We start from the raw sequence: 72,089 nt of genomic DNA, 5'->3' as shown, positions 1-72,089 counted from the left end.
GAAAAGCATGTTTTGACCCACAATGTGTTTTTGACCCTAACACGTGAATTATGCTCAAAACTAATGCTCTCCACTTCCAAATGGTGCGCAATGGCATAAATAACCCTATTTAAGCTCAGTTACACGTTTGCATTGAAAGTGACTGAGTTATTCACTTTTCCAGTTTTTATGCGTGCAAAATGCTTTTCAGAGCGAGAAAAACATGTTTTGACCCACAATGTGTTTTTGACCCTAACACGTGAATTATAGTCAAAACAACTGCTCTCCACTTCCAAATGGTGCGCGATGGCATAAATAACCCTATTTAAGCTCAGTTACACGTTTGCATTGAAAGGGACTGAATTATCAACTTTTCCAGTTTTTATGCGTGCAAAGTGCTTTTCAGAGCGAGAGAATCACTTTTTGACCAAAAAGGTGTTTTTGACCCTGACACGTGAATTGTGCTCAAAACAACTGCTCTCCACTTCCAAATGGTGCGCGATTGCATAATTAACCCTAATTAAGCTCAGTTACACGTTTGCATTGAAAGTGACTGAGTTATTCACTTTTCCAGTTTTTATGCGTGCAAAATGCTTTTCAGAGCGAGAAAAGCATGTTTTGACCCACAATGTGTTTTTGACCCTAACACGTGAATTATAGTCAAAACCAACGCTCTCCACTTCCAAATGGTGCGCGATGGCATAAATAACCCTATTTAAGCTTAGTTACACGTTTGCATTGAAAGGGACTGAGTTATCAGCTTTTCCAGTTTTTATGCTTTTCTCGCTCTGAAAAGCATTTTTGCTTTTCAGAGCGAGAAAAGCATGTTTTGACCCACAATGTGTTTTTGACCCTAACACGTGAATTATAGTCAAAACAAATGCTCTCCACTTCCAAATAGTGCGCAATGGCATAAATAACCCTATTTAAGCTCAGTTACACGTTTGCATTGAAAGGGACTGAGTTATCAACTTTTCCAGTTTTTATGCTGCAAAATGCTTTTCAGAGCGAGAAAAGCATGTTTTGACCCACAATGTGTTTTTGACCCTAACACGTGAATTATAGTCAAAACAACTGCTCTCCACTTCCAAATGGTGCGCGATGGCATAAATAACCCTATTTAAGCTCAGTTACACGTTTGCATTGAAAGTGACTGAGTTATTCACTTTTCCAGTTTTTATGCGTGCAAAATGCTTTTCAGAGCGAGAAAAGCATGTTTTGACCCACAATGTGTTTTTGACCCTAACACGTGAATTATAGTCAAAACAAATGCTCTCCACTTCCAAATAGTGCGCAATGGCATAAGTAACCCTATTTAAGCTCAGTTACACGTTTGCATTGAAAGGGACTGAGTTATCAACTTTTCCAGTTTTTATGCGTGCAAAATGCTTTTCAGAGCGAGAAAAGCATGTTTTGACCCACAATGTGTTTTTGACCCTAACACGTGAATTATAGTCAAAACAACTGCTCTCCACTTCTAAATGGTGCGCGTTGGCATAAATAACCCTATTTAAGCTCAGTTACACGTTTGCATTGAAAGTGACTGAGTTATTCACTTTTCCAGTTTTTATGCGTGCAAAATGCTTTTCAGAGCGAGAAAAGCATGTTTTGACCCACAATGTGTTTTTGACCCTAACACGTGTATTATTGTCAAAACAACTGCACTCCACTTCCAAATGGTGCGCGATGGCATAAATAACCCTATTTAAGCTCAGTTACACGTTTGCATTGAAAGGGACTGAGTTATTCACTTTTCCAGTTTTTATGCGTGCAAAGTGCTTTTCAGAGCGAGAGAATCACTTTTTGACCAAAAAGGTGTTTTTGACCCTGACACGTGAATTGTGCTCAAAACAACTGCTCTTCTCTTCCAAATGGTGCGCAATGGCATAAATAACCCTATTTAAGCTCAGTTACACGTTTGCATTGAAAGTGACTGAGTTATTCACTTTTCCAGTTTTTATGCGTGCAAAATGCTTTTCAGAGCGAGAAAAGCATGTTTTGACCCACAATGTGTTTTTGACCCTAACACGTGAATTATAGTCAAAACCAACGCTCTCCACTTCCAAATGGTGCGCGATGGCATAAATAACCCTATTTAAGCTTAGTTACACGTTTGCATTGAAAGGGACTGAGTTATCAGCTTTTCCAGTTTTTATGCTTTCTCGCTCTGAAAAGCATTTTTGCTTTTCAGAGCGAGAAAAGCATGTTTTGACCCACAATGTGTTTTTGACCCTAACACGTGAATTATGCTCAAAAACTAATGCTCTCCACTTCCAAATGGTGCGCGATGGCATAAATAACCCTATTTAAGCTCAGTTACACGTTTGCATTGAAAGTGACTGAGTTATTCACTTTTCCAGTTTTTATGCGTGCAAAGTGCTTTTCAGAGCGAGAGAATCACTTTTGACCAAAAAGGTGTTTTTGACCCTGACACGTGAATTGTGCTCAAAACAACTGCTCTCCACTTCCAAATGGTGCGCGATGGCATAAATAACCCTATTTAAGCTCAGTTACACGTTTGCATTGAAAGGGACTGAGTTATCAACTTTTCCAGTTTTTATGCGTGCAAAATGCTTTTCAGAGCGAGAAAAGCATGTTTTGACCCACAATGTGTTTTTGACCCTAACACGTGAATTATAGTCAAAACAACTGCTCTCCACTTCCAAATGGTGCGCGATGGCATAAATAACCCTATTTAAGCTCAGTTACACGTTTGCATTGAAAGGACTGAGTTATCAACTTTTCCAGTTTTTATGCGTGCAAAATGCTTTTCAGAGCGAGAGAATCACTTTTTGACCCACAATGTGTTTTTGACCCTAACACGTGAATTATAGTCAAAACCAACGCTCTCCACTTCCAAATGGTGCGCGATGGCATAAATAACCCTATTTAAGCTTAGTTACACGTTTGCATTGAAAGGGACTGAGTTATCAGCTTTTCCAGTTTTTATGCTTTTCTCGCTCTGAAAAGCATTTTTGCTTTTCAGAGCGAGAAAAGCATGTTTTGACCCACAATGTGTTTTTGACCCTAACACGTGAATTATGCTCAAAACTAATGCTCTCCACTTCCAAATGGTGCGCAATGGCATAAATAACCCTATTTAAGCTCAGTTACACGTTTGCATTGAAAGGGACTGAGTTATCAGCTTTTCTAGTTTTTATGCGTGCAAAATGCTTTTCAGAGCTAGAAAAGGATGTTTTGACCCACAATGTGTTTTTGACCCTAACACGTGAATTATAGTCAAAACAACTGCTCTCCACTTCCAAATGGTGCGCGATGGCATAAATAACCCTATTTAAGCTCAGTTACACGTTTGCATTAAAAGGGACTGAGTTATCAACTTTTCCAGTTTTTATGCGTGCAAAATGCTTTTCAGAGCGAGAGAATCACTTTTTGACCCACAATGTGTTTTTGACCCTAACACGTGAATTATAGTCAAAACCAACGCTCTCCACTTCCAAATGGTGCGCGATGGCATAAATAACCCTATTTAAGCTTAGTTACACGTTTGCATTGAAAGGGACTGAGTTATCAGCTTTTCCAGTTTTTATGCTTTTCTCGCTCTGAAAAGCATTTTTGCTTTTCAGAGCGAGAAAAGCATGTTTTGACCCACAATGTGTTTTTGACCCTAACACGTGAATTATGCTCAAAACTAATGCTCTCCACTTCCAAATGGTGCGCGATGGCATAAATAACCCTATTTAAGCTCAGTTACACGTTTGCATTGAAAGTGACTGAGTTATTCACTTTTCCAGTTTTTATGCGTGCAAAGTGCTTTTCAGAGCGAGAGAATCACTTTTTGACCAAAAAGGTGTTTTTGACCCTGACACGTGAATTGTGCTCAAAACAACTGCTCTCCACTTCCAAATGGTGCGCGATGGCATAAATAACCCTATTTAAGCTCAGTTACACGTTTGCATTGAAAGGGACTGAGTTATCAACTTTTCCAGTTTTTATGCGTGCAAAATGCTTTTCAGAGCGAGAAAAGCATGTTTTGACCCACAATGTGTTTTTGACCCTAACACGTGAATTATAGTCAAAACAACTGCTCTCCACTTCCAAATGGTGCGCGATGGCATAAATAACCCTATTTAAGCTCAGTTACACGTTTGCATTGAAAGGGACTGAGTTATCAACTTTTCCAGTTTTTATGCGTGCAAAATGCTTTTCAGAGCGAGAGAATCACTTTTTGACCCACAATGTGTTTTTGACCCTAACACGTGAATTATAGTCAAAACCAACGCTCTCCACTTCCAAATGGTGCGCGATGGCATAAATAACCCTATTTAAGCTTAGTTACACGTTTGCATTGAAAGGGACTGAGTTATCAGCTTTTCCAGTTTTTATGCTTTTCTCGCTCTGAAAAGCATTTTTGCTTTTCAGAGCGAGAAAAGCATGTTTTGACCCACAATGTGTTTTTGACCCTAACACGTGAATTATGCTCAAAACTAATGCTCTCCACTTCCAAATGGTGCGCAATGGCATAAATAACCCTATTTAAGCTCAGTTACACGTTTGCATTGAGTTATTCACTTTTCCAATTTTTATGCGTGCAAAATGCTTTTCAGAGCGAGAGAATCACTTTTTGACCAAAAATGTGTTTTTGACCCTGACACGTGAATTGTGCTCAAAACCAATGCTCTCCACTTCCAAATGGTGCGCGATGGCATAAATAACCCTATTTAAGCTCAGTTACACGTTTGCATTGAAAGGGACTGAGTTATCAACTTTTCCAGTTTTTATGCGTGCAAAATGCTTTTCAGAGCGAGAAAAGCATGTTTTGACCCACAATGTGTTTTTGACCCTAACACGTGAATTATAGTCAAAACAACTGCTCTCCACTTCCAAATGGTGCGCGATGGCATAAATAACCCTATTTAAGCTCAGTTACACGTTTGCATTGAAAGGGACTGAGTTATCAACTTTTCCAGTTTTTATGCGTGCAAAATGCTTTTCAGAGCGAGAAAAGCATGTTTTGACCCACAATGTGTTTTTGACCCTAACACGTGAATTATAGTCAAAACAACTGCTCTCCACTTCCAAATGGTGCGCGATGGCATAAATAACCCTATTTAAGCTCAGTTACACGTTTGCATTGAAAGGGACTGAGTTATCAACTTTTCCAGTTTTCATGCGTGCAAAATGCTTTTCAGAGCGAGAAAAGCATGTTTTGACCCACAATGTGTTTTTGACCCTAACACGTGAATTATGCTCAAAACCAACGCTCTCCACTTCCAAATGGTGCGCGATGGCATAAATAACCCTATTTAAAATCAGTTACACGTTTGCATTGAAAGTGACTGAGTTATTCACTTTTCCAGTTTTTATGCGTGCAAAATGCTTTTCAGAGCGAGAAAAACATGTTTTGACCCACAATGTGTTTTTGACCCTAACACGTGAATTATAGTCAAAACAACTGCTCTCCACTTCCAAATGGTGCGCGATGGCATAAATAACCCTATTTAAGCTCAGTTACACGTTTGCATTGAAAGGGACTGAGTTATCAACTTTTCCAGTTTTTATGCGTGCAAAATGCTTTTCAGAGCGAGAAAAGCATGTTTTGACCCACAATGTGTTTTTGACCCTAACACGTGAATTATAGTCAAAACAACTGCTCTCCACTTCCAAATGGTGCGCGATGGCATAAATAACCCTATTTAAGCTCAGTTACACGTTTGCATTGAAAGGGACTGAGTTATCAACTTTTCCAGTTTTCATGCGTGCAAAATGCTTTTCAGAGCGAGAAAAGCATGTTTTGACCCACAATGTGTTTTTGACCCTAACACGTGAATTATGCTCAAAACCAACGCTCTCCACTTCCAAATGGTGCGCGATGGCATAAATAACCCTATTTAAAATCAGTTACACGTTTGCATTGAAAGTGACTGAGTTATTCACTTTTCCAGTTTTTATGCGTGCAAAATGCTTTTCAGAGCGAGAGAATCACTTTTTGACCAAAAATGTGTTTTTGACCCTGACACGTGAATTGTGCTCAAAACCAATGCTCTCCACTTCCAAATGGTGCGCAATGGCATAAATAACCCTATTTAAGCTCAGTTACACGTTTGCATTGAAAGGGACTGAGTTATCAACTTTTCCAGTTTTTATGCGTGCAAAATGCTTTTCAGAGCGAGAGAATCACTTTTTGACCCACAATGTGTTTTTGACCCTAACACGTGAATTATGCTCAAAACCAACGCTCTCCACTTCCAAATGGTGCGCGATGGCATAAATAACCCTATTTAAGCTTAGTTACACGTTTGCATTGAAAGGGACTGAGTTATCAGCTTTTCCAGTTTTTATGCTTTTCTCGCTCTGAAAAGCATTTTTGCTTTTCAGAGCGAGAAAAGCATGTTTTGACCCACAATGTGTTTTTGACCCTAACACGTGAATTATGCTCAAAACTAATGCTCTCCACTTCCAAATGGTGCGCAATGGCATAAATAACCCTATTTAAGCTCAGTTACACGTTTGCATTGAAAGTGACTGAGTTATTCACTTTTCCAGTTTTTATGCGTGCAAAATGCTTTTCAGAGCGAGAAAAACATGTTTTGACCCACAATGTGTTTTTGACCCTAACACGTGAATTATAGTCAAAACAACTGCTCTCCACTTCCAAATGGTGCGCGATGGCATAAATAACCCTATTTAAGCTCAGTTACACGTTTGCATTGAAAGGGACTGAATTATCAACTTTTCCAGTTTTTATGCGTGCAAAGTGCTTTTCAGAGCGAGAGAATCACTTTTTGACCAAAAAGGTTTTTTTGACCCTGACACGTGAATTGTGCTCAAAACAACTGCTCTCCACTTCCAAATGGTGCGCGATGGCATAAATAACCCTAATTAAGCTCAGTTACACGTTTGCATTGAAAGGGACTGAGTTATCAACTTTTCCAGTTTTTATGCGTGCAAAATGCTTTTCAGAGCGAGAGAATCACTTTTTGACCCACAATGTGTTTTTGACCCTAACACGTGAATTATGCTCAAAACCAACGCTCTCCACTTCCAAATGGTGCGCGATGGCATAAATAACCCTATTTAAGCTTAGTTACACGTTTGCATTGAAAGGGACTGAGTTATCAGCTTTTCCAGTTTTTATGCTTTTCTCGCTCTAAAAAGCATTTTTGCTTTTCAGAGCGAGAAAAGCATGTTTTGACCCACAATGTGTTTTTGACCCTAACACGTGAATTATGCTCAAAACTAATGCTCTCCACTTCCAAATGGTGCGCAATGGCATAAATAACCCTATTTAAGCTCAGTTACACGTTTGCATTGAAAGTGACTGAGTTATTCACTTTTCCAGTTTTTATGCGTGCAAAATGCTTTTCAGAGCGAGAAAAACATGTTTTGACCCACAATGTGTTTTTGACCCTAACACGTGAATTATAGTCAAAACAACTGCTCTCCACTTCCAAATGGTGCGCGATGGCATAAATAACCCTATTTAAGCTCAGTTACACGTTTGCATTGAAAGGGACTGAATTATCAACTTTTCCAGTTTTTATGCGTGCAAAGTGCTTTTCAGAGCGAGAGAATCACTTTTTGACCAAAAAGGTGTTTTTGACCCTGACACGTGAATTGTGCTCAAAACAACTGCTCTCCACTTCCAAATGGTGCGCGATTGCATAATTAACCCTAATTAAGCTCAGTTACACGTTTGCATTGAAAGTGACTGAGTTATTCACTTTTCCAGTTTTTATGCGTGCAAAATGCTTTTCAGAGCGAGAAAAGCATGTTTTGACCCACAATGTGTTTTTGACCCTAACACGTGAATTATAGTCAAAACCAACGCTCTCCACTTCCAAATGGTGCGCGATGGCATAAATAACCCTATTTAAGCTTAGTTACACGTTTGCATTGAAAGGGACTGAGTTATCAGCTTTTCCAGTTTTTATGCTTTTCTCGCTCTGAAAAGCATTTTTGCTTTTCAGAGCGAGAAAAGCATGTTTTGACCCACAATGTGTTTTTGACCCTAACACGTGAATTATAGTCAAAACAAATGCTCTCCACTTCCAAATAGTGCGCAATGGCATAAATAACCCTATTTAAGCTCAGTTACACGTTTGCATTGAAAGGGACTGAGTTATCAACTTTTCCAGTTTTTATGCTGCAAAATGCTTTTCAGAGCGAGAAAAGCATGTTTTGACCCACAATGTGTTTTTGACCCTAACACGTGAATTATAGTCAAAACAACTGCTCTCCACTTCCAAATGGTGCGCGATGGCATAAATAACCCTATTTAAGCTCAGTTACACGTTTGCATTGAAAGTGACTGAGTTATTCACTTTTCCAGTTTTTATGCGTGCAAAATGCTTTTCAGAGCGAGAAAAGCATGTTTTGACCCACAATGTGTTTTTGACCCTAACACGTGAATTATAGTCAAAACAACTGCTCTCCACTTCCAAATGGTGCGCGATGGCATAAATAACCCTATTTAAGCTCAGTTACACGTTTGCATTGAAAGGGACTGAGTTATCAACTTTTCCAGTTTTTATGCGTGCAAAATGCTTTTCAGAGCGAGAGAATCACTTTTTGACCCACAATGTGTTTTTGACCCTAACACGTGAATTATAGTCAAAACCAACGCTCTCCACTTCCAAATGGTGCGCGATGGCATAAATAACCCTATTTAAGCTCAGTTACACGTTTGCATTGAAAGGGACTGAATTATCAACTTTTCCAGTTTTTATGCGTGCAAAGTGCTTTTCAGAGCGAGAGAATCACTTTTTGACCAAAAAGGTGTTTTTGACCCTGACACGTGAATTGTGCTCAAAACAACTGCTCTCCACTTCCAAATGGTGCGCGATGGCATAAATAACCCTAATTAAGCTCAGTTACACGTTTGCATTGAAAGGGACTGAGTTATCAACTTTTCCAGTTTTTATGCGTGCAAAATGCTTTTCAGAGCGAGAGAATCACTTTTTGACCCACAATGTGTTTTTGACCCTAACACGTGAATTATGCTCAAAACCAACGCTCTCCACTTCCAAATGGTGCGCGATGGCATAAATAACCCTATTTAAGCTTAGTTACACGTTTGCATTGAAAGGGACTGAGTTATCAGCTTTTCCAGTTTTTATGCTTTTCTCGCTCTAAAAAGCATTTTTGCTTTTCAGAGCGAGAAAAGCATGTTTTGACCCACAATGTGTTTTTGACCCTAACACGTGAATTACGCTCAAAACTAATGCTCTCCACTTCCAAATGGTGCGCAATGGCATAAATAACCCTATTTAAGCTCAGTTACACGTTTGCATTGAAAGTGACTGAGTTATTCACTTTTCCAGTTTTTATGCGTGCAAAATGCTTTTCAGAGCGAGAAAAACATGTTTTGACCCACAATGTGTTTTTGACCCTAACACGTGAATTATAGTCAAAACAACTGCTCTCTACTTCCAAATGGTGCGCGATGGCATAAATAACCCTATTTAAGCTCAGTTACACGTTTGCATTGAAAGGGACTGAATTATCAACTTTTCCAGTTTTTATGCGTGCAAAGTGCTTTTCAGAGCGAGAGAATCACTTTTTGACCAAAAAGGTGTTTTTGACCCTGACACGTGAATTGTGCTCAAAACAACTGCTCTCCACTTCCAAATGGTGCGCGATGGCATAAATAACCCTAATTAAGCTCAGTTACACGTTTGCATTGAAAGGGACTGAGTTATCAACTTTTCCAGTTTTTATGCGTGCAAAATGCTTTTCAGAGCGAGAGAATCACTTTTTGACCCACAATGTGTTTTTGACCCTAACACGTGAATTATGCTCAAAACCAACGCTCTCCACTTCCAAATGGTGCGCGATGGCATAAATAACCCTATTTAAGCTTAGTTACACGTTTGCATTGAAAGGGACTGAGTTATCAGCTTTTCCAGTTTTTATGCTTTTCTCGCTCTAAAAAGCATTTTTGCTTTTCAGAGCGAGAAAAGCATGTTTTGACCCACAATGTGTTTTTGACCCTAACACGTGAATTACGCTCAAAACTAATGCTCTCCACTTCCAAATGGTGCGCAATGGCATAAATAACCCTATTTAAGCTCAGTTACACGTTTGCATTGAAAGTGACTGAGTTATTCACTTTTCCAGTTTTTATGCGTGCAAAATGCTTTTCAGAGCGAGAAAAGCATGTTTTGACCCACAATGTGTTTTTGACCCTAACACGTGAATTATAGTCAAAACCAACGCTCTCCACTTCCAAATGGTGCGCGATGGCATAAATAACCCTATTTAAGCTTAGTTACACGTTTGCATTGAAAGGGACTGAGTTATCAGCTTTTCCAGTTTTTATGCTTTTCTCGCTCTGAAAAGCATTTTTGCTTTTCAGAGCGAGAAAAGCATGTTTTGACCCACAATGTGTTTTTGACCCTAACACGTGAATTATAGTCAAAACAACTGCTCTCCACTTCCAAATGGTGCGCGATGGCATAAATAACCCTATTTAAGCTCAGTTACACGTTTGCATTGAAAGGGACTGAGTTATCAACTTTTCCAGTTTTTATGCGTGCAAAATGCTTTTCAGAGCGAGAAAAGCATGTTTTGACCCACAATGTGTTTTTGACCCTAACACGTGAATTATAGTCAAAACAAATGCTCTCCACTTCCAAATAGTGCGCGATGGCATAAATAACCCTATTTAAGCTCAGTTACACGTTTGCATTGAAAGGGACTGAGTTATCAACTTTTCCAGTTTTTATGCGTGCAAAATGCTTTTCAGAGCGAGAAAAGCATGTTTTGACCCACAATGTGTTTTTGACCCTAACACGTGAACTATAGTCAAAACAAATGCTCTCCACTTCCAAATAGTGCGCAATGGCATAAATAACCCTATTTAAGCTCAGTTACACGTTTGCATTGAAAGGGACTGAGTTATCAACTTTTCCAGTTTTTATGCGTGCAAAATGCTTTTCAGAGCGAGAAAAGCATGTTTTGACCCACAATGTGTTTTTGACCCTAACACGTGAATTATAGTCAAAACAAATGCTCTCCACTTCCAAATAGTGCGCAATGGCATAAATAACCCTATTTAAGCTCAGTTACACGTTTGAATTGAAAGGGACTGAGTTATCAACTTTTCCAGTTTTTATGCGTGCAAAATGCTTTTCAGAGCGAGAAAAGCATGTTTTGACCCACAATGTGTTTTTGACCCTAACACGTGAATTATAGTCAAAACAACTGCTCTCCACTTCCAAATGGTGCGCGATGGCATAAATAACCCTATTTAAGCTCAGTTACACGTTTGCATTGAAAGTGACTGAGTTATTCACTTTTCCAGTTTTTATGCGTGCAAAATGCTTTTCAGAGCGAGAAAAGCATGTTTTGACCCACAATGTGTTTTTGACCCTAACACGTGAATTATTGTCAAAACAACTGCACTCCACTTCCAAATGGTGCGCGATGGCATAAATAACCCTATTTAAGCTCAGTTACACGTTTGCATTGAAAGGGACTGAGTTATTCACTTTTCCAGTTTTTATGCGTGCAAAGTGCTTTTCAGAGCGAGAGAATCACTTTTTGACCAAAAAGGTGTTTTTGACCCTGACACGTGAATTGTGCTCAAAACAACTGCTCTTCACTTCCAAATGGTGCGCAATGGCATAAATAACCCTATTTAAGCTCAGTTACACGTTTGCATTGAAAGGGACTGAGTTATTCACTTTTCCAGTTTTTATGCGTGCAAAGTGCTTTTCAGAGCGAGAGAATCACTTTTTGACCAAAAAGGTGTTTTTGACCCTGACACGTGAATTGTGCTCAAAACAACTGCTCTTCACTTCCAAATGGTGCGCAATGGCATAAATAACCCTATTTAAGCTCAGTTACACGTTTGCATTGAAAGTGACTGAGTTATTCACTTTTCCAGTTTTTATGCGTGCAAAATGCTTTTCAGAGCGAGAAAAGCATGTTTTGACCCACAATGTGTTTTTGACCCTAACACGTGAATTATTGTCAAAACAACTGCACTCCACTTCCAAATGGTGCGCGATGGCATAAATAACCCTATTTAAGCTCAGTTACACGTTTGCATTGAAAGGGACTGAGTTATCAACTTTTCCAGTTTTTATGCGTGCAAAATGCTTTTCAGAGCGAGAAAAGCATGTTTTGACCCACAATGTGTTTTTGACCCTAACACGTGAATTATAGTCAAAACAACTGCTCTCCACTTCCAAATGGTGCGCGATGGCATAAATAACCCTATTTAAGCTCAGTTACACGTTTGCATTGAAAGTGACTGAGTTATTCACTTTTCCAGTTTTTATGCGTGCAAAATGCTTTTCAGAGCGAGAAAAGCATGTTTTGACCCACAATGTGTTTTTGACCCTAACACGTGAATTATTGTCAAAACAACTGCACTCCACTTCCAAATGGTGCGCGATGGCATAAATAACCCTATTTAAGCTCAGTTACACGTTTGCATTGAAAGGGACTGAGTTATTCACTTTTCCAGTTTTTATGCGTGCAAAGTGCTTTTCAGAGCGAGAGAATCACTTTTTGACCAAAAAGGTGTTTTTGACCCTGACACGTGAATTGTGCTCAAAACAACTGCTCTTCACTTCCAAATGGTGCGCAATGGCATAAATAACCCTATTTAAGCTCAGTTACACGTTTGCATTGAAAGGGACTGAGTTATTCACTTTTCCAGTTTTTATGCGTGCAAAGTGCTTTTCAGAGCGAGAGGATCACTTTTTGACCAAAAAGGTGTTTTTGACCCTGACACGTGAATTATAGTCAAAACCAACGCTCTCCACTTCCAAATGGTGCGCGATGGCATAAATAACCCTATTTAAGCTTAGTTACACGTTTGCATTGAAAGGGACTGAGTTATCAGCTTTTCCAGTTTTTATGCTTTTCTCGCTCTGAAAAGCATTTTTGCTTTTCAGAGCGAGAAAAGCATGTTTTGACCCACAATGTGTTTTTGACCCTAACACGTGAATTATAGTCAAAACAAATGCTCTCCACTTCCAAATAGTGCGCAATGGCATAAATAACCCTATTTAAGCTCAGTTACACGTTTGCATTGAAAGGGACTGAGTTATCAACTTTTCCAGTTGTTATGCGTGCAAAATGCTTTTCAGAGCGAGAAAAGCATGTTTTGACCCACAATGTGTTTTTGACCCTAACACGTGAATTATAGTCAAAACAACTGCTCTCCACTTCCAAATGGTGCGCGATGGCATAAATAACCCTATTTAAGCTCAGTTACACGTTTGCATTGAAAGTGACTGAGTTATTCACTTTTCCAGTTTTTATGCGTGCAAAATGCTTTTCAGAGCGAGAAAAGCATGTTTTGACCCACAATGTGTTTTTGACCCTAACACGTGAATTATAGTCAAAACAACTGCTCTCCACTTCCAAATGGTGCGCGATGGCATAAATAACCCTATTTAAGCTCAGTTACACGTTTGCATTGAAAGGGACTGAGTTATCAATTTTTCCAGTTTTTATGCGTGCAAAATGCTTTTCAGAGCGAGAGAATCACTTTTTGACCCACAATGTGTTTTTGACCCTAACACGTGAATTATAGTCAAAACCAACGCTCTCCACTTCCAAATGGTGCGCGATGGCATAAATAACCCTATTTAAGCTTAGTTACACGTTTGCATTGAAAGGGACTGAGTTTTCAGCTTTTCCAGTTTTTATGCTTTTCTCGCTCTGAAAAGCATTTTTGCTTTTCAGAGCGAGAAAAGCATGTTTTGACCCACAATGTGTTTTTGACCCTAACACGTGAATTATAGTCAAAACAACTGCTCTCCACTTCCAAATGGTGCGCGATGGCATAAATAACCCTATTTAAGCTCAGTTACACGTTTGCATTGAAAGGGACTGAGTTATCAACTTTTCCAGTTTTTATGCGTGCAAAATGCTTTTCAGAGCGAGAAAAGCATGTTTTGACCCACAATGTGTTTTTGACCCTAACACGTGAATTATAGTCAAAACAAATGCTCTCCACTTCCAAATAGTGCGCGATGGCATAAATAACCCTATTTAAGCTCAGTTACACGTTTGCATTGAAAGGGACTGAGTTATCAACTTTTCCAGTTTTTATGCGTGCAAAATGCTTTTCAGAGCGAGAAAAGCATGTTTTGACCCACAATGTGTTTTTGACCCTAACACGTGAACTATAGTCAAAACAAATGCTCTCCACTTCCAAATAGTGCGCAATGGCATAAATAACCCTATTTAAGCTCAGTTACACGTTTGCATTGAAAGGGACTGAGTTATCAACTTTTCCAGTTTTTATGCGTGCAAAATGCTTTTCAGAGCGAGAAAAGCATGTTTTGACCCACAATGTGTTTTTGACCCTAACACGTGAATTATAGTCAAAACAAATGCTCTCCACTTCCAAATAGTGCGCAATGGCATAAATAACCCTATTTAAGATCAGTTACACGTTTGAATTGAAAGGGACTGAGTTATTCACTTTTCCAGTTTTTATGCGTGCAAAGTGCTTTTCAGAGCGAGAGAATCACTTTTTGACCAAAAAGGTGTTTTTGACCCTGACACGTGAATTGTGCTCAAAACAACTGCTCTTCACTTCCAAATGGTGCGCAATGGCATAAATAACCCTATTTAAGCTCAGTTACACGTTTGCATTGAAAGGGACTGAGTTATTCACTTTTCCAGTTTTTATGCGTGCAAAGTGCTTTTCAGAGCGAGAGAATCACTTTTTGACCAAAAAGGTGTTTTTGACCCTGACACGTGAATTGTGCTCAAAACAACTGCTCTTCACTTCCAAATGGTGCGCAATGGCATAAATAACCCTATTTAAGCTCAGTTACACGTTTGCATTGAAAGTGACTGAGTTATTCACTTTTCCAGTTTTTATGCGTGCAAAATGCTTTTCAGAGCGAGAAAAGCATGTTTTGACCCACAATGTGTTTTTGACCCTAACACGTGAATTATAGTCAAAACAACTGCTCTCCACTTCTAAATGGTGCGCGTTGGCATAAATAACCCTATTTAAGCTCAGTTACACGTTTGCATTGAAAGTGACTGAGTTATTCACTTTTCCAGTTTTTATGCGTGCAAAATGCTTTTCAGAGCGAGAAAAGCATGTTTTGACCCACAATGTGTTTTTGACCCTAACACGTGTATTATTGTCAAAACAACTGCACTCCACTTCCAAATGGTGCGCGATGGCATAAATAACCCTATTTAAGCTCAGTTACACGTTTGCATTGAAAGGGACTGAGTTATTCACTTTTCCAGTTTTTATGCGTGCAAAGTGCTTTTCAGAGCGAGAGAATCACTTTTTGACCAAAAAGGTGTTTTTGACCCTGACACGTGAATTGTGCTCAAAACAACTGCTCTTCTCTTCCAAATGGTGCGCAATGGCATAAATAACCCTATTTAAGCTCAGTTACACGTTTGCATTGAAAGTGACTGAGTTATTCACTTTTCCAGTTTTTATGCGTGCAAAATGCTTTTCAGAGCGAGAAAAGCATGTTTTGACCCACAATGTGTTTTTGACCCTAACACGTGAATTATAGTCAAAACAAATGCTCTCCACTTCCAAATAGTGCGCAATGGCATAAATAACCCTATTTAAGCTCAGTTACACGTTTGCATTGAAAGGGACTGAGTTATCAACTTTTCCAGTTTTTATGCGTGCAAAATGCTTTTCAGAGCGAGAAAAGCATGTTTTGACCCACAATGTGTTTTTGACCCTAACACGTGAATTATAGTCAAAACAACTGCTCTCCACTTCCAAATGGTGCGCGATGGCATAAATAACCCTATTTAAGCTCAGTTACACGTTTGCATTGAAAGTGACTGAGTTATTCACTTTTCCAGTTTTTATGCGTGCAAAATGCTTTTCAGAGCGAGAAAAGCATGTTTTGACCCACAATGTGTTTTTGACCCTAACACGTGAATTATTGTCAAAACAACTGCACTCCACTTCCAAATGGTGCGCGATGGCATAAATAACCCTATTTAAGCTCAGTTACACGTTTGCATTGAAAGGGACTGAGTTATTCACTTTTCCAGTTTTTATGCGTGCAAAGTGCTTTTCAGAGCGAGAGAATCACTTTTTGACCAAAAAGGTGTTTTTGACCCTGACACGTGAATTGTGCTCAAAACAACTGCTCTTCACTTCCAAATGGTGCGCAATGGCATAAATAACCCTATTTAAGCTCAGTTACACGTTTGCATTGAAAGGGACTGAGTTATTCACTTTTCCAGTTTTTATGCGTGCAAAGTGCTTTTCAGAGCGAGAGAATCACTTTTTGACCAAAAAGGTGTTTTTGACCCTGACACGTGAATTGTGCTCAAAACAACTGCTCTTCACTTCCAAATGGTGCGCAATGGCATAAATAACCCTATTTAAGCTCAGTTACACGTTTGCATTGAAAGTGACTGAGTTATTCACTTTTCCAGTTTTTATGCGTGCAAAATGCTTTTCAGAGCGAGAAAAGCATGTTTTGACCCACAATGTGTTTTTGACCCTAACACGTGAATTATTGTCAAAACAACTGCACTCCACTTCCAAATGGTGCGCGATGGCATAAATAACCCTATTTAAGCTCAGTTACACGTTTGCATTGAAAGGGACTGAGTTATCAACTTTTCCAGTTTTTATGCGTGCAAAATGCTTTTCAGAGCGAGAAAAGCATGTTTTGACCCACAATGTGTTTTTGACCCTAACACGTGAATTATAGTCAAAACAACTGCTCTCCACTTCCAAATGGTGCGCGATGGCATAAATAACCCTATTTAAGCTCAGTTACACGTTTGCATTGAAAGTGACTGAGTTATTCACTTTTCCAGTTTTTATGCGTGCAAAATGCTTTTCAGAGCGAGAAAAGCATGTTTTGACCCACAATGTGTTTTTGACCCTAACACGTGAATTATTGTCAAAACAACTGCACTCCACTTCCAAATGGTGCGCGATGGCATAAATAACCCTATTTAAGCTCAGTTACACGTTTGCATTGAAAGGGACTGAGTTATTCACTTTTCCAGTTTTTATGCGTGCAAAGTGCTTTTCAGAGCGAGAGAATCACTTTTTGACCAAAAAGGTGTTTTTGACCCTGACACGTGAATTGTGCTCAAAACAACTGCTCTTCACTTCCAAATGGTGCGCAATGGCATAAATAACCCTATTTAAGCTCAGTTACACGTTTGCATTGAAAGGGACTGAGTTATTCACTTTTCCAGTTTTTATGCGTGCAAAGTGCTTTTCAGAGCGAGAGGATCACTTTTTGACCAAAAAGGTGTTTTTGACCCTGACACGTGAATTATAGTCAAAACCAACGCTCTCCACTTCCAAATGGTGCGCGATGGCATAAATAACCCTATTTAAGCTTAGTTACACGTTTGCATTGAAAGGGACTGAGTTATCAGCTTTTCCAGTTTTTATGCTTTTCTCGCTCTGAAAAGCATTTTTGCTTTTCAGAGCGAGAAAAGCATGTTTTGACCCACAATGTGTTTTTGACCCTAACACGTGAATTATAGTCAAAACAAATGCTCTCCACTTCCAAATAGTGCGCAATGGCATAAATAACCCTATTTAAGCTCAGTTACACGTTTGCATTGAAAGGGACTGAGTTATCAACTTTTCCAGTTGTTATGCGTGCAAAATGCTTTTCAGAGCGAGAAAAGCATGTTTTGACCCACAATGTGTTTTTGACCCTAACACGTGAATTATAGTCAAAACAACTGCTCTCCACTTCCAAATGGTGCGCGATGGCATAAATAACCCTATTTAAGCTCAGTTACACGTTTGCATTGAAAGTGACTGAGTTATTCACTTTTCCAGTTTTTATGCGTGCAAAATGCTTTTCAGAGCGAGAAAAGCATGTTTTGACCCACAATGTGTTTTTGACCCTAACACGTGAATTATAGTCAAAACAACTGCTCTCCACTTCCAAATGGTGCGCGATGGCATAAATAACCCTATTTAAGCTCAGTTACACGTTTGCATTGAAAGGGACTGAGTTATCAATTTTTCCAGTTTTTATGCGTGCAAAATGCTTTTCAGAGCGAGAGAATCACTTTTTGACCCACAATGTGTTTTTGACCCTAACACGTGAATTATAGTCAAAACCAACGCTCTCCACTTCCAAATGGTGCGCGATGGCATAAATAACCCTATTTAAGCTTAGTTACACGTTTGCATTGAAAGGGACTGAGTTTTCAGCTTTTCCAGTTTTTATGCTTTTCTCGCTCTGAAAAGCATTTTTGCTTTTCAGAGCGAGAAAAGCATGTTTTGACCCACAATGTGTTTTTGACCCTAACACGTGAATTATAGTCAAAACAACTGCTCTCCACTTCCAAATGGTGCGCGATGGCATAAATAACCCTATTTAAGCTCAGTTACACGTTTGCATTGAAAGGGACTGAGTTATCAACTTTTCCAGTTTTTATGCGTGCAAAATGCTTTTCAGAGCGAGAAAAGCATGTTTTGACCCACAATGTGTTTTTGACCCTAACACGTGAATTATAGTCAAAACAAATGCTCTCCACTTCCAAATAGTGCGCGATGGCATAAATAACCCTATTTAAGCTCAGTTACACGTTTGCATTGAAAGGGACTGAGTTATCAACTTTTCCAGTTTTTATGCGTGCAAAATGCTTTTCAGAGCGAGAAAAGCATGTTTTGACCCACAATGTGTTTTTGACCCTAACACGTGAACTATAGTCAAAACAAATGCTCTCCACTTCCAAATAGTGCGCAATGGCATAAATAACCCTATTTAAGCTCAGTTACACGTTTGCATTGAAAGGGACTGAGTTATCAACTTTTCCAGTTTTTATGCGTGCAAAATGCTTTTCAGAGCGAGAAAAGCATGTTTTGACCCACAATGTGTTTTTGACCCTAACACGTGAATTATAGTCAAAACAAATGCTCTCCACTTCCAAATAGTGCGCAATGGCATAAATAACCCTATTTAAGATCAGTTACACGTTTGAATTGAAAGGGACTGAGTTATCAACTTTTCCAGTTTTTATGCGTGCAAAATGCTTTTCAGAGCGAGAAAAGCATGTTTTGACCCACAATGTGTTTTTGACCCTAACACGTGAATTATAGTCAAAACAACTGCTCTCCACTTCCAAATGGTGCGCAATGGCATAAATAACCCTATTTAAGCTCAGTTACACGTTTGCATTGAAAGTGACTGAGTTATTCACTTTTCCAGTTTTTATGCGTGCAAAATGCTTTTCAGAGCGAGAAAAGCATGTTTTGACCCACAATGTGTTTTTGACCCTAACACGTGAATTATAGTCAAAACAAATGCTCTCCACTTCCAAATAGTGCGCAATGGCATAAATAACCCTATTTAAGCTCAGTTACACGTTTGCATTGAAAGGGACTGAGTTATCAACTTTTCCAGTTTTTATGCGTGCAAAATGCTTTTCAGTGCGAGAAAAGCATGTTTTGACCCACAATGTGTTTTTGACCCTAACACGTGAATTATAGTCAAAACAACTGCTCTCCACTTCTAAATGGTGCGCGTTGGCATAAATAACCCTATTTAAGCTCAGTTACACGTTTGCATTGAAAGTGACTGAGTTATTCACTTTTCCAGTTTTTATGCGTGCAAAATGCTTTTCAGAGCGAGAAAAGCATGTTTTGACCCACAATGTGTTTTTGACCCTAACACGTGTATTATTGTCAAAACAACTGCACTCCACTTCCAAATGGTGCGCGATGGCATAAATAACCCTATTTAAGCTCAGTTACACGTTTGCATTGAAAGGGACTGAGTTATTCACTTTTCCAGTTTTTATGCGTGCAAAGTGCTTTTCAGAGCGAGAGAATCACTTTTTGACCAAAAAGGTGTTTTTGACCCTGACACGTGAATTGTGCTCAAAACAACTGCTCTTCTCTTCCAAATGGTGCGCAATGGCATAAATAACCCTATTTAAGCTCAGTTACACGTTTGCATCGAAAGTGACTGAGTTATTCACTTTTCCAGTTTTTATGCGTGCAAAATGCTTTTCAGAGCGAGAAAAGCATGTTTTGACCCACAATGTGTTTTTGACCCTAACACGTGAATTATAGTCAAAACAAATGCTCTCCACTTCCAAATAGTGCGCAATGGCATAAATAACCCTATTTAAGCTCAGTTACACGTTTGCATTGAAAGGGACTGAGTTATCAACTTTTCCAGTTTTTATGCGTGCAAAATGCTTTTCAGAGCGAGAAAAGCATGTTTTGACCCACAATGTGTTTTTGACCCTAACACGTGAATTATTGTCAAAACAACTGCACTCCACTTCCAAATGGTGCGCGATGGCATAAATAACCCTATTTAAGCTCAGTTACACGTTTGCATTGAAAGGGACTGAGTTATTCACTTTTCCAGTTTTTATGCGTGCAAAGTGCTTTTCAGAGCGAGAGAATCACTTTTTGACCAAAAAGGTGTTTTTGACCCTGACACGTGAATTGTGCTCAAAACAACTGCTCTTCACTTCCAAATGGTGCGCAATGGCATAAATAACCCTATTTAAGCTCAGTTACACGTTTGCATTGAAAGGGACTGAGTTATTCACTTTTCCAGTTTTTATGCGTGCAAAGTGCTTTTCAGAGCGAGAGAATCACTTTTTGACCAAAAAGGTGTTTTTGACCCTGACACGTGAATTGTGCTCAAAACAACTGCTCTTCACTTCCAAATGGTGCGCAATGGCATAAATAACCCTATTTAAGCTCAGTTACACGTTTGCATTGAAAGTGACTGAGTTATTCACTTTTCCAGTTTTTATGCGTGCAAAATGCTTTTCAGAGCGAGAAAAGCATGTTTTGACCCACAATGTGTTTTTGACCCTAACACGTGAATTATAGTCAAAACAACTGCTCTCCACTTCTAAATGGTGCGCGTTGGCATAAATAACCCTATTTAAGCTCAGTTACACGTTTGCATTGAAAGTGACTGAGTTATTCACTTTTCCAGTTTTTATGCGTGCAAAATGCTTTTCAGAGCGAGAAAAGCATGTTTTGACCCACAATGTGTTTTTGACCCTAACACGTGTATTATTGTCAAAACAACTGCACTCCACTTCCAAATGGTGCGCGATGGCATAAATAACCCTATTTAAGCTCAGTTACACGTTTGCATTGAAAGGGACTGAGTTATTCACTTTTCCAGTTTTTATGCGTGCAAAGTGCTTTTCAGAGCGAGAGAATCACTTTTTGACCAAAAAGGTGTTTTTGACCCTGACACGTGAATTGTGCTCAAAACAACTGCTCTTCTCTTCCAAATGGTGCGCAATGGCATAAATAACCCTATTTAAGCTCAGTTACACGTTTGCATTGAAAGTGACTGAGTTATTCACTTTTCCAGTTTTTATGCGTGCAAAATGCTTTTCAGAGCGAGAAAAGCATGTTTTGACCCACAATGTGTTTTTGACCCTAACACGTGAATTATAGTCAAAACAAATGCTCTCCACTTCCAAATAGTGCGCAATGGCATAAATAACCCTATTTAAGCTCAGTTACACGTTTGCATTGAAAGGGACTGAGTTATCAACTTTTCCAGTTTTTATGCGTGCAAAATGCTTTTCAGAGCGAGAAAAGCATGTTTTGACCCACAATGTGTTTTTGACCCTAACACGTGAATTATAGTCAAAACAACTGCTCTCCACTTCCAAATGGTGCGCGATGGCATAAATAACCCTATTTAAGCTCAGTTACACGTTTGCATTGAAAGTGACTGAGTTATTCACTTTTCCAGTTTTTATGCGTGCAAAATGCTTTTCAGAGCGAGAAAAGCATGTTTTGACCCACAATGTGTTTTTGACCCTAACACGTGAATTATTGTCAAAACAACTGCACTCCACTTCCAAATGGTGCGCGATGGCATAAATAACCCTATTTAAGCTCAGTTACACGTTTGCATTGAAAGGGACTGAGTTATTCACTTTTCCAGTTTTTATGCGTGCAAAGTGCTTTTCAGAGCGAGAGAATCACTTTTTGACCAAAAAGGTGTTTTTGACCCTGACACGTGAATTGTGCTCAAAACAACTGCTCTTCACTTCCAAATGGTGCGCAATGGCATAAATAACCCTATTTAAGCTCAGTTACACGTTTGCATTGAAAGGGACTGAGTTATTCACTTTTCCAGTTTTTATGCGTGCAAAGTGCTTTTCAGAGCGAGAGAATCACTTTTTGACCAAAAAGGTGTTTTTGACCCTGACACGTGAATTGTGCTCAAAACAACTGCTCTTCACTTCCAAATGGTGCGCAATGGCATAAATAACCCTATTTAAGCTCAGTTACACGTTTGCATTGAAAGTGACTGAGTTATTCACTTTTCCAGTTTTTATGCGTGCAAAATGCTTTTCAGAGCGAGAAAAGCATGTTTTGACCCACAATGTGTTTTTGACCCTAACACGTGAATTATTGTCAAAACAACTGCACTCCACTTCCAAATGGTGCGCGATGGCATAAATAACCCTATTTAAGCTCAGTTACACGTTTGCATTGAAAGGGACTGAGTTATCAACTTTTCCAGTTTTTATGCGTGCAAAATGCTTTTCAGAGCGAGAAAAGCATGTTTTGACCCACAATGTGTTTTTGACCCTAACACGTGAATTATAGTCAAAACAACTGCTCTCCACTTCCAAATGGTGCGCGATGGCATAAATAACCCTATTTAAGCTCAGTTACACGTTTGCATTGAAAGGGACTGAGTTATCAACTTTTCCAGTTTTTATGCGTGCAAAATGCTTTTCAGAGCGAGAAAAGCATGTTTTGACCCACAATGTGTTTTTGACCCTAACACGTGAATTATAGTCAAAACAAATGCTCTCCACTTCCAAATAGTGCGCAATGGCATAAATAACCCTATTTAAGCTCAGTTACACGTTTGCATTGAAAGGGACTGAGTTATTCACTTTTCCAGTTTTTATGCGTGCAAAGTGCTTTTCAGAGCGAGAGAATCACTTTTTGACCAAAAAGGTGTTTTTGACCCTGACACGTGAATTGTGCTCAAAACAACTGCTCTTCACTTCCAAATGGTGCGCAATGGCATAAATAACCCTATTTAAGCTCAGTTACACGTTTGCATTGAAAGGGACTGAGTTATTCACTTTTCCAGTTTTTATGCGTGCAAAGTCCTTTTCAGAGCGAGAGAATCACTTTTTGACCAAAAAGGTGTTTTTGACCCTGACACGTGAATTGTGCTCAAAACAACTGCTCTTCACTTCCAAATGGTGCGCAATGGCATAAATAACCCTATTTAAGCTCAGTTACACGTTTGCATTGAAAGTGACTGAGTTATTCACTTTTCCAGTTTTTATGCGTGCAAAATGCTTTTCAGAGCGAGAAAAGCATGTTTTGACCCACAATGTGTTTTTGACCCTAACACGTGAATTATAGTCAAAACAAATGCTCTCCACTTCCAAATAGTGCGCAATGGCATCAATAACCCTATTTAAGCTCAGTTACACGTTTGCATTGAAAGGGACTGAGTTATCAACTTTTCCAGTTTTTATGCGTGCAAAATGCTTTTCAGAGCGAGAAAAGCATGTTTTGACCCACAATGTGTTTTTGACCCTAACACGTGAATTATAGTCAAAACAACTGCTCTCCACTTCCAAATGGTGCGCGATGGCATAAATAACCCTATTTAAGCTCAGTTACACGTTTGCATTGAAAGTGACTGAGTTATTCACTTTTCCAGTTTTTATGCGTGCAAAATGCTTTTCAGAGCGAGAAAAGCATGTTTTGACCCACAATGTGTTTTTGACCCTAACACGTGTATTATTGTCAAAACAACTGCACTCCACTTCCAAATGGTGCGCGATGGCATAAATAACCCTATTTAAGCTCAGTTACACGTTTGCATTGAAAGGGACTGAGTTATTCACTTTTCCAGTTTTTATGCGTGCAAAGTGCTTTTCAGAGCGAGAGAATCACTTTTTGACCAAAAAGGTGTTTTTGACCCTGACACGTGAATTGTGCTCAAAACAACTGCTCTTCTCTTCCAAATGGTGCGCAATGGCATAAATAACCCTATTTAAGCTCAGTTACACGTTTGCATTGAAAGTGACTGAGTTATTCACTTTTCCAGTTTTTATGCGTGCAAAATGCTTTTCAGAGCGAGAAAAGCATGTTTTGACCCACAATGTGTTTTTGACCCTAACACGTGAATTATAGTCAAAACAAATGCTCTCCACTTCCAAATAGTGCGCAATGGCATAAATAACCCTATTTAAGCTCAGTTACACGTTTGCATTGAAAGGGACTGAGTTATCAACTTTTCCAGTTTTTATGCGTGCAAAATGCTTTTCAGAGCGAGAAAAGCATGTTTTGACCCACAATGTGTTTTTGACCCTAACACGTGAATTATAGTCAAAACAACTGCTCTCCACTTCCAAATGGTGCGCGATGGCATAAATAACCCTATTTAAGCTCAGTTACACGTTTGCATTGAAAGTGACTGAGTTATTCACTTTTCCAGTTTTTATGCGTGCAAAATGCTTTTCAGAGCGAGAAAAGCATGTTTTGACCCACAATGTGTTTTTGACCCTAACACGTGAATTATTGTCAAAACAACTGCACTCCACTTCCAAATGGTGCGCGATGGCATAAATAACCCTATTTAAGCTCAGTTACACGTTTGCATTGAAAGTGACTGAGTTATTCACTTTTCCAGTTTTTATGCGTGCAAAATGCTTTTCAGAGCGAGAAAAGCATGTTTTGACCCACAATGTGTTTTTGACCCTAACACGTGAATTATAGTCAAAACAAATGCTCTCCACTTCCAAATAGTGCGCAATGGCATAAATAACCCTATTTAAGCTCAGTTACACGTTTGCATTGAAAGGGCCTGAGTTATCAACTTTTCCAGTTTTTATGCGTGCAAAATGCTTTTCAGAGCGAGAAAAGCATGTTTTGACCCACAATGTGTTTTTGACCCTAACACGTGAATTATAGTCAAAACAACTGCTCTCCACTTCCAAATGGTGCGCGATGGCATAAATAACCCTATTTAAGCTCAGTTACACGTTTGCATTGAAAGTGACTGAGTTATTCACTTTTCCAGTTTTTATGCGTGCAAAATGCTTTTCAGAGCGAGAAAAGCATGTTTTGACCCACAATGTGTTTTTGACCCTAACACGTGAATTATTGTCAAAACAACTGCACTCCACTTCCAAATGGTGCGCGATGGCATAAATAACCCTATTTAAGCTCAGTTACACGTTTGCATTGAAAGGGACTGAGTTATTCACTTTTCCAGTTTTTATGCGTGCAAAGTGCTTTTCAGAGCGAGAGAATCACTTTTTGACCAAAAAGGTGTTTTTGACCCTGACACGTGAATTGTGCTCAAAACAACTGCTCTTCACTTCCAAATGGTGCGCAATGGCATAAATAACCCTATTTAAGCTCAGTTACACGTTTGCATTGAAAGGGACTGAGTTATTCACTTTTCCAGTTTTTATGCGTGCAAAGTGCTTTTCAGAGCGAGAGGATCACTTTTTGACCAAAAAGGTGTTTTTGACCCTGACACGTGAATTATAGTCAAAACCAACGCTCTCCACTTCCAAATGGTGCGCGATGGCATAAATAACCCTATTTAAGCTTAGTTACACGTTTGCATTGAAAGGGACTGAGTTATCAGCTTTTCCAGTTTTTATGCTTTTCTCGCTCTGAAAAGCATTTTTGCTTTTCAGAGCGAGAAAAGCATGTTTTGACCCACAATGTGTTTTTGACCCTAACACGTGAATTATAGTCAAAACAAATGCTCTCCACTTCCAAATAGTGCGCAATGGCATAAATAACCCTATTTAAGCTCAGTTACACGTTTGCATTGAAAGGGACTGAGTTATCAACTTTTCCAGTTGTTATGCGTGCAAAATGCTTTTCAGAGCGAGAAAAGCATGTTTTGACCCACAATGTGTTTTTGACCCTAACACGTGAATTATAGTCAAAACAACTGCTCTCCACTTCCAAATGGTGCGCGATGGCATAAATAACCCTATTTAAGCTCAGTTACACGTTTGCATTGAAAGTGACTGAGTTATTCACTTTTCCAGTTTTTATGCGTGCAAAATGCTTTTCAGAGCGAGAAAAGCATGTTTTGACCCACAATGTGTTTTTGACCCTAACACGTGAATTATAGTCAAAACAACTGCTCTCCACTTCCAAATGGTGCGCGATGGCATAAATAACCCTATTTAAGCTCAGTTACACGTTTGCATTGAAAGGGACTGAGTTATCAATTTTTCCAGTTTTTATGCGTGCAAAATGCTTTTCAGAGCGAGAGAATCACTTTTTGACCCACAATGTGTTTTTGACCCTAACACGTGAATTATAGTCAAAACCAACGCTCTCCACTTCCAAATGGTGCGCGATGGCATAAATAACCCTATTTAAGCTTAGTTACACGTTTGCATTGAAAGGGACTGAGTTTTCAGCTTTTCCAGTTTTTATGCTTTTCTCGCTCTGAAAAGCATTTTTGCTTTTCAGAGCGAGAAAAGCATGTTTTGACCCACAATGTGTTTTTGACCCTAACACGTGAATTATAGTCAAAACAACTGCTCTCCACTTCCAAATGGTGCGCGATGGCATAAATAACCCTATTTAAGCTCAGTTACACGTTTGCATTGAAAGGGACTGAGTTATCAACTTTTCCAGTTTTTATGCGTGCAAAATGCTTTTCAGAGCGAGAAAAGCATGTTTTGACCCACAATGTGTTTTTGACCCTAACACGTGAATTATAGTCAAAACAAATGCTCTCCACTTCCAAATAGTGCGCGATGGCATAAATAACCCTATTTAAGCTCAGTTACACGTTTGCATTGAAAGGGACTGAGTTATCAACTTTTCCAGTTTTTATGCGTGCAAAATGCTTTTCAGAGCGAGAAAAGCATGTTTTGACCCACAATGTGTTTTTGACCCTAACACGTGAACTATAGTCAAAACAAATGCTCTCCACTTCCAAATAGTGCGCAATGGCATAAATAACCCTATTTAAGCTCAGTTACACGTTTGCATTGAAAGGGACTGAGTTATCAACTTTTCCAGTTTTTATGCGTGCAAAATGCTTTTCAGAGCGAGAAAAGCATGTTTTGACCCACAATGTGTTTTTGACCCTAACACGTGAATTATAGTCAAAACAAATGCTCTCCACTTCCAAATAGTGCGCAATGGCATAAATAACCCTATTTAAGATCAGTTACACGTTTGAATTGAAAGGGACTGAGTTATCAACTTTTCCAGTTTTTATGCGTGCAAAATGCTTTTCAGAGCGAGAAAAGCATGTTTTGACCCACAATGTGTTTTTGACCCTAACACGTGAATTATAGTCAAAACAACTGCTCTCCACTTCCAAATGGTGCGCAATGGCATAAATAACCCTATTTAAGCTCAGTTACACGTTTGCATTGAAAGTGACTGAGTTATTCACTTTTCCAGTTTTTATGCGTGCAAAATGCTTTTCAGAGCGAGAAAAGCATGTTTTGACCCACAATGTGTTTTTGACCCTAACACGTGAATTATAGTCAAAACAAATGCTCTCCACTTCCAAATAGTGCGCAATGGCATAAATAACCCTATTTAAGCTCAGTTACACGTTTGCATTGAAAGGGACTGAGTTATCAACTTTTCCAGTTTTTATGCGTGCAAAATGCTTTTCAGTGCGAGAAAAGCATGTTTTGACCCACAATGTGTTTTTGACCCTAACACGTGAATTATAGTCAAAACAACTGCTCTCCACTTCTAAATGGTGCGCGTTGGCATAAATAACCCTATTTAAGCTCAGTTACACGTTTGCATTGAAAGTGACTGAGTTATTCACTTTTCCAGTTTTTATGCGTGCAAAATGCTTTTCAGAGCGAGAAAAGCATGTTTTGACCCACAATGTGTTTTTGACCCTAACACGTGTATTATTGTCAAAACAACTGCACTCCACTTCCAAATGGTGCGCGATGGCATAAATAACCCTATTTAAGCTCAGTTACACGTTTGCATTGAAAGGGACTGAGTTATTCACTTTTCCAGTTTTTATGCGTGCAAAGTGCTTTTCAGAGCGAGAGAATCACTTTTTGACCAAAAAGGTGTTTTTGACCCTGACACGTGAATTGTGCTCAAAACAACTGCTCTTCTCTTCCAAATGGTGCGCAATGGCATAAATAACCCTATTTAAGCTCAGTTACACGTTTGCATTGAAAGTGACTGAGTTATTCACTTTTCCAGTTTTTATGCGTGCAAAATGCTTTTCAGAGCGAGAAAAGCATGTTTTGACCCACAATGTGTTTTTGACCCTAACACGTGAATTATAGTCAAAACAAATGCTCTCCACTTCCAAATAGTGCGCAATGGCATAAATAACCCTATTTAAGCTCAGTTACACGTTTGCATTGAAAGGGACTGAGTTATCAACTTTTCCAGTTTTTATGCGTGCAAAATGCTTTTCAGAGCGAGAAAAGCATGTTTTGACCCACAATGTGTTTTTGACCCTAACACGTGAATTATTGTCAAAACAACTGCACTCCACTTCCAAATGGTGCGCGATGGCATAAATAACCCTATTTAAGCTCAGTTACACGTTTGCATTGAAAGGGACTGAGTTATTCACTTTTCCAGTTTTTATGCGTGCAAAGTGCTTTTCAGAGCGAGAGAATCACTTTTTGACCAAAAAGGTGTTTTTGACCCTGACACGTGAATTGTGCTCAAAACAACTGCTCTTCACTTCCAAATGGTGCGCAATGGCATAAATAACCCTATTTAAGCTCAGTTACACGTTTGCATTGAAAGGGACTGAGTTATTCACTTTTCCAGTTTTTATGCGTGCAAAGTGCTTTTCAGAGCGAGAGAATCACTTTTTGACCAAAAAGGTGTTTTTGACCCTGACACGTGAATTGTGCTCAAAACAACTGCTCTTCACTTCCAAATGGTGCGCAATGGCATAAATAACCCTATTTAAGCTCAGTTACACGTTTGCATTGAAAGTGACTGAGTTATTCACTTTTCCAGTTTTTATGCGTGCAAAATGCTTTTCAGAGCGAGAAAAGCATGTTTTGACCCACAATGTGTTTTTGACCCTAACACGTGAATTATAGTCAAAACAACTGCTCTCCACTTCTAAATGGTGCGCGTTGGCATAAATAACCCTATTTAAGCTCAGTTACACGTTTGCATTGAAAGTGACTGAGTTATTCACTTTTCCAGTTTTTATGCGTGCAAAATGCTTTTCAGAGCGAGAAAAGCATGTTTTGACCCACAATGTGTTTTTGACCCTAACACGTGTATTATTGTCAAAACAACTGCACTCCACTTCCAAATGGTGCGCGATGGCATAAATAACCCTATTTAAGCTCAGTTACACGTTTGCATTGAAAGGGACTGAGTTATTCACTTTTCCAGTTTTTATGCGTGCAAAGTGCTTTTCAGAGCGAGAGAATCACTTTTTGACCAAAAAGGTGTTTTTGACCCTGACACGTGAATTGTGCTCAAAACAACTGCTCTTCTCTTCCAAATGGTGCGCAATGGCATAAATAACCCTATTTAAGCTCAGTTACACGTTTGCATTGAAAGTGACTGAGTTATTCACTTTTCCAGTTTTTATGCGTGCAAAATGCTTTTCAGAGCGAGAAAAGCATGTTTTGACCCACAATGTGTTTTTGACCCTAACACGTGAATTATAGTCAAAACAAATGCTCTCCACTTCCAAATAGTGCGCAATGGCATAAATAACCCTATTTAAGCTCAGTTACACGTTTGCATTGAAAGGGACTGAGTTATCAACTTTTCCAGTTTTTATGCGTGCAAAATGCTTTTCAGAGCGAGAAAAGCATGTTTTGACCCACAATGTGTTTTTGACCCTAACACGTGAATTATAGTCAAAACAACTGCTCTCCACTTCCAAATGGTGCGCGATGGCATAAATAACCCTATTTAAGCTCAGTTACACGTTTGCATTGAAAGTGACTGAGTTATTCACTTTTCCAGTTTTTATGCGTGCAAAATGCTTTTCAGAGCGAGAAAAGCATGTTTTGACCCACAATGTGTTTTTGACCCTAACACGTGAATTATTGTCAAAACAACTGCACTCCACTTCCAAATGGTGCGCGATGGCATAAATAACCCTATTTAAGCTCAGTTACACGTTTGCATTGAAAGGGACTGAGTTATTCACTTTTCCAGTTTTTATGCGTGCAAAGTGCTTTTCAGAGCGAGAGAATCACTTTTTGACCAAAAAGGTGTTTTTGACCCTGACACGTGAATTGTGCTCAAAACAACTGCTCTTCACTTCCAAATGGTGCGCAATGGCATAAATAACCCTATTTAAGCTCAGTTACACGTTTGCATTGAAAGGGACTGAGTTATTCACTTTTCCAGTTTTTATGCGTGCAAAGTGCTTTTCAGAGCGAGAGAATCACTTTTTGACCAAAAAGGTGTTTTTGACCCTGACACGTGAATTGTGCTCAAAACAACTGCTCTTCACTTCCAAATGGTGCGCAATGGCATAAATAACCCTATTTAAGCTCAGTTACACGTTTGCATTGAAAGTGACTGAGTTATTCACTTTTCCAGTTTTTATGCGTGCAAAATGCTTTTCAGAGCGAGAAAAGCATGTTTTGACCCACAATGTGTTTTTGACCCTAACACGTGAATTATTGTCAAAACAACTGCACTCCACTTCCAAATGGTGCGCGATGGCATAAATAACCCTATTTAAGCTCAGTTACACGTTTGCATTGAAAGGGACTGAGTTATCAACTTTTCCAGTTTTTATGCGTGCAAAATGCTTTTCAGAGCGAGAAAAGCATGTTTTGACCCACAATGTGTTTTTGACCCTAACACGTGAATTATAGTCAAAACAACTGCTCTCCACTTCCAAATGGTGCGCGATGGCATAAATAACCCTATTTAAGCTCAGTTACACGTTTGCATTGAAAGGGACTGAGTTATCAACTTTTCCAGTTTTTATGCGTGCAAAATGCTTTTCAGAGCGAGAAAAGCATGTTTTGACCCACAATGTGTTTTTGACCCTAACACGTGAATTATAGTCAAAACAAATGCTCTCCACTTCCAAATAGTGCGCAATGGCATAAATAACCCTATTTAAGCTCAGTTACACGTTTGCATTGAAAGGGACTGAGTTATTCACTTTTCCAGTTTTTATGCGTGCAAAGTGCTTTTCAGAGCGAGAGAATCACTTTTTGACCAAAAAGGTGTTTTTGACCCTGACACGTGAATTGTGCTCAAAACAACTGCTCTTCACTTCCAAATGGTGCGCAATGGCATAAATAACCCTATTTAAGCTCAGTTACACGTTTGCATTGAAAGGGACTGAGTTATTCACTTTTCCAGTTTTTATGCGTGCAAAGTCCTTTTCAGAGCGAGAGAATCACTTTTTGACCAAAAAGGTGTTTTTGACCCTGACACGTGAATTGTGCTCAAAACAACTGCTCTTCACTTCCAAATGGTGCGCAATGGCATAAATAACCCTATTTAAGCTCAGTTACACGTTTGCATTGAAAGTGACTGAGTTATTCACTTTTCCAGTTTTTATGCGTGCAAAATGCTTTTCAGAGCGAGAAAAGCATGTTTTGACCCACAATGTGTTTTTGACCCTAACACGTGAATTATAGTCAAAACAAATGCTCTCCACTTCCAAATAGTGCGCAATGGCATCAATAACCCTATTTAAGCTCAGTTACACGTTTGCATTGAAAGGGACTGAGTTATCAACTTTTCCAGTTTTTATGCGTGCAAAATGCTTTTCAGAGCGAGAAAAGCATGTTTTGACCCACAATGTGTTTTTGACCCTAACACGTGAATTATAGTCAAAACAACTGCTCTCCACTTCCAAATGGTGCGCGATGGCATAAATAACCCTATTTAAGCTCAGTTACACGTTTGCATTGAAAGTGACTGAGTTATTCACTTTTCCAGTTTTTATGCGTGCAAAATGCTTTTCAGAGCGAGAAAAGCATGTTTTGACCCACAATGTGTTTTTGACCCTAACACGTGTATTATTGTCAAAACAACTGCACTCCACTTCCAAATGGTGCGCGATGGCATAAATAACCCTATTTAAGCTCAGTTACACGTTTGCATTGAAAGGGACTGAGTTATTCACTTTTCCAGTTTTTATGCGTGCAAAGTGCTTTTCAGAGCGAGAGAATCACTTTTTGACCAAAAAGGTGTTTTTGACCCTGACACGTGAATTGTGCTCAAAACAACTGCTCTTCTCTTCCAAATGGTGCGCAATGGCATAAATAACCCTATTTAAGCTCAGTTACACGTTTGCATTGAAAGTGACTGAGTTATTCACTTTTCCAGTTTTTATGCGTGCAAAATGCTTTTCAGAGCGAGAAAAGCATGTTTTGACCCACAATGTGTTTTTGACCCTAACACGTGAATTATAGTCAAAACAAATGCTCTCCACTTCCAAATAGTGCGCAATGGCATAAATAACCCTATTTAAGCTCAGTTACACGTTTGCATTGAAAGGGACTGAGTTATCAACTTTTCCAGTTTTTATGCGTGCAAAATGCTTTTCAGAGCGAGAAAAGCATGTTTTGACCCACAATGTGTTTTTGACCCTAACACGTGAATTATAGTCAAAACAACTGCTCTCCACTTCCAAATGGTGCGCGATGGCATAAATAACCCTATTTAAGCTCAGTTACACGTTTGCATTGAAAGTGACTGAGTTATTCACTTTTCCAGTTTTTATGCGTGCAAAATGCTTTTCAGAGCGAGAAAAGCATGTTTTGACCCACAATGTGTTTTTGACCCTAACACGTGAATTATTGTCAAAACAACTGCACTCCACTTCCAAATGGTGCGCGATGGCATAAATAACCCTATTTAAGCTCAGTTACACGTTTGCATTGAAAGGGACTGAGTTATTCACTTTTCCAGTTTTTATGCGTGCAAAGTGCTTTTCAGAGCGAGAGAATCACTTTTTGACCAAAAAGGTGTTTTTGACCCTGACACGTGAATTGTGCTCAAAACAACTGCTCTTCACTTCCAAATGGTGCGCAATGGCATAAATAACCCTATTTAAGCTCAGTTACACGTTTGCATTGAAAGGGACTGAGTTATTCACTTTTCCAGTTTTTATGCGTGCAAAGTGCTTTTCAGAGCGAGAGAATCACTTTTTGACCAAAAAGGTGTTTTTGACCCTGACACGTGAATTGTGCTCAAAACAACTGCTCTTCACTTCCAAATGGTGCGCAATGGCATAAATAACCCTATTTAAGCTCAGTTACACGTTTGCATTGAAAGTGACTGAGTTATTCACTTTTCCAGTTTTTATGCGTGCAAAATGCTTTTCAGAGCGAGAAAAGCATGTTTTGACCCACAATGTGTTTTTGACCCTAACACGTGAATTATTGTCAAAACAACTGCACTCCACTTCCAAATGGTGCGCGATGGCATAAATAACCCTATTTAAGCTCAGTTACACGTTTGCATTGAAAGGGACTGAGTTATCAACTTTTCCAGTTTTTATGCGTGCAAAATGCTTTTCAGAGCGAGAAAAGCATGTTTTGACCCACAATGTGTTTTTGACCCTAACACGTGAATTATAGTCAAAACAACTGCTCTCCACTTCCAAATGGTGCGCGATGGCATAAATAACCCTATTTAAGCTCAGTTACACGTTTGCATTGAAAGGGACTGAGTTATCAACTTTTCCAGTTTTTATGCGTGCAAAATGCTTTTCAGAGCGAGAAAAGCATGTTTTGACCCACAATGTGTTTTTGACCCTAACACGTGAATTATAGTCAAAACAAATGCTCTCCACTTCCAAATAGTGCGCAATGGCATAAATAACCCTATTTAAGCTCAGTTACACGTTTGCATTGAAAGGGACTGAGTTATTCACTTTTCCAGTTTTTATGCGTGCAAAGTGCTTTTCAGAGCGAGAGAATCACTTTTTGACCAAAAAGGTGTTTTTGACCCTGACACGTGAATTGTGCTCAAAACAACTGCTCTTCACTTCCAAATGGTGCGCAATGGCATAAATAACCCTATTTAAGCTCAGTTACACGTTTGCATTGAAAGGGACTGAGTTATTCACTTTTCCAGTTTTTATGCGTGCAAAGTCCTTTTCAGAGCGAGAGAATCACTTTTTGACCAAAAAGGTGTTTTTGACCCTGACACGTGAATTGTGCTCAAAACAACTGCTCTTCACTTCCAAATGGTGCGCAATGGCATAAATAACCCTATTTAAGCTCAGTTACACGTTTGCATTGAAAGTGACTGAGTTATTCACTTTTCCAGTTTTTATGCGTGCAAAATGCTTTTCAGAGCGAGAAAAGCATGTTTTGACCCACAATGTGTTTTTGACCCTAACACGTGAATTATAGTCAAAACAAATGCTCTCCACTTCCAAATAGTGCGCAATGGCATCAATAACCCTATTTAAGCTCAGTTACACGTTTGCATTGAAAGGGACTGAGTTATCAACTTTTCCAGTTTTTATGCGTGCAAAATGCTTTTCAGAGCGAGAAAAGCATGTTTTGACCCACAATGTGTTTTTGACCCTAACACGTGAATTATAGTCAAAACAACTGCTCTCCACTTCCAAATGGTGCGCGATGGCATAAATAACCCTATTTAAGCTCAGTTACACGTTTGCATTGAAAGTGACTGAGTTATTCACTTTTCCAGTTTTTATGCGTGCAAAATGCTTTTCAGAGCGAGAAAAGCATGTTTTGACCCACAATGTGTTTTTGACCCTAACACGTGAATTATAGTCAAAACTAATGCTCTCCACTTCCAAATAATGCGCATTGGCATAAATAACCCTATTTAAGCTCAGTTACACGTTTGCATTGAAAGGGACTGAGTTATTCACTTTTCCAGTTTTTATGCGTGCAAAGTCCTTTTCAGAGCGAGAGAATCACTTTTTGACCAAAAAGGTGTTTTTGACCCTGACACGTGAATTGTGCTCAAAACAACTGCTCTTCACTTCCAAATGGTGCGCAATGGCATAAATAACCCTATTTAAGCTCAGTTACACGTTTGCATTGAAAGTGACTGAGTTATTCACTTTTCCAGTTTTTATGCGTGCAAAATGCTTTTCAGAGCGAGAAAAGCATGTTTTGACCCACAATGTGTTTTTGACCCTAACACGTGAATTATAGTCAAAACAAATGCTCTCCACTTCCAAATAGTGCGCAATGGCATAAATAACCCTATTTAAGCTCAGTTACACGTTTGCATTGAAAGGGACTGAGTTATTCACTTTTCCAGTTTTTATGCGTGCAAAGTGCTTTTCAGAGCGAGAGAATCACTTTTTGACCAAAAAGGTGTTTTTGACCCTGACACGTGAATTGTGCTCAAAACAACTGCTCTTCACTTCCAAATGGTGCGCAATGGCATAAATAACCCTATTTAAGCTCAGTTACACGTTTGCATTGAAAGGGACTGAGTTATTCACTTTTCCAGTTTTTATGCGTGCAAAGTCCTTTTCAGAGCGAGAGAATCACTTTTTGAATAAAAAGGTGTTTTTGACCCTGACACGTGAATTGTGCTCAAAACAACTGCTCTTCACTTCCAAATGGTGCGCAATGGCATAAATAACCCTATTTAAGCTCAGTTACACGTTTGCATTGAAAGTGACTGAGTTATTCACTTTTCCAGTTTTTATGCGTGCAAAATGCTTTTCAGAGCGAGAAAAGCATGTTTTGACCCACAATGTGTTTTTGACCCTAACACGTGAATTATAGTCAAAACAAATGCTCTCCACTTCCAAATAGTGCGCAATGGCATCAATAACCCTATTTAAGCTCAGTTACACGTTTGCATTGAAAGGGACTGAGTTATCAACTTTTCCAGTTTTTATGCGTGCAAAATGCTTTTCAGAGCGAGAAAAGCATGTTTTGACCCACAATGTGTTTTTGACCCTAACACGTGAATTATAGTCAAAACAACTGCTCTCCACTTCCAAATGGTGCGCGATGGCATAAATAACCCTATTTAAGCTCAGTTACACGTTTGCATTGAAAGTGACTGAGTTATTCACTTTTCCAGTTTTTATGCGTGCAAAATGCTTTTCAGAGCGAGAAAAGCATGTTTTGACCCACAATGTGTTTTTGACCCTAACACGTGAATTATAGTCAAAACTAATGCTCTCCACTTCCAAATAGTGCGCATTGGCATAAATAACCCTATTTAAGCTCAGTTACACGTTTGCATTGAAAGGGACTGAGTTATTCACTTTTCCAGTTTTTATGCGTGCAAAGTCCTTTTCAGAGCGAGAGAATCACTTTTTGACCAAAAAGGTGTTTTTGACCCTGACACGTGAATTGTGCTCAAAACAACTGCTCTTCACTTCCAAATGGTGCGCAATGGCATAAATAACCCTATTTAAGCTCAGTTACACGTTTGCATTGAAAGTGACTGAGTTATTCACTTTTCCAGTTTTTATGCGTGCAAAATGCTTTTCAGAGCGAGAAAAGCATGTTTTGACCCACAATGTGTTTTTGACCCTAACACGTGAATTATAGTCAAAACAAATGCTCTCCACTTCCAAATAGTGCGCAATGGCATCAATAACCCTATTTAAGCTCAGTTACACGTTTGCATTGAAAGGGACTGAGTTATCAACTTTTCCAGTTTTTATGCGTGCAAAATGCTTTTCAGAGCGAGAAAAGCATGTTTTGACCCACAATGTGTTTTTGACCCTAACACGTGAATTATAGTCAAAACAACTGCTCTCCACTTCCAAATGGTGCGCGATGGCATAAATAACCCTATTTAAGCTCAGTTACACGTTTGCATTGAAAGTGACTGAGTTATTCACTTTTCCAGTTTTTATACGTGCAAAATGCTTTTCAGAGCGAGAAAAGCATGTTTTGACTCACAATGTGTTTTTGACCCTAACACGTGAATTATAGTCAAAACAAATGCTCTCCACTTCCAAATAGTGCGCAATGGCATAAATAACCCTATTTAAGCTCAGTTACACGTTTGCATTGAAAGGGACTGAGTTATCAACTTTTCCAGTTTTTATGCGTGCAAAATGCTTTTCAGAGCGAGAAAAGCATGTTTTGACCCACAATGTGTTTTTGACCCTAACACGTGAATTATAGTCAAAACAAATGCTCTCCACTTCCAAATAGTGCGCAATGGCATAAATAACCCTATTTAAGCTCAGTTACACGTTTGCATTGAAAGGGACTGAGTTATCAACTTTTCCAGTTTTTATGCGTGCAAAATGCTTTTCAGAGCGAGAAAAGCATGTTTTGACCCACAATGTGTTTTTGACCCTAACACGTGAATTATAGTCAAAACAAATGCTCTCCACTTCCAAATAGTGCGCAATGGCATAAATAACCCTATTTAAGCTCAGTTACACGTTTGCATTGAAAGGGACTGAGTTATTCACTTTTCCAGTTTTTATGTGTGCAAAGTGCTTTTCAGAGCGAGAGAATCACTTTTTGACCAAAAAGGTGTTTTTGACCCTGACACGTGAATTGTGCTCAAAACAACTGCACTCCACTTCCAAATGGTGCGCGATGGCATAAATAACCCTATTTAAGCTCAGTTACACGTTTGCATTGAAAGGGACTGAGTTATTCACTTTTCCAGTTTTTATGCGTGCAAAATGCTTTTCAGAGCGAGAAAAGCATGTTTTGACCCACAATGTGTTTTTGACCCTAACACGTGAATTATTGTCAAAACAACTGCACTCCACTTCCAAATGGTGCGCGATGGCATAAATAACCCTATTTAAGCTCAGTTACACGTTTGCATTGAAAGGGACTGAGTTATTCACTTTTCCAGTTTTTATGCGTGCAAAGTGCTTTTCAGAGCGAGAGAATCACTTTTTGACCAAAAAGGTGTTTTTGACCCTGACACGTGAATTGTGCTCAAAACAACTGCTCTTCACTTCCAAATGGTGCGCAATGGCATAAATAACCCTATTTAAGCTCAGTTACACGTTTGCATTGAAAGTGACTGAGTTATTCACTTTTCCAGTTTTTATGCGTGCAAAATGCTTTTCAGAGCGAGAAAAGCATGTTTTGACTCACAATGTGTTTTTGACCATAACACGTGAATTATAGTCAAAACAAATGCTCTCCACTTCCAAATAGTGCGCAATGGCATAAATAACCCTATTTAAGCTCAGTTACACGTTTGCATTGAAAGGGACTGAGTTATCAACTTTTCCAGTTTTTATGCGTGCAAAATGCTTTTCAGAGCGAGAAAAGCATGTTTTGACCCACAATGTGTTTTTGACCCTAACACGTGAATTATAGTCAAAACAACTGCTCTCCACTTCCAAATGGTGCGCGATGGCATAAATAACCCTATTTAAGCTCAGTTACACGTTTGCATTGAAAGGGACTGAGTTATCAACTTTTCCAGTTTTTATGCGTGCAAAATGCTTTTCAGAGCGAGAAAAGCATGTTTTGACCCACAATGTGTTTTTGACCCTAACACGTGAATTATAGTCAAAACAAATGCTCTCCACTTCCAAATAGTGCGCAATGGCATAAATAACCCTATTTAAGCTCAGTTACACGTTTGCATTGAAAGGGACTGAGTTATCAACTTTTCCAGTTTTTATGCGTGCAAAATGCTTTTCAGGGCGAAAAAAGCATGTTTTGACCCACAATGTGTTTTTGACCCTAACACGTGAATTATAGTCAAAACAACTGCTCTCCACTTCCAAATGGTGCGCGATGGCATAAATAACCCTATTTAAGCTCAGTTACACGTTTGCATTGAAAGGGACTGAGTTATCAACTTTTCCGGTTTTTATGCGTGCAAAATGCTTTTCAGAGCGAGAAAAGCATGTTTTGACCCACAATGTGTTTTTGACCCTAACACGTGAATTATTGTCAAAACAACTGCACTCCACTTCCAAATGGTGCGCGATGGCATAAATAACCCTATTTAAGCTCAGTTACACGTTTGCATTGAAAGGGACTGAGTTATTCACTTTTCCAGTTTTTATGCGTGCAAAGTGCTTTTCAGAGCGAGAGAATCACTTTTTGACCAAAAAGGTGTTTTTGACCCTGACACGTGAATTGTGCTCAAAACAACTGCACTCCACTTCCAAATGGTGCGCGATGGCATAAATAACCCTATTTAAGCTCAGTTCCACGTTTGCATTGAAAGGGACTGAGTTATTCACTTTTCCAGTTTTTATGCGTGCAAAATGCTTTTCAGAGCGAGAAAAGCATGTTTTGACCCACAATGTGTTTTTGACCCTAACACGTGAATTATTGTCAAAACAACTGCACTCCACTTCCAAATGGTGCGCGATGGCATAAATAACCCTATTTAAGCTCAGTTACACGTTTGCATTGAAAGGGACTGAGTTATTCACTTTTCCAGTTTTTATGCGTGCAAAGTGCTTTTCAGAGCGAGAGAATCACTTTTTGACCAAAAAGGTGTTTTTGACCCTGACACGTGAATTGTGCTCAAAACAACTGCTCTTCACTTCCAAATGGTGCGCAATGGCATAAATAACCCTATTTAAGCTCAGTTACACGTTTGCATTGAAAGTGACTGAGTTATTCACTTTTCCAGTTTTTATGCGTGCAAAATGCTTTTCAGAGCGAGAAAAGCATGTTTTGACTCACAATGTGTTTTTGACCATAACACGTGAATTATAGTCAAAACAAATGCTCTCCACTTCCAAATAGTGCGCAATGGCATAAATAACCCTATTTAAGCTCAGTTACACGTTTGCATTGAAAGGGACTGAGTTATTCACTTTTCCAGTTTTTATGCGTGCAAAGTGCTTTTCAGAGCGAGAGAATCACTTTTTGACCAAAAAGGTGTTTTTGACCCTGACACGTGAATTGTGCTCAAAACAACTGCTCTTCACTTCCAAATGGTGCGCAATGGCATAAATAACCCTATTTAAGCTCAGTTACACGTTTGCATTGAAAGTGACTGAGTTATTCACTTTTCCAGTTTTTATGCGTGCAAAATGCTTTTCAGAGCGAGAAAAGCATGTTTTGACTCACAATGTGTTTTTGACCCTAACACGTGAATTATAGTCAAAACAAATGCTCTCCACTTCCAAATAGTGCGCAATGGCATAAATAACCCTATTTAAGCTCAGTTACACGTTTGCATTGAAAGGGACTGAGTTATCAACTTTTCCAGTTTTTATGCGTGCAAAATGCTTTTCAGAGCGAGAAAAGCATGTTTTGACCCACAATGTGTTTTTGACCCTAACACGTGAATTATAGTCAAAACAAATGCTCTCCACTTCCAAATAGTGCGCAATGGCATAAATAACCCTATTTAAGCTCAGTTACACGTTTGCATTGAAAGGGACTGAGTTATCAACTTTTCCAGTTTTTATGCGTGCAAAATGCTTTTCAGAGCGAGAAAAGCATGTTTTGACCCACAATGTGTTTTTGACCCTAACACGTGAATTATTGCCAAAACAACTGCACTCCACTTCCAAATGGTGCGCGATGGCATAAATAACCCTATTTAAGCTCAGTTACACGTTTGCATTGAAAGGGACTGAGTTATCAACTTTTCCAGTTTTTATGCGTGCAAAATGCTTTTCAGAGCGAGAAAAGCATGTTTTGACCCACAATGTGTTTTTGACCCTAACACGTGAATTATAGTCAAAACAACTGCTCTCCACTTCCAAATGGTGCGCGATGGCATAAATAACCCTATTTAAGCTCAGTTACACGTTTGCATTGAAAGGGACTGAGTTATCAACTTTTCCAGTTTTTATGCGTGCAAAATGCTTTTCAGAGCGAGAAAAGCATGTTTTGACCCACAATGTGTTTTTGACCCTAACACGTGAATTATAGTCAAAACAAATGCTCTCCACTTCCAAATAGTGCGCAATGGCATAAATAACCCTATTTAAGCTCAGTTACACGTTTGCATTGAAAGGGACTGAGTTATCAACTTTTCCAGTTTTTATGCGTGCAAAATGCTTTTCAGAGCGAGAAAAGCATGTTTTGACCCACAATGTGTTTTTGACCCTAACACGTGAATTATAGTCAAAACAAATGCTCTCCACTTCCAAATAGTGCGCAATGGCATAAATAACCCTATTTAAGCTCAGTTACACGTTTGCATTGAAAGGGACTGAGTTATCAACTTTTCCAGTTTTTATGCGTGCAAAATGCTTTTCAGAGCGAGAAAAGCATGTTTTGACCCACAATGTGTTTTTGACCCTAACACGTGAATTATTGCCAAAACAACTGCACTCCACTTCCAAATGGTGCGCGATGGCATAAATAACCCTATTTAAGCTCAGTTACACGTTTGCATTGAAAGGGACTGAGTTATCAACTTTTCCAGTTTTTATGCGTGCAAAATGCTTTTCAGAGCGAGAAAAGCATGTTTTGACCCACAATGTGTTTTTGACCCTAACACGTGAATTATAGTCAAAACAACTGCTCTCCACTTCCAAATGGTGCGCGATGGCATAAATAACCCTATTTAAGCTCAGTTACACGTTTGCATTGAAAGGGACTGAGTTATCAACTTTTCCAGTTTTTATGCGTGCAAAATGCTTTTCAGAGCGAGAAAAGCATGTTTTGACCCACAATGTGTTTTTGACCCTAACACGTGAATTATAGTCAAAACAAATGCTCTCCACTTCCAAATAGTGCGCAATGGCATAAATAACCCTATTTAAGCTCAGTTACACGTTTGCATTGAAAGGGACTGAGTTATCAACTTTTCCAGTTTTTATGCGTGCAAAATGCTTTTCAGAGCGAGAAAAGCATGTTTTGACCCACAATGTGTTTTTGACCCTAACACGTGAATTATAGTCAAAACAACTGCTCTCCACTTCCAAATGGTGCGCGATGGCATAAATAACCCTATTTAAGCTCAGTTACACGTTTGCATTGAAAGGGACTGAGTTATCAACTTTTCCAGTTTTTATGCGTGCAAAATGCTTTTCAGAGCGAGAAAAGCATGTTTTGACCCACAATGTGTTTTTGACCCTAACACGTGAATTATAGTCAAAACAAATGCTCTCCACTTCCAAATAGTGCGCAATGGCATAAATAACCCTATTTAAGCTCAGTTACACGTTTGCATTGAAAGGGACTGAGTTATTCACTTTTCCAGTTTTTATGTGTGCAAAGTGCTTTTCAGAGCGAGAGAATCACTTTTTGACCAAAAAGGTGTTTTTGACCCTGACACGTGAATTGTGCTCAAAACAACTGCACTCCACTTCCAAATGGTGCGCGATGGCATAAATAACCCTATTTAAGCTCAGTTACACGTTTGCATTGAAAGGGACTGAGTTATTCACTTTTCCAGTTTTTATGCGTGCAAAATGCTTTTCAGAGCGAGAAAAGCATGTTTTGACCCACAATGTGTTTTTGACCCTAACACGTGAATTATTGTCAAAACAACTGCACTCCACTTCCAAATGGTGCGCGATGGCATAAATAACCCTATTTAAGCTCAGTTACACGTTTGCATTGAAAGGGACTGAGTTATTCACTTTTCCAGTTTTTATGCGTGCAAAGTGCTTTTCAGAGCGAGAGAATCACTTTTTGACCAAAAAGGTGTTTTTGACCCTGACACGTGAATTGTGCTCAAAACAACTGCTCTTCACTTCCAAATGGTGCGCAATGGCATAAATAACCCTATTTAAGCTCAGTTACACGTTTGCATTGAAAGTGACTGAGTTATTCACTTTTCCAGTTTTTATGCGTGCAAAATGCTTTTCAGAGCGAGAAAAGCATGTTTTGACTCACAATGTGTTTTTGACCATAACACGTGAATTATAGTCAAAACAAATGCTCTCCACTTCCAAATAGTGCGCAATGGCATAAATAACCCTATTTAAGCTCAGTTACACGTTTGCATTGAAAGGGACTGAGTTATCAACTTTTCCAGTTTTTATGCGTGCAAAATGCTTTTCAGAGCGAGAAAAGCATGTTTTGACCCACAATGTGTTTTTGACCCTAACACGTGAATTATAGTCAAAACAACTGCTCTCCACTTCCAAATGGTGCGCGATGGCATAAATAACCCTATTTAAGCTCAGTTACACGTTTGCATTGAAAGGGACTGAGTTATCAACTTTTCCAGTTTTTATGCGTGCAAAATGCTTTTCAGAGCGAGAAAAGCATGTTTTGACCCACAATGTGTTTTTGACCCTAACACGTGAATTATAGTCAAAACAAATGCTCTCCACTTCCAAATAGTGCGCAATGGCATAAATAACCCTATTTAAGCTCAGTTACACGTTTGCATTGAAAGGGACTGAGTTATCAACTTTTCCAGTTTTTATGCGTGCAAAATGCTTTTCAGAGCGAGAAAAGCATGTTTTGACCCACAATGTGTTTTTGACCCTAACACGTGAATTATAGTCAAAACAACTGCTCTCCACTTCCAAATGGTGCGCGATGGCATAAATAACCCTATTTAAGCTCAGTTACACGTTTGCATTGAAAGGGACTGAGTTATCAACTTTTCCGGTTTTTATGCGTGCAAAATGCTTTTCAGAGCGAGAAAAGCATGTTTTGACCCACAATGTGTTTTTGACCCTAACACGTGAATTATTGTCAAAACAACTGCACTCCACTTCCAAATGGTGCGCGATGGCATAAATAACCCTATTTAAGCTCAGTTACACGTTTGCATTGAAAGGGACTGAGTTATTCACTTTTCCAGTTTTTATGCGTGCAAAGTGCTTTTCAGAGCGAGAGAATCACTTTTTGACCAAAAAGGTGTTTTTGACCCTGACACGTGAATTGTGCTCAAAACAACTGCTCTTCACTTCCAAATGGTGCGCAATGGCATAAATAACCCTATTTAAGCTCAGTTACACGTTTGCATTGAAAGTGACTGAGTTATTCACTTTTCCAGTTTTTATGCGTGCAAAATGCTTTTCAGAGCGAGAAAAGCATGTTTTGACTCACAATGTGTTTTTGACCCTAACACGTGAATTATAGTCAAAACAAATGCTCTCCACTTCCAAATAGTGCGCAATGGCATAAATAACCCTATTTAAGCTCAGTTACACGTTTGCATTGAAAGGGACTGAGTTATCAACTTTTCCAGTTTTTATGCGTGCAAAATGCTTTTCAGAGCGAGAAAAGCATGTTTTGACCCACAATGTGTTTTTGACCCTAACACGTGAATTATAGTCAAAACAAATGCTCTCCACTTCCAAATAGTGCGCAATGGCATAAATAACCCTATTTAAGCTCAGTTACACGTTTGCATTGAAAGGGACTGAGTTATCAACTTTTCCAGTTTTTATGCGTGCAAAATGCTTTTCAGAGCGAGAAAAGCATGTTTTGACCCACAATGTGTTTTTGACCCTAACACGTGAATTATTGCCAAAACAACTGCACTCCACTTCCAAATGGTGCGCGATGGCATAAATAACCCTATTTAAGCTCAGTTACACGTTTGCATTGAAAGGGACTGAGTTATCAACTTTTCCAGTTTTTATGCGTGCAAAATGCTTTTCAGAGCGAGAAAAGCATGTTTTGACCCACAATGTGTTTTTGACCCTAACACGTGAATTATAGTCAAAACAACTGCTCTCCACTTCCAAATGGTGCGCGATGGCATAAATAACCCTATTTAAGCTCAGTTACACGTTTGCATTGAAAGGGACTGAGTTATCAACTTTTCCAGTTTTTATGCGTGCAAAATGCTTTTCAGAGCGAGAAAAGCATGTTTTGACCCACAATGTGTTTTTGACCCTAACACGTGAATTATAGTCAAAACAAATGCTCTCCACTTCCAAATAGTGCGCAATGGCATAAATAACCCTATTTAAGCTCAGTTACACGTTTGCATTGAAAGGGACTGAGTTATTCACTTTTCCAGTTTTTATGTGTGCAAAGTGCTTTTCAGAGCGAGAGAATCACTTTTTGACCAAAAAGGTGTTTTTGACCCTGACACGTGAATTGTGCTCAAAACAACTGCACTCCACTTCCAAATGGTGCGCGATGGCATAAATAACCCTATTTAAGCTCAGTTACACGTTTGCATTGAAAGGGACTGAGTTATTCACTTTTCCAGTTTTTATGCGTGCAAAATGCTTTTCAGAGCGAGAAAAGCATGTTTTGACCCACAATGTGTTTTTGACCCTAACACGTGAATTATTGTCAAAACAACTGCACTCCACTTCCAAATGGTGCGCGATGGCATAAATAACCCTATTTAAGCTCAGTTACACGTTTGCATTGAAAGGGACTGAGTTATTCACTTTTCCAGTTTTTATGCGTGCAAAGTGCTTTTCAGAGCGAGAGAATCACTTTTTGACCAAAAAGGTGTTTTTGACCCTGACACGTGAATTGTGCTCAAAACAACTGCTCTTCACTTCCAAATGGTGCGCAATGGCATAAATAACCCTATTTAAGCTCAGTTACACGTTTGCATTGAAAGTGACTGAGTTATTCACTTTTCCAGTTTTTATGCGTGCAAAATGCTTTTCAGAGCGAGAAAAGCATGTTTTGACTCACAATGTGTTTTTGACCATAACACGTGAATTATAGTCAAAACAAATGCTCTCCACTTCCAAATAGTGCGCAATGGCATAAATAACCCTATTTAAGCTCAGTTACACGTTTGCATTGAAAGGGACTGAGTTATCAACTTTTCCAGTTTTTATGCGTGCAAAATGCTTTTCAGAGCGAGAAAAGCATGTTTTGACCCACAATGTGTTTTTGACCCTAACACGTGAATTATAGTCAAAACAACTGCTCTCCACTTCCAAATGGTGCGCGATGGCATAAATAACCCTATTTAAGCTCAGTTACACGTTTGCATTGAAAGGGACTGAGTTATCAACTTTTCCAGTTTTTATGCGTGCAAAATGCTTTTCAGAGCGAGAAAAGCATGTTTTGACCCACAATGTGTTTTTGACCCTAACACGTGAATTATAGTCAAAACAAATGCTCTCCACTTCCAAATAGTGCGCAATGGCATAAATAACCCTATTTAAGCTCAGTTACACGTTTGCATTGAAAGGGACTGAGTTATCAACTTTTCCAGTTTTTATGCGTGCAAAATGCTTTTCAGAGCGAGAAAAGCATGTTTTGACCCACAATGTGTTTTTGACCCTAACACGTGAATTATAGTCAAAACAACTGCTCTCCACTTCCAAATGGTGCGCGATGGCATAAATAACCCTATTTAAGCTCAGTTACACGTTTGCATTGAAAGGGACTGAGTTATCAACTTTTCCGGTTTTTATGCGTGCAAAATGCTTTTCAGAGCGAGAAAAGCATGTTTTGACCCACAATGTGTTTTTGACCCTAACACGTGAATTATTGTCAAAACAACTGCACTCCACTTCCAAATGGTGCGCGATGGCATAAATAACCCTATTTAAGCTCAGTTACACGTTTGCATTGAAAGGGACTGAGTTATTCACTTTTCCAGTTTTTATGCGTGCAAAGTGCTTTTCAGAGCGAGAGAATCACTTTTTGACCAAAAAGGTGTTTTTGACCCTGACACGTGAATTGTGCTCAAAACAACTGCTCTTCACTTCCAAATGGTGCGCAATGGCATAAATAACCCTATTTAAGCTCAGTTACACGTTTGCATTGAAAGTGACTGAGTTATTCACTTTTCCAGTTTTTATGCGTGCAAAATGCTTTTCAGAGCGAGAAAAGCATGTTTTGACTCACAATGTGTTTTTGACCATAACACGTGAATTATAGTCAAAACAAATGCTCTCCACTTCCAAATAGTGCGCAATGGCATAAATAACCCTATTTAAGCTCAGTTACACGTTTGCATTGAAAGGGACTGAGTTATCAACTTTTCCAGTTTTTATGCGTGCAAAATGCTTTTCAGAGCGAGAAAAGCATGTTTTGACCCACAATGTGTTTTTGACCCTAACACGTGAATTATAGTCAAAACAACTGCTCTCCACTTCCAAATGGTGCGCGATGGCATAAATAACCCTATTTAAGCTCAGTTACACGTTTGCATTGAAAGGGACTGAGTTATCAACTTTTCCAGTTTTTATGCGTGCAAAATGCTTTTCAGAGCGAGAAAAGCATGTTTTGACCCACAATGTGTTTTTGACCCTAACACGTGAATTATAGTCAAAACAAATGCTCTCCACTTCCAAATAGTGCGCAATGGCATAAATAACCCTATTTAAGCTCAGTTACACGTTTGCATTGAAAGGGACTGAGTTATCAACTTTTCCAGTTTTTATGCGTGCAAAATGCTTTTCAGAGCGAGAAAAGCATGTTTTGACCCACAATGTGTTTTTGACCCTAACACGTGAATTATAGTCAAAACAACTGCTCTCCACTTCCAAATGGTGCGCGATGGCATAAATAACCCTATTTAAGCTCAGTTACACGTTTGCATTGAAAGGGACTGAGTTATCAACTTTTCCGGTTTTTATGCGTGCAAAATGCTTTTCAGAGCGAGAAAAGCATGTTTTGACCCACAATGTGTTTTTGACCCTAACACGTGAATTATTGTCAAAACAACTGCACTCCACTTCCAAATGGTGCGCGATGGCATAAATAACCCTATTTAAGCTCAGTTACACGTTTGCATTGAAAGGGACTGAGTTATTCACTTTTCCAGTTTTTATGCGTGCAAAGTCCTTTTCAGAGCGAGAGAATCACTTTTTGACCAAAAAGGTGTTTTTGACCCTGACACGTGAATTGTGCTCAAAACAACTGCTCTTCACTTCCAAATGGTGCGCAATGGCATAAATAACCCTATTTAAGCTCAGTTACACGTTTGCATTGAAAGTGACTGAGTTATTCACTTTTCCAGTTTTTATGCGTGCAAAATGCTTTTCAGAGCGAGAAAAGCATGTTTTGACTCACAATGTGTTTTTGACCATAACACGTGAATTATAGTCAAAACAAATGCTCTCCACTTCCAAATAGTGCGCAATGGCATAAATAACCCTATTTAAGCTCAGTTACACGTTTGCATTGAAAGGGACTGAGTTATCAACTTTTCCAGTTTTTATGCGTGCAAAATGCTTTTCAGAGCGAGAAAAGCATGTTTTGACCCACAATGTGTTTTTGACCCTAACACGTGAATTATAGTCAAAACAACTGCTCTCCACTTCCAAATGGTGCGCGATGGCATAAATAACCCTATTTAAGCTCAGTTACACGTTTGCATTGAAAGGGACTGAGTTATCAACTTTTCCAGTTTTTATGCGTGCAAAATGCTTTTCAGAGCGAGAAAAGCATGTTTTGACCCACAATGTGTTTTTGACCCTAACACGTGAATTATAGTCAAAACAAATGCTCTCCACTTCCAAATAGTGCGCAATGGCATAAATAACCCTATTTAAGCTCAGTTACACGTTTGCATTGAAAGGGACTGAGTTATCAACTTTTCCAGTTTTTATGCGTGCAAAATGCTTTTCAGAGCGAGAAAAGCATGTTTTGACCCACAATGTGTTTTTGACCCTAACACGTGAATTATAGTCAAAACAACTGCTCTCCACTTCCAAATGGTGCGCGATGGCATAAATAACCCTATTTAAGCTCAGTTACACGTTTGCATTGAAAGGGACTGAGTTATCAACTTTTCCGGTTTTTATGCGTGCAAAATGCTTTTCAGAGCGAGAAAAGCATGTTTTGACCCACAATGTGTTTTTGACCCTAACACGTGAATTATTGTCAAAACAACTGCACTCCACTTCCAAATGGTGCGCGATGGCATAAATAACCCTATTTAAGCTCAGTTACACGTTTGCATTGAAAGGGACTGAGTTATTCACTTTTCCAGTTTTTATGCGTGCAAAGTCCTTTTCAGAGCGAGAGAATCACTTTTTGACCAAAAAGGTGTTTTTGACCCTGACACGTGAATTGTGCTCAAAACAACTGCTCTTCACTTCCAAATGGTGCGCAATGGCATAAATAACCCTATTTAAGCTCAGTTACACGTTTGCATTGAAAGTGACTGAGTTATTCACTTTTCCAGTTTTTATGCGTGCAAAATGCTTTTCAGAGCGAGAAAAGCATGTTTTGACCCACAATGTGTTTTTGACCCTAACACGTGAATTATAGTCAAAACAAATGCTCTCCACTTCCAAATAGTGCGCAATGGCATCAATAACCCTATTTAAGCTCAGTTACACGTTTGCATTGAAAGGGACTGAGTTATCAACTTTTCCAGTTTTTATGCGTGCAAAATGCTTTTCAGAGCGAGAAAAGCATGTTTTGACCCACAATGTGTTTTTGACCCTAACACGTGAATTATAGTCAAAACAACTGCTCTCCACTTCCAAATGGTGCGCGATGGCATAAATAACCCTATTTAAGCTCAGTTACACGTTTGCATTGAAAGTGACTGAGTTATTCACTTTTCCAGTTTTTATGCGTGCAAAATGCTTTTCAGAGCGAGAAAAGCATGTTTTGACCCACAATGTGTTTTTGACCCTAACACGTGAATTATAGTCAAAACTAATGCTCTCCACTTCCAAATAATGCGCATTGGCATAAATAACCCTATTTAAGCTCAGTTACACGTTTGCATTGAAAGGGACTGAGTTATTCACTTTTCCAGTTTTTATGCGTGCAAAGTCCTTTTCAGAGCGAGAGAATCACTTTTTGACCAAAAAGGTGTTTTTGACCCTGACACGTGAATTGTGCTCAAAACAACTGCTCTTCACTTCCAAATGGTGCGCAATGGCATAAATAACCCTATTTAAGCTCAGTTACACGTTTGCATTGAAAGTGACTGAGTTATTCACTTTTCCAGTTTTTATGCGTGCAAAATGCTTTTCAGAGCGAGAAAAGCATGTTTTGACTCACAATGTGTTTTTGACCCTAACACGTGAATTATAGTCAAAACAAATGCTCTCCACTTCCAAATAGTGCGCAATGGCATAAATAACCCTATTTAAGCTCAGTTACACGTTTGCATTGAAAGGGACTGAGTTATCAACTTTTCCAGTTTTTATGCGTGCAAAATGCTTTTCAGAGCGAGAAAAGCATGTTTTGACCCACAATGTGTTTTTGACCCTAACACGTGAATTATAGTCAAAACAAATGCTCTCCACTTCCAAATAGTGCGCAATGGCATAAATAACCCTATTTAAGCTCAGTTACACGTTTGCATTGAAAGGGACTGAGTTATCAACTTTTCCAGTTTTTATGCGTGCAAAATGCTTTTCAGAGCGAGAAAAGCATGTTTTGACCCACAATGTGTTTTTGACCCTAACACGTGAATTATTGCCAAAACAACTGCACTCCACTTCCAAATGGTGCGCGATGGCATAAATAACCCTATTTAAGCTCAGTTACACGTTTGCATTGAAAGGGACTGAGTTATCAACTTTTCCAGTTTTTATGCGTGCAAAATGCTTTTCAGAGCGAGAAAAGCATGTTTTGACCCACAATGTGTTTTTGACCCTAACACGTGAATTATAGTCAAAACAACTGCTCTCCACTTCCAAATGGTGCGCGATGGCATAAATAACCCTATTTAAGCTCAGTTACACGTTTGCATTGAAAGGGACTGAGTTATCAACTTTTCCAGTTTTTATGCGTGCAAAATGCTTTTCAGAGCGAGAAAAGCATGTTTTGACCCACAATGTGTTTTTGACCCTAACACGTGAATTATAGTCAAAACAAATGCTCTCCACTTCCAAATAGTGCGCAATGGCATAAATAACCCTATTTAAGCTCAGTTACACGTTTGCATTGAAAGGGACTGAGTTATTCACTTTTCCAGTTTTTATGTGTGCAAAGTGCTTTTCAGAGCGAGAGAATCACTTTTTGACCAAAAAGGTGTTTTTGACCCTGACACGTGAATTGTGCTCAAAACAACTGCACTCCACTTCCAAATGGTGCGCGATGGCATAAATAACCCTATTTAAGCTCAGTTACACGTTTGCATTGAAAGGGACTGAGTTATTCACTTTTCCAGTTTTTATGCGTGCAAAATGCTTTTCAGAGCGAGAAAAGCATGTTTTGACCCACAATGTGTTTTTGACCCTAACACGTGAATTATTGTCAAAACAACTGCACTCCACTTCCAAATGGTGCGCGATGGCATAAATAACCCTATTTAAGCTCAGTTACACGTTTGCATTGAAAGGGACTGAGTTATTCACTTTTCCAGTTTTTATGCGTGCAAAGTGCTTTTCAGAGCGAGAGAATCACTTTTTGACCAAAAAGGTGTTTTTGACCCTGACACGTGAATTGTGCTCAAAACAACTGCTCTTCACTTCCAAATGGTGCGCAATGGCATAAATAACCCTATTTAAGCTCAGTTACACGTTTGCATTGAAAGTGACTGAGTTATTCACTTTTCCAGTTTTTATGCGTGCAAAATGCTTTTCAGAGCGAGAAAAGCATGTTTTGACTCACAATGTGTTTTTGACCATAACACGTGAATTATAGTCAAAACAAATGCTCTCCACTTCCAAATAGTGCGCAATGGCATAAATAACCCTATTTAAGCTCAGTTACACGTTTGCATTGAAAGGGACTGAGTTATCAACTTTTCCAGTTTTTATGCGTGCAAAATGCTTTTCAGAGCGAGAAAAGCATGTTTTGACCCACAATGTGTTTTTGACCCTAACACGTGAATTATAGTCAAAACAACTGCTCTCCACTTCCAAATGGTGCGCGATGGCATAAATAACCCTATTTAAGCTCAGTTACACGTTTGCATTGAAAGGGACTGAGTTATCAACTTTTCCAGTTTTTATGCGTGCAAAATGCTTTTCAGAGCGAGAAAAGCATGTTTTGACCCACAATGTGTTTTTGACCCTAACACGTGAATTATAGTCAAAACAAATGCTCTCCACTTCCAAATAGTGCGCAATGGCATAAATAACCCTATTTAAGCTCAGTTACACGTTTGCATTGAAAGGGACTGAGTTATCAACTTTTCCAGTTTTTATGCGTGCAAAATGCTTTTCAGAGCGAGAAAAGCATGTTTTGACCCACAATGTGTTTTTGACCCTAACACGTGAATTATAGTCAAAACAACTGCTCTCCACTTCCAAATGGTGCGCGATGGCATAAATAACCCTATTTAAGCTCAGTTACACGTTTGCATTGAAAGGGACTGAGTTATCAACTTTTCCGGTTTTTATGCGTGCAAAATGCTTTTCAGAGCGAGAAAAGCATGTTTTGACCCACAATGTGTTTTTGACCCTAACACGTGAATTATTGTCAAAACAACTGCACTCCACTTCCAAATGGTGCGCGATGGCATAAATAACCCTATTTAAGCTCAGTTACACGTTTGCATTGAAAGGGACTGAGTTATTCACTTTTCCAGTTTTTATGCGTGCAAAGTGCTTTTCAGAGCGAGAGAATCACTTTTTGACCAAAAAGGTGTTTTTGACCCTGACACGTGAATTGTGCTCAAAACAACTGCTCTTCACTTCCAAATGGTGCGCAATGGCATAAATAACCCTATTTAAGCTCAGTTACACGTTTGCATTGAAAGTGACTGAGTTATTCACTTTTCCAGTTTTTATGCGTGCAAAATGCTTTTCAGAGCGAGAAAAGCATGTTTTGACTCACAATGTGTTTTTGACCATAACACGTGAATTATAGTCAAAACAAATGCTCTCCACTTCCAAATAGTGCGCAATGGCATAAATAACCCTATTTAAGCTCAGTTACACGTTTGCATTGAAAGGGACTGAGTTATCAACTTTTCCAGTTTTTATGCGTGCAAAATGCTTTTCAGAGCGAGAAAAGCATGTTTTGACCCACAATGTGTTTTTGACCCTAACACGTGAATTATAGTCAAAACAACTGCTCTCCACTTCCAAATGGTGCGCGATGGCATAAATAACCCTATTTAAGCTCAGTTACACGTTTGCATTGAAAGGGACTGAGTTATCAACTTTTCCAGTTTTTATGCGTGCAAAATGCTTTTCAGAGCGAGAAAAGCATGTTTTGACCCACAATGTGTTTTTGACCCTAACACGTGAATTATAGTCAAAACAAATGCTCTCCACTTCCAAATAGTGCGCAATGGCATAAATAACCCTATTTAAGCTCAGTTACACGTTTGCATTGAAAGGGACTGAGTTATCAACTTTTCCAGTTTTTATGCGTGCAAAATGCTTTTCAGAGCGAGAAAAGCATGTTTTGACCCACAATGTGTTTTTGACCCTAACACGTGAATTATAGTCAAAACAACTGCTCTCCACTTCCAAATGGTGCGCGATGGCATAAATAACCCTATTTAAGCTCAGTTACACGTTTGCATTGAAAGGGACTGAGTTATCAACTTTTCCGGTTTTTATGCGTGCAAAATGCTTTTCAGAGCGAGAAAAGCATGTTTTGACCCACAATGTGTTTTTGACCCTAACACGTGAATTATTGTCAAAACAACTGCACTCCACTTCCAAATGGTGCGCGATGGCATAAATAACCCTATTTAAGCTCAGTTACACGTTTGCATTGAAAGGGACTGAGTTATTCACTTTTCCAGTTTTTATGCGTGCAAAGTCCTTTTCAGAGCGAGAGAATCACTTTTTGACCAAAAAGGTGTTTTTGACCCTGACACGTGAATTGTGCTCAAAACAACTGCTCTTCACTTCCAAATGGTGCGCAATGGCATAAATAACCCTATTTAAGCTCAGTTACACGTTTGCATTGAAAGTGACTGAGTTATTCACTTTTCCAGTTTTTATGCGTGCAAAATGCTTTTCAGAGCGAGAAAAGCATGTTTTGACTCACAATGTGTTTTTGACCATAACACGTGAATTATAGTCAAAACAAATGCTCTCCACTTCCAAATAGTGCGCAATGGCATAAATAACCCTATTTAAGCTCAGTTACACGTTTGCATTGAAAGGGACTGAGTTATCAACTTTTCCAGTTTTTATGCGTGCAAAATGCTTTTCAGAGCGAGAAAAGCATGTTTTGACCCACAATGTGTTTTTGACCCTAACACGTGAATTATAGTCAAAACAACTGCTCTCCACTTCCAAATGGTGCGCGATGGCATAAATAACCCTATTTAAGCTCAGTTACACGTTTGCATTGAAAGGGACTGAGTTATCAACTTTTCCAGTTTTTATGCGTGCAAAATGCTTTTCAGAGCGAGAAAAGCATGTTTTGACCCACAATGTGTTTTTGACCCTAACACGTGAATTATAGTCAAAACAAATGCTCTCCACTTCCAAATAGTGCGCAATGGCATAAATAACCCTATTTAAGCTCAGTTACACGTTTGCATTGAAAGGGACTGAGTTATCAACTTTTCCAGTTTTTATGCGTGCAAAATGCTTTTCAGAGCGAGAAAAGCATGTTTTGACCCACAATGTGTTTTTGACCCTAACACGTGAATTATAGTCAAAACAACTGCTCTCCACTTCCAAATGGTGCGCGATGGCATAAATAACCCTATTTAAGCTCAGTTACACGTTTGCATTGAAAGGGACTGAGTTATCAACTTTTCCGGTTTTTATGCGTGCAAAATGCTTTTCAGAGCGAGAAAAGCATGTTTTGACCCACAATGTGTTTTTGACCCTAACACGTGAATTATTGTCAAAACAACTGCACTCCACTTCCAAATGGTGCGCGATGGCATAAATAACCCTATTTAAGCTCAGTTACACGTTTGCATTGAAAGGGACTGAGTTATTCACTTTTCCAGTTTTTATGCGTGCAAAGTCCTTTTCAGAGCGAGAGAATCACTTTTTGACCAAAAAGGTGTTTTTGACCCTGACACGTGAATTGTGCTCAAAACAACTGCTCTTCACTTCCAAATGGTGCGCAATGGCATAAATAACCCTATTTAAGCTCAGTTACACGTTTGCATTGAAAGTGACTGAGTTATTCACTTTTCCAGTTTTTATGCGTGCAAAATGCTTTTCAGAGCGAGAAAAGCATGTTTTGACCCACAATGTGTTTTTGACCCTAACACGTGAATTATAGTCAAAACAAATGCTCTCCACTTCCAAATAGTGCGCAATGGCATCAATAACCCTATTTAAGCTCAGTTACACGTTTGCATTGAAAGGGACTGAGTTATCAACTTTTCCAGTTTTTATGCGTGCAAAATGCTTTTCAGAGCGAGAAAAGCATGTTTTGACCCACAATGTGTTTTTGACCCTAACACGTGAATTATAGTCAAAACAACTGCTCTCCACTTCCAAATGGTGCGCGATGGCATAAATAACCCTATTTAAGCTCAGTTACACGTTTGCATTGAAAGTGACTGAGTTATTCACTTTTCCAGTTTTTATGCGTGCAAAATGCTTTTCAGAGCGAGAAAAGCATGTTTTGACCCACAATGTGTTTTTGACCCTAACACGTGAATTATAGTCAAAACTAATGCTCTCCACTTCCAAATAATGCGCATTGGCATAAATAACCCTATTTAAGCTCAGTTACACGTTTGCATTGAAAGGGACTGAGTTATTCACTTTTCCAGTTTTTATGCGTGCAAAGTCCTTTTCAGAGCGAGAGAATCACTTTTTGACCAAAAAGGTGTTTTTGACCCTGACACGTGAATTGTGCTCAAAACAACTGCTCTTCACTTCCAAATGGTGCGCAATGGCATAAATAACCCTATTTAAGCTCAGTTACACGTTTGCATTGAAAGTGACTGAGTTATTCACTTTTCCAGTTTTTATGCGTGCAAAATGCTTTTCAGAGCGAGAAAAGCATGTTTTGACCCACAATGTGTTTTTGACCCTAACACGTGAATTATAGTCAAAACAAATGCTCTCCACTTCCAAATAGTGCGCAATGGCATAAATAACCCTATTTAAGCTCAGTTACACGTTTGCATTGAAAGGGACTGAGTTATTCACTTTTCCAGTTTTTATGCGTGCAAAGTGCTTTTCAGAGCGAGAGAATCACTTTTTGACCAAAAAGGTGTTTTTGACCCTGACACGTGAATTGTGCTCAAAACAACTGCTCTTCACTTCCAAATGGTGCGCAATGGCATAAATAACCCTATTTAAGCTCAGTTACACGTTTGCATTGAAAGGGACTGAGTTATTCACTTTTCCAGTTTTTATGCGTGCAAAGTCCTTTTCAGAGCGAGAGAATCACTTTTTGAATAAAAAGGTGTTTTTGACCCTGACACGTGAATTGTGCTCAAAACAACTGCTCTTCACTTCCAAATGGTGCGCAATGGCATAAATAACCCTATTTAAGCTCAGTTACACGTTTGCATTGAAAGTGACTGAGTTATTCACTTTTCCAGTTTTTATGCGTGCAAAATGCTTTTCAGAGCGAGAAAAGCATGTTTTGACCCACAATGTGTTTTTGACCCTAACACGTGAATTATAGTCAAAACAAATGCTCTCCACTTCCAAATAGTGCGCAATGGCATCAATAACCCTATTTAAGCTCAGTTACACGTTTGCATTGAAAGGGACTGAGTTATCAACTTTTCCAGTTTTTATGCGTGCAAAATGCTTTTCAGAGCGAGAAAAGCATGTTTTGACCCACAATGTGTTTTTGACCCTAACACGTGAATTATAGTCAAAACAACTGCTCTCCACTTCCAAATGGTGCGCGATGGCATAAATAACCCTATTTAAGCTCAGTTACACGTTTGCATTGAAAGTGACTGAGTTATTCACTTTTCCAGTTTTTATGCGTGCAAAATGCTTTTCAGAGCGAGAAAAGCATGTTTTGACCCACAATGTGTTTTTGACCCTAACACGTGAATTATAGTCAAAACTAATGCTCTCCACTTCCAAATAGTGCGCATTGGCATAAATAACCCTATTTAAGCTCAGTTACACGTTTGCATTGAAAGGGACTGAGTTATTCACTTTTCCAGTTTTTATGCGTGCAAAGTCCTTTTCAGAGCGAGAGAATCACTTTTTGACCAAAAAGGTGTTTTTGACCCTGACACGTGAATTGTGCTCAAAACAACTGCTCTTCACTTCCAAATGGTGCGCAATGGCATAAATAACCCTATTTAAGCTCAGTTACACGTTTGCATTGAAAGTGACTGAGTTATTCACTTTTCCAGTTTTTATGCGTGCAAAATGCTTTTCAGAGCGAGAAAAGCATGTTTTGACCCACAATGTGTTTTTGACCCTAACACGTGAATTATAGTCAAAACAAATGCTCTCCACTTCCAAATAGTGCGCAATGGCATCAATAACCCTATTTAAGCTCAGTTACACGTTTGCATTGAAAGGGACTGAGTTATCAACTTTTCCAGTTTTTATGCGTGCAAAATGCTTTTCAGAGCGAGAAAAGCATGTTTTGACCCACAATGTGTTTTTGACCCTAACACGTGAATTATAGTCAAAACAACTGCTCTCCACTTCCAAATGGTGCGCGATGGCATAAATAACCCTATTTAAGCTCAGTTACACGTTTGCATTGAAAGTGACTGAGTTATTCACTTTTCCAGTTTTTATGCGTGCAAAATGCTTTTCAGAGCGAGAAAAGCATGTTTTGACCCACAATGTGTTTTTGACCCTAACACGTGAATTATAGTCAAAACTAATGCTCTCCACTTCCAAATAATGCGCATTGGCATAAATAACCCTATTTAAGCTCAGTTACACGTTTGCATTGAAAGGGACTGAGTTATTCACTTTTCCAGTTTTTATGCGTGCAAAGTCCTTTTCAGAGCGAGAGAATCACTTTTTGACCAAAAAGGTGTTTTTGACCCTGACACGTGAATTGTGCTCAAAACAACTGCTCTTCACTTCCAAATGGTGCGCAATGGCATAAATAACCCTATTTAAGCTCAGTTACACGTTTGCATTGAAAGTGACTGAGTTATTCACTTTTCCAGTTTTTATGCGTGCAAAATGCTTTTCAGAGCGAGAAAAGCATGTTTTGACCCACAATGTGTTTTTGACCCTAACACGTGAATTATAGTCAAAACAAATGCTCTCCACTTCCAAATAGTGCGCAATGGCATAAATAACCCTATTTAAGCTCAGTTACACGTTTGCATTGAAAGGGACTGAGTTATTCACTTTTCCAGTTTTTATGCGTGCAAAGTGCTTTTCAGAGCGAGAGAATCACTTTTTGACCAAAAAGGTGTTTTTGACCCTGACACGTGAATTGTGCTCAAAACAACTGCTCTTCACTTCCAAATGGTGCGCAATGGCATAAATAACCCTATTTAAGCTCAGTTACACGTTTGCATTGAAAGGGACTGAGTTATTCACTTTTCCAGTTTTTATGCGTGCAAAGTCCTTTTCAGAGCGAGAGAATCACTTTTTGAATAAAAAGGTGTTTTTGACCCTGACACGTGAATTGTGCTCAAAACAACTGCTCTTCACTTCCAAATGGTGCGCAATGGCATAAATAACCCTATTTAAGCTCAGTTACACGTTTGCATTGAAAGTGACTGAGTTATTCACTTTTCCAGTTTTTATGCGTGCAAAATGCTTTTCAGAGCGAGAAAAGCATGTTTTGACCCACAATGTGTTTTTGACCCTAACACGTGAATTATAGTCAAAACAAATGCTCTCCACTTCCAAATAGTGCGCAATGGCATCAATAACCCTATTTAAGCTCAGTTACACGTTTGCATTGAAAGGGACTGAGTTATCAACTTTTCCAGTTTTTATGCGTGCAAAATGCTTTTCAGAGCGAGAAAAGCATGTTTTGACCCACAATGTGTTTTTGACCCTAACACGTGAATTATAGTCAAAACAACTGCTCTCCACTTCCAAATGGTGCGCGATGGCATAAATAACCCTATTTAAGCTCAGTTACACGTTTGCATTGAAAGTGACTGAGTTATTCACTTTTCCAGTTTTTATGCGTGCAAAATGCTTTTCAGAGCGAGAAAAGCATGTTTTGACCCACAATGTGTTTTTGACCCTAACACGTGAATTATAGTCAAAACTAATGCTCTCCACTTCCAAATAGTGCGCATTGGCATAAATAACCCTATTTAAGCTCAGTTACACGTTTGCATTGAAAGGGACTGAGTTATTCACTTTTCCAGTTTTTATGCGTGCAAAGTCCTTTTCAGAGCGAGAGAATCACTTTTTGACCAAAAAGGTGTTTTTGACCCTGACACGTGAATTGTGCTCAAAACAACTGCTCTTCACTTCCAAATGGTGCGCAATGGCATAAATAACCCTATTTAAGCTCAGTTACACGTTTGCATTGAAAGTGACTGAGTTATTCACTTTTCCAGTTTTTATGCGTGCAAAATGCTTTTCAGAGCGAGAAAAGCATGTTTTGACCCACAATGTGTTTTTGACCCTAACACGTGAATTATAGTCAAAACAAATGCTCTCCACTTCCAAATAGTGCGCAATGGCATCAATAACCCTATTTAAGCTCAGTTACACGTTTGCATTGAAAGGGACTGAGTTATCAACTTTTCCAGTTTTTATGCGTGCAAAATGCTTTTCAGAGCGAGAAAAGCATGTTTTGACCCACAATGTGTTTTTGACCCTAACACGTGAATTATAGTCAAAACAACTGCTCTCCACTTCCAAATGGTGCGCGATGGCATAAATAACCCTATTTAAGCTCAGTTACACGTTTGCATTGAAAGTGACTGAGTTATTCACTTTTCCAGTTTTTATACGTGCAAAATGCTTTTCAGAGCGAGAAAAGCATGTTTTGACTCACAATGTGTTTTTGACCCTAACACGTGAATTATAGTCAAAACAAATGCTCTCCACTTCCAAATAGTGCGCAATGGCATAAATAACCCTATTTAAGCTCAGTTACACGTTTGCATTGAAAGGGACTGAGTTATCAACTTTTCCAGTTTTTATGCGTGCAAAATGCTTTTCAGAGCGAGAAAAGCATGTTTTGACCCACAATGTGTTTTTGACCCTAACACGTGAATTATAGTCAAAACAAATGCTCTCCACTTCCAAATAGTGCGCAATGGCATAAATAACCCTATTTAAGCTCAGTTACACGTTTGCATTGAAAGGGACTGAGTTATCAACTTTTCCAGTTTTTATGCGTGCAAAATGCTTTTCAGAGCGAGAAAAGCATGTTTTGACCCACAATGTGTTTTTGACCCTAACACGTGAATTATTGCCAAAACAACTGCACTCCACTTCCAAATGGTGCGCGATGGCATAAATAACCCTATTTAAGCTCAGTTACACGTTTGCATTGAAAGGGACTGAGTTATCAACTTTTCCAGTTTTTATGCGTGCAAAATGCTTTTCAGAGCGAGAAAAGCATGTTTTGACCCACAATGTGTTTTTGACCCTAACACGTGAATTATAGTCAAAACAACTGCTCTCCACTTCCAAATGGTGCGCGATGGCATAAATAACCCTATTTAAGCTCAGTTACACGTTTGCATTGAAAGGGACTGAGTTATCAACTTTTCCAGTTTTTATGCGTGCAAAATGCTTTTCAGAGCGAGAAAAGCATGTTTTGACCCACAATGTGTTTTTGACCCTAACACGTGAATTATAGTCAAAACAAATGCTCTCCACTTCCAAATAGTGCGCAATGGCATAAATAACCCTATTTAAGCTCAGTTACACGTTTGCATTGAAAGGGACTGAGTTATTCACTTTTCCAGTTTTTATGTGTGCAAAGTGCTTTTCAGAGCGAGAGAATCACTTTTTGACCAAAAAGGTGTTTTTGACCCTGACACGTGAATTGTGCTCAAAACAACTGCACTCCACTTCCAAATGGTGCGCGATGGCATAAATAACCCTATTTAAGCTCAGTTCCACGTTTGCATTGAAAGGGACTGAGTTATTCACTTTTCCAGTTTTTATGCGTGCAAAATGCTTTTCAGAGCGAGAAAAGCATGTTTTGACCCACAATGTGTTTTTGACCCTAACACGTGAATTATTGTCAAAACAACTGCACTCCACTTCCAAATGGTGCGCGATGGCATAAATAACCCTATTTAAGCTCAGTTACACGTTTGCATTGAAAGGGACTGAGTTATTCACTTTTCCAGTTTTTATGCGTGCAAAGTGCTTTTCAGAGCGAGAGAATCACTTTTTGACCAAAAAGGTGTTTTTGACCCTGACACGTGAATTGTGCTCAAAACAACTGCTCTTCACTTCCAAATGGTGCGCAATGGCATAAATAACCCTATTTAAGCTCAGTTACACGTTTGCATTGAAAGTGACTGAGTTATTCACTTTTCCAGTTTTTATGCGTGCAAAATGCTTTTCAGAGCGAGAAAAGCATGTTTTGACTCACAATGTGTTTTTGACCATAACACGTGAATTATAGTCAAAACAAATGCTCTCCACTTCCAAATAGTGCGCAATGGCATAAATAACCCTATTTAAGCTCAGTTACACGTTTGCATTGAAAGGGACTGAGTTATTCACTTTTCCAGTTTTTATGCGTGCAAAGTGCTTTTCAGAGCGAGAGAATCACTTTTTGACCAAAAAGGTGTTTTTGACCCTGACACGTGAATTGTGCTCAAAACAACTGCTCTTCACTTCCAAATGGTGCGCAATGGCATAAATAACCCTATTTAAGCTCAGTTACACGTTTGCATTGAAAGTGACTGAGTTATTCACTTTTCCAGTTTTTATGCGTGCAAAATGCTTTTCAGAGCGAGAAAAGCATGTTTTGACTCACAATGTGTTTTTGACCCTAACACGTGAATTATAGTCAAAACAAATGCTCTCCACTTCCAAATAGTGCGCAATGGCATAAATAACCCTATTTAAGCTCAGTTACACGTTTGCATTGAAAGGGACTGAGTTATCAACTTTTCCAGTTTTTATGCGTGCAAAATGCTTTTCAGAGCGAGAAAAGCATGTTTTGACCCACAATGTGTTTTTGACCCTAACACGTGAATTATAGTCAAAACAAATGCTCTCCACTTCCAAATAGTGCGCAATGGCATAAATAACCCTATTTAAGCTCAGTTACACGTTTGCATTGAAAGGGACTGAGTTATCAACTTTTCCAGTTTTTATGCGTGCAAAATGCTTTTCAGAGCGAGAAAAGCATGTTTTGACCCACAATGTGTTTTTGACCCTAACACGTGAATTATTGCCAAAACAACTGCACTCCACTTCCAAATGGTGCGCGATGGCATAAATAACCCTATTTAAGCTCAGTTACACGTTTGCATTGAAAGGGACTGAGTTATCAACTTTTCCAGTTTTTATGCGTGCAAAATGCTTTTCAGAGCGAGAAAAGCATGTTTTGACCCACAATGTGTTTTTGACCCTAACACGTGAATTATAGTCAAAACAACTGCTCTCCACTTCCAAATGGTGCGCGATGGCATAAATAACCCTATTTAAGCTCAGTTACACGTTTGCATTGAAAGGGACTGAGTTATCAACTTTTCCAGTTTTTATGCGTGCAAAATGCTTTTCAGAGCGAGAAAAGCATGTTTTGACCCACAATGTGTTTTTGACCCTAACACGTGAATTATAGTCAAAACAAATGCTCTCCACTTCCAAATAGTGCGCAATGGCATAAATAACCCTATTTAAGCTCAGTTACACGTTTGCATTGAAAGGGACTGAGTTATCAACTTTTCCAGTTTTTATGCGTGCAAAATGCTTTTCAGAGCGAGAAAAGCATGTTTTGACCCACAATGTGTTTTTGACCCTAACACGTGAATTATAGTCAAAACAAATGCTCTCCACTTCCAAATAGTGCGCAATGGCATAAATAACCCTATTTAAGCTCAGTTACACGTTTGCATTGAAAGGGACTGAGTTATCAACTTTTCCAGTTTTTATGCGTGCAAAATGCTTTTCAGAGCGAGAAAAGCATGTTTTGACCCACAATGTGTTTTTGACCCTAACACGTGAATTATTGCCAAAACAACTGCACTCCACTTCCAAATGGTGCGCGATGGCATAAATAACCCTATTTAAGCTCAGTTACACGTTTGCATTGAAAGGGACTGAGTTATCAACTTTTCCAGTTTTTATGCGTGCAAAATGCTTTTCAGAGCGAGAAAAGCATGTTTTGACCCACAATGTGTTTTTGACCCTAACACGTGAATTATAGTCAAAACAACTGCTCTCCACTTCCAAATGGTGCGCGATGGCATAAATAACCCTATTTAAGCTCAGTTACACGTTTGCATTGAAAGGGACTGAGTTATCAACTTTTCCAGTTTTTATGCGTGCAAAATGCTTTTCAGAGCGAGAAAAGCATGTTTTGACCCACAATGTGTTTTTGACCCTAACACGTGAATTATAGTCAAAACAAATGCTCTCCACTTCCAAATAGTGCGCAATGGCATAAATAACCCTATTTAAGCTCAGTTACACGTTTGCATTGAAAGGGACTGAGTTATCAACTTTTCCAGTTTTTATGCGTGCAAAATGCTTTTCAGAGCGAGAAAAGCATGTTTTGACCCACAATGTGTTTTTGACCCTAACACGTGAATTATAGTCAAAACAACTGCTCTCCACTTCCAAATGGTGCGCGATGGCATAAATAACCCTATTTAAGCTCAGTTACACGTTTGCATTGAAAGGGACTGAGTTATCAACTTTTCCAGTTTTTATGCGTGCAAAATGCTTTTCAGAGCGAGAAAAGCATGTTTTGACCCACAATGTGTTTTTGACCCTAACACGTGAATTATAGTCAAAACAAATGCTCTCCACTTCCAAATAGTGCGCAATGGCATAAATAACCCTATTTAAGCTCAGTTACACGTTTGCATTGAAAGGGACTGAGTTATTCACTTTTCCAGTTTTTATGTGTGCAAAGTGCTTTTCAGAGCGAGAGAATCACTTTTTGACCAAAAAGGTGTTTTTGACCCTGACACGTGAATTGTGCTCAAAACAACTGCACTCCACTTCCAAATGGTGCGCGATGGCATAAATAACCCTATTTAAGCTCAGTTACACGTTTGCATTGAAAGGGACTGAGTTATTCACTTTTCCAGTTTTTATGCGTGCAAAATGCTTTTCAGAGCGAGAAAAGCATGTTTTGACCCACAATGTGTTTTTGACCCTAACACGTGAATTATTGTCAAAACAACTGCACTCCACTTCCAAATGGTGCGCGATGGCATAAATAACCCTATTTAAGCTCAGTTACACGTTTGCATTGAAAGGGACTGAGTTATTCACTTTTCCAGTTTTTATGCGTGCAAAGTGCTTTTCAGAGCGAGAGAATCACTTTTTGACCAAAAGGTGTTTTTGACCCTGACACGTGAATTGTGCTCAAAACAACTGCTCTTCACTTCCAAATGGTGCGCAATGGCATAAATAACCCTATTTAAGCTCAGTTACACGTTTGCATTGAAAGTGACTGAGTTATTCACTTTTCCAGTTTTTATGCGTGCAAAATGCTTTTCAGAGCGAGAAAAGCATGTTTTGACTCACAATGTGTTTTTGACCATAACACGTGAATTATAGTCAAAACAAATGCTCTCCACTTCCAAATAGTGCGCAATGGCATAAATAACCCTATTTAAGCTCAGTTACACGTTTGCATTGAAAGGGACTGAGTTATCAACTTTTCCAGTTTTTATGCGTGCAAAATGCTTTTCAGAGCGAGAAAAGCATGTTTTGACCCACAATGTGTTTTTGACCCTAACACGTGAATTATAGTCAAAACAACTGCTCTCCACTTCCAAATGGTGCGCGATGGCATAAATAACCCTATTTAAGCTCAGTTACACGTTTGCATTGAAAGGGACTGAGTTATCAACTTTTCCAGTTTTTATGCGTGCAAAATGCTTTTCAGAGCGAGAAAAGCATGTTTTGACCCACAATGTGTTTTTGACCCTAACACGTGAATTATAGTCAAAACAAATGCTCTCCACTTCCAAATAGTGCGCAATGGCATAAATAACCCTATTTAAGCTCAGTTACACGTTTGCATTGAAAGGGACTGAGTTATCAACTTTTCCAGTTTTTATGCGTGCAAAATGCTTTTCAGAGCGAGAAAAGCATGTTTTGACCCACAATGTGTTTTTGACCCTAACACGTGAATTATAGTCAAAACAACTGCTCTCCACTTCCAAATGGTGCGCGATGGCATAAATAACCCTATTTAAGCTCAGTTACACGTTTGCATTGAAAGGGACTGAGTTATCAACTTTTCCGGTTTTTATGCGTGCAAAATGCTTTTCAGAGCGAGAAAAGCATGTTTTGACCCACAATGTGTTTTTGACCCTAACACGTGAATTATTGTCAAAACAACTGCACTCCACTTCCAAATGGTGCGCGATGGCATAAATAACCCTATTTAAGCTCAGTTACACGTTTGCATTGAAAGGGACTGAGTTATTCACTTTTCCAGTTTTTATGCGTGCAAAATGCTTTTCAGAGCGAGAAAAGCATGTTTTGACCCACAATGTGTTTTTGACCCTAACACGTGAATTATAGTCAAAACAAATGCTCTCCACTTCCAAATAGTGCGCAATGGCATAAATAACCCTATTTAAGCTCAGTTACACGTTTGCATTGAAAGGGACTGAGTTATCAACTTTTCCAGTTTTTATGCGTGCAAAATGCTTTTCAGAGCGAGAAAAGCATGTTTTGACCCACAATGTGTTTTTGACCCTAACACGTGAATTATAGTCAAAACAACTGCTCTCCACTTCCAAATGGTGCGCGATGGCATAAATAACCCTATTTAAGCTCAGTTACACGTTTGCATTGAAAGGGACTGAGTTATCAACTTTTCCAGTTTTTATGCGTGCAAAATGCTTTTCAGAGCGAGAAAAGCATGTTTTGACCCACAATGTGTTTTTGACCCTAACACGTGAATTATTGTCAAAACAACTGCACTCCACTTCCAAATGGTGCGCGATGGCATAAATAACCCTATTTAAGCTCAGTTACACGTTTGCATTGAAAGGGACTGAGTTATCAACTTTTCCAGTTTTTATGCGTGCAAAATGCTTTTCAGAGCGAGAAAAGCATGTTTTGACCCACAATGTGTTTTTGACCCTAACACGTGAATTATAGTCAAAACAACTGCTCTCCACTTCCAAATGGTGCGCGATGGCATAAATAACCCTATTTAAGCTCAGTTACACGTTTGCATTGAAAGGGACTGAGTTATCAACTTTTCCGGTTTTTATGCGTGCAAAATGCTTTTCAGAGCGAGAAAAGCATGTTTTGACCCACAATGTGTTTTTGACCCTAACACGTGAATTATTGTCAAAACAACTGCACTCCACTTCCAAATGGTGCGCGATGGCATAAATAACCCTATTTAAGCTCAGTTACACGTTTGCATTGAAAGGGACTGAGTTATTCACTTTTCCAGTTTTTATGCGTGCAAAGTGCTTTTCAGAGCGAGAGAATCACTTTTTGACCAAAAAGGTGTTTTTGACCCTGACACGTGAATTGTGCTCAAAACAACTGCTCTTCACTTCCAAATGGTGCGCAATGGCATAAATAACCCTATTTAAGCTCAGTTACACGTTTGCATTGAAAGTGACTGAGTTATTCACTTTTCCAGTTTTTATGCGTGCAAAATGCTTTTCAGAGCGAGAAAAGCATGTTTTGACTCACAATGTGTTTTTGACCCTAACACGTGAATTATAGTCAAAACAAATGCTCTCCACTTCCAAATAGTGCGCAATGGCATAAATAACCCTATTTAAGCTCAGTTACACGTTTGCATTGAAAGGGACTGAGTTATCAACTTTTCCAGTTTTTATGCGTGCAAAATGCTTTTCAGAGCGAGAAAAGCATGTTTTGACCCACAATGTGTTTTTGACCCTAACACGTGAATTATAGTCAAAACAAATGCTCTCCACTTCCAAATAGTGCGCAATGGCATAAATAACCCTATTTAAGCTCAGTTACACGTTTGCATTGAAAGGGACTGAGTTATCAACTTTTCCAGTTTTTATGCGTGCAAAATGCTTTTCAGAGCGAGAAAAGCATGTTTTGACCCACAATGTGTTTTTGACCCTAACACGTGAATTATTGCCAAAACAACTGCACTCCACTTCCAAATGGTGCGCGATGGCATAAATAACCCTATTTAAGCTCAGTTACACGTTTGCATTGAAAGGGACTGAGTTATCAACTTTTCCAGTTTTTATGCGTGCAAAATGCTTTTCAGAGCGAGAAAAGCATGTTTTGACCCACAATGTGTTTTTGACCCTAACACGTGAATTATAGTCAAAACAACTGCTCTCCACTTCCAAATGGTGCGCGATGGCATAAATAACCCTATTTAAGCTCAGTTACACGTTTGCATTGAAAGGGACTGAGTTATCAACTTTTCCAGTTTTTATGCGTGCAAAATGCTTTTCAGAGCGAGAAAAGCATGTTTTGACCCACAATGTGTTTTTGACCCTAACACGTGAATTATAGTCAAAACAAATGCTCTCCACTTCCAAATAGTGCGCAATGGCATAAATAACCCTATTTAAGCTCAGTTACACGTTTGCATTGAAAGGGACTGAGTTATTCACTTTTCCAGTTTTTATGTGTGCAAAGTGCTTTTCAGAGCGAGAGAATCACTTTTTGACCAAAAAGGTGTTTTTGACCCTGACACGTGAATTGTGCTCAAAACAACTGCACTCCACTTCCAAATGGTGCGCGATGGCATAAATAACCCTATTTAAGCTCAGTTACACGTTTGCATTGAAAGGGACTGAGTTATTCACTTTTCCAGTTTTTATGCGTGCAAAATGCTTTTCAGAGCGAGAAAAGCATGTTTTGACCCACAATGTGTTTTTGACCCTAACACGTGAATTATTGTCAAAACAACTGCACTCCACTTCCAAATGGTGCGCGATGGCATAAATAACCCTATTTAAGCTCAGTTACACGTTTGCATTGAAAGGGACTGAGTTATTCACTTTTCCAGTTTTTATGCGTGCAAAGTGCTTTTCAGAGCGAGAGAATCACTTTTTGACCAAAAAGGTGTTTTTGACCCTGACACGTGAATTGTGCTCAAAACAACTGCTCTTCACTTCCAAATGGTGCGCAATGGCATAAATAACCCTATTTAAGCTCAGTTACACGTTTGCATTGAAAGTGACTGAGTTATTCACTTTTCCAGTTTTTATGCGTGCAAAATGCTTTTCAGAGCGAGAAAAGCATGTTTTGACTCACAATGTGTTTTTGACCATAACACGTGAATTATAGTCAAAACAAATGCTCTCCACTTCCAAATAGTGCGCAATGGCATAAATAACCCTATTTAAGCTCAGTTACACGTTTGCATTGAAAGGGACTGAGTTATCAACTTTTCCAGTTTTTATGCGTGCAAAATGCTTTTCAGAGCGAGAAAAGCATGTTTTGACCCACAATGTGTTTTTGACCCTAACACGTGAATTATAGTCAAAACAACTGCTCTCCACTTCCAAATGGTGCGCGATGGCATAAATAACCCTATTTAAGCTCAGTTACACGTTTGCATTGAAAGGGACTGAGTTATCAACTTTTCCAGTTTTTATGCGTGCAAAATGCTTTTCAGAGCGAGAAAAGCATGTTTTGACCCACAATGTGTTTTTGACCCTAACACGTGAATTATAGTCAAAACAAATGCTCTCCACTTCCAAATAGTGCGCAATGGCATAAATAACCCTATTTAAGCTCAGTTACACGTTTGCATTGAAAGGGACTGAGTTATCAACTTTTCCAGTTTTTATGCGTGCAAAATGCTTTTCAGAGCGAGAAAAGCATGTTTTGACCCACAATGTGTTTTTGACCCTAACACGTGAATTATAGTCAAAACAACTGCTCTCCACTTCCAAATGGTGCGCGATGGCATAAATAACCCTATTTAAGCTCAGTTACACGTTTGCATTGAAAGGGACTGAGTTATCAACTTTTCCGGTTTTTATGCGTGCAAAATGCTTTTCAGAGCGAGAAAAGCATGTTTTGACCCACAATGTGTTTTTGACCCTAACACGTGAATTATTGTCAAAACAACTGCACTCCACTTCCAAATGGTGCGCGATGGCATAAATAACCCTATTTAAGCTCAGTTACACGTTTGCATTGAAAGGGACTGAGTTATTCACTTTTCCAGTTTTTATGCGTGCAAAGTGCTTTTCAGAGCGAGAGAATCACTTTTTGACCAAAAAGGTGTTTTTGACCCTGACACGTGAATTGTGCTCAAAACAACTGCTCTTCACTTCCAAATGGTGCGCAATGGCATAAATAACCCTATTTAAGCTCAGTTACACGTTTGCATTGAAAGTGACTGAGTTATTCACTTTTCCAGTTTTTATGCGTGCAAAATGCTTTTCAGAGCGAGAAAAGCATGTTTTGACTCACAATGTGTTTTTGACCATAACACGTGAATTATAGTCAAAACAAATGCTCTCCACTTCCAAATAGTGCGCAATGGCATAAATAACCCTATTTAAGCTCAGTTACACGTTTGCATTGAAAGGGACTGAGTTATCAACTTTTCCAGTTTTTATGCGTGCAAAATGCTTTTCAGAGCGAGAAAAGCATGTTTTGACCCACAATGTGTTTTTGACCCTAACACGTGAATTATAGTCAAAACAACTGCTCTCCACTTCCAAATGGTGCGCGATGGCATAAATAACCCTATTTAAGCTCAGTTACACGTTTGCATTGAAAGGGACTGAGTTATCAACTTTTCCAGTTTTTATGCGTGCAAAATGCTTTTCAGAGCGAGAAAAGCATGTTTTGACCCACAATGTGTTTTTGACCCTAACACGTGAATTATAGTCAAAACAAATGCTCTCCACTTCCAAATAGTGCGCAATGGCATAAATAACCCTATTTAAGCTCAGTTACACGTTTGCATTGAAAGGGACTGAGTTATCAACTTTTCCAGTTTTTATGCGTGCAAAATGCTTTTCAGAGCGAGAAAAGCATGTTTTGACCCACAATGTGTTTTTGACCCTAACACGTGAATTATAGTCAAAACAACTGCTCTCCACTTCCAAATGGTGCGCGATGGCATAAATAACCCTATTTAAGCTCAGTTACACGTTTGCATTGAAAGGGACTGAGTTATCAACTTTTCCGGTTTTTATGCGTGCAAAATGCTTTTCAGAGCGAGAAAAGCATGTTTTGACCCACAATGTGTTTTTGACCCTAACACGTGAATTATTGTCAAAACAACTGCACTCCACTTCCAAATGGTGCGCGATGGCATAAATAACCCTATTTAAGCTCAGTTACACGTTTGCATTGAAAGGGACTGAGTTATTCACTTTTCCAGTTTTTATGCGTGCAAAGTCCTTTTCAGAGCGAGAGAATCACTTTTTGACCAAAAAGGTGTTTTTGACCCTGACACGTGAATTGTGCTCAAAACAACTGCTCTTCACTTCCAAATGGTGCGCAATGGCATAAATAACCCTATTTAAGCTCAGTTACACGTTTGCATTGAAAGTGACTGAGTTATTCACTTTTCCAGTTTTTATGCGTGCAAAATGCTTTTCAGAGCGAGAAAAGCATGTTTTGACCCACAATGTGTTTTTGACCCTAACACGTGAATTATAGTCAAAACAAATGCTCTCCACTTCCAAATAGTGCGCAATGGCATCAATAACCCTATTTAAGCTCAGTTACACGTTTGCATTGAAAGGGACTGAGTTATCAACTTTTCCAGTTTTTATGCGTGCAAAATGCTTTTCAGAGCGAGAAAAGCATGTTTTGACCCACAATGTGTTTTTGACCCTAACACGTGAATTATAGTCAAAACAACTGCTCTCCACTTCCAAATGGTGCGCGATGGCATAAATAACCCTATTTAAGCTCAGTTACACGTTTGCATTGAAAGTGACTGAGTTATTCACTTTTCCAGTTTTTATGCGTGCAAAATGCTTTTCAGAGCGAGAAAAGCATGTTTTGACCCACAATGTGTTTTTGACCCTAACACGTGAATTATAGTCAAAACTAATGCTCTCCACTTCCAAATAATGCGCATTGGCATAAATAACCCTATTTAAGCTCAGTTACACGTTTGCATTGAAAGGGACTGAGTTATTCACTTTTCCAGTTTTTATGCGTGCAAAGTCCTTTTCAGAGCGAGAGAATCACTTTTTGACCAAAAAGGTGTTTTTGACCCTGACACGTGAATTGTGCTCAAAACAACTGCTCTTCACTTCCAAATGGTGCGCAATGGCATAAATAACCCTATTTAAGCTCAGTTACACGTTTGCATTGAAAGTGACTGAGTTATTCACTTTTCCAGTTTTTATGCGTGCAAAATGCTTTTCAGAGCGAGAAAAGCATGTTTTGACCCACAATGTGTTTTTGACCCTAACACGTGAATTATAGTCAAAACAAATGCTCTCCACTTCCAAATAGTGCGCAATGGCATAAATAACCCTATTTAAGCTCAGTTACACGTTTGCATTGAAAGGGACTGAGTTATTCACTTTTCCAGTTTTTATGCGTGCAAAGTGCTTTTCAGAGCGAGAGAATCACTTTTTGACCAAAAAGGTGTTTTTGACCCTGACACGTGAATTGTGCTCAAAACAACTGCTCTTCACTTCCAAATGGTGCGCAATGGCATAAATAACCCTATTTAAGCTCAGTTACACGTTTGCATTGAAAGGGACTGAGTTATTCACTTTTCCAGTTTTTATGCGTGCAAAGTCCTTTTCAGAGCGAGAGAATCACTTTTTGAATAAAAAGGTGTTTTTGACCCTGACACGTGAATTGTGCTCAAAACAACTGCTCTTCACTTCCAAATGGTGCGCAATGGCATAAATAACCCTATTTAAGCTCAGTTACACGTTTGCATTGAAAGTGACTGAGTTATTCACTTTTCCAGTTTTTATGCGTGCAAAATGCTTTTCAGAGCGAGAAAAGCATGTTTTGACCCACAATGTGTTTTTGACCCTAACACGTGAATTATAGTCAAAACAAATGCTCTCCACTTCCAAATAGTGCGCAATGGCATCAATAACCCTATTTAAGCTCAGTTACACGTTTGCATTGAAAGGGACTGAGTTATCAACTTTTCCAGTTTTTATGCGTGCAAAATGCTTTTCAGAGCGAGAAAAGCATGTTTTGACCCACAATGTGTTTTTGACCCTAACACGTGAATTATAGTCAAAACAACTGCTCTCCACTTCCAAATGGTGCGCGATGGCATAAATAACCCTATTTAAGCTCAGTTACACGTTTGCATTGAAAGTGACTGAGTTATTCACTTTTCCAGTTTTTATGCGTGCAAAATGCTTTTCAGAGCGAGAAAAGCATGTTTTGACCCACAATGTGTTTTTGACCCTAACACGTGAATTATAGTCAAAACTAATGCTCTCCACTTCCAAATAGTGCGCATTGGCATAAATAACCCTATTTAAGCTCAGTTACACGTTTGCATTGAAAGGGACTGAGTTATTCACTTTTCCAGTTTTTATGCGTGCAAAGTCCTTTTCAGAGCGAGAGAATCACTTTTTGACCAAAAAGGTGTTTTTGACCCTGACACGTGAATTGTGCTCAAAACAACTGCTCTTC

The sequence above is a fragment of the Micromesistius poutassou genome (assembly GCF_964030765.1).
Source record: "Micromesistius poutassou genome assembly, chromosome: 1".
Lineage (NCBI taxonomy): Eukaryota > Metazoa > Chordata > Actinopteri > Gadiformes > Gadidae > Micromesistius > Micromesistius poutassou.
This window is presented reverse-complemented; position numbering follows the sequence as displayed.